The following is a 60,948-nucleotide window of genomic DNA, read 5'->3' as shown; positions in this document are numbered from 1 at the left end:
CACCAATCATATTGGATTAGGGCCCCACTCTCATGACCTCATATTACCTAATTACCTCTTTAAGACCTCTATCTCCAAATATGGTCACATTCTGGGGCACTGGGGGTAGAACCTTAACATATGATCGGCGGGGGGGGGCACATAATTCAGCCCATAATAAACTGCCACCTAAAATTTGTTTTGAACGTCAAGGCTGATGACACCACACGTGCACCCAGAGGGCATGGGGAGGTTTACTGTTCACATAATGAGACTTTCTGGGGAGGACGAGGCAGGCTCCCAAGCTGGTCCAAAAATGGCCCGAGAAAGCAGGGATGGGAGGCCGGCTTGGGGTTTTTACAGTGGCTGGTGGGAGGGGCTGGGGCGAGAATTCCCGTGCGTGGATTAAACCGCCAGTGGGCTTTCTCATCAGCTCGCCCAGACGTGGGGAAGACTGGGGAGAAGGAGGGATGTGGCTTAGACGCGGTCAGTCACCGAGTATCAGAAAGTGGAGTGAGTCTCCATCACGAGAGCCTGCTGCAAATCCCTATATCTGCACAACCTTTCATAAAGCCCCATCCTCCTTTACCTCACTATCCTTAACAGCCCTAAATGCTGAGACCCAGGTGGCTCTGAGCTGAAGGGTGCAGAGGGGCTCAAAGTCTAGATTGTGTGTTCTGCCTGCCTTTGGTTAGACCTGCACAGAACCAGCAGTGCTCAGAACCAGCCCTCTGGTCTGGGTGAAAAATGATGGAGAGTTGAATGAAGGTCAAGAGGGACTGAGAGATTGAATGGGGTGGGATCGATGGAAGGCCAGATGGATGTTAGACATGACAGCTGGGCTTGGGGGCTGAGAACTGGGTGACGGTAGGGCCATTTGATGGGGCAGAGAGGACTTGGTGGAGAAAATCGAGCATACTGTTTGGGGAGGGTTAAGTTCATTAGGAAAAGGGACCAACTCTATCCCTGAGACTTTGGACCAATCATGTGTTGAGCATCAGTGATCTCATCCGTACAGAGTGGTGATAAGAATACCAGCTCTATTGACCTCGACCTGGATAAGAGGGTCAAACAAAATGGCATAAAAGCGATTCTGCAGAGTGTGAAGCACACCGCGGATGTTTGCGGGCTAGTCGCTAACATAGCCTTTGGCGGTGAGCGCCTTTGACACGATGGGCCCCTGGGCTAAGGAGATAAACTCAGATGGTGCAAGGACCCCAGGCTGAGAGTCCTGACACCTGTGTTCTAGCTCAGATACTTACTAGTTCGGTGACTTGGTTAAGTCACTTCTGGAGTCTCTGTTTCCCCTTCTCTGTAATGAGAATGGAGTCCAGTGCCGTGCAGAGCTCACAGAGATGGGAAAGGAAATGAGATGGTGGACAAGGAGCTGCTTTGTAAATCTGAAGCGCTGCTACAGAGCGTCGTGGCACCACACACGTGGAGGTACTGGGTGTTTGCTTCTCCCCTGCAAGCTCATCTGCAGGAGTTGAGATCCCTGGGGCCCTGCCTTCTGCCTGGCATCTCAGTGGGGTTGGGCATTCTGCTGGGGAGTTTCCTGGGCACACCCTTTCCTCCTGTAGACCTGAGAGCACAGAAGACGCATCTTGACGACTGCCTGCTCCTCCTTCTGGCTGGACTACTGGTCCTTTCTCAAGGTCGGCGGCATCCCGAGCAGGGTCACATCCACTGCCCCCATCAGGAGGCTGCGGGCACGGGTGAGGGCTCCCCCAGCCTCAAGGTCACTGCAGGCAAGACTGCCTTTGCTCTCCGCTTCTACCCCCTGAGGGCTTCCCAACCCTACGGGAGCAACGTCTTCTCCCCGCTGAGCATCTCTGCCGCCGACGCCATGCTGTCCCTGAGGGTCCGCTCGCACAGCCGGACCCAGATCCTCGAGGGTCTTAGCTTCAACCTCACAGAGCTGTCAGTATCTGACATGCACAGGGGCTTCCAGAACCTTCTGCACACTCTCCACCTCCCGGCCGACAGGCTGGAGAAACACGTGGGCAGCACCCTGTTGTCGAGCCTGGAGCTGCCGCTCCTTCCGAGATTCCTTAACGACTCCGTGACCTTCTATGAGTCCAAACTCTTCCACACCAACTTCGACGACTCTGAGGGCACAACCCAGCTTATCAACAACCATGTCAGGGAGGAAACTCGAGGGAAGATCGTGGATTTGGTCGGCGAGCTCAGCGCGGATACCACGATGGTGCTGGTGAATTACATTTACTTCAAAGGTAAGAGTCAATTCGTTGGTGGATCCTACATCTTCCCTTTCCCCCTAATTCGCTGAAGGATCACATATCAAAAAGAAACTGCCCCAAAACAGAAAGTGGATGGATTGGGTCTAATAGGGTTGAGCAGCCTTCTGAAAATTTAATGTTAGAACCTCAGTTATTTAAGTTTGTGTAGTATTGATTTCCACCCCTTCATATCTTTAGACTTATTTTCTTATTTTTTTTTAAATAACAGCAATCTATGAAATGCATTCTACCCAATGGTGACAAGTTGAACTGCTGGATTCATATCCAGCTCTGCCACTTACCAACAGTACAAACAGGGCAGGTTGTTCGCTTGAAGGACTCTTATAAGGATATAAGAGTCCCTGCTTCAAAGTTCTGTTCCTGAGAATCAAATGATGTCACATATTTGAATACTCCTTAGAAGAGGGCCTCAAGGGAGCAGCAAACTACAGCTCCTGGCCAAACCTGAAGGCCACCTGTTTTTGTAAATAAAGTTTTATTGGCACACAGCCACGCCCATTCATTTATGTATTATCTCTGGCTGCTTTCACGGGACAGAGGTTAGCAGTTGCTACTGAGACAGAATGACCTGCAAAGCGTAAAATATTTACTTTCTTGCCCTTTGCAGAAAAAGTTTGCCAACCCCTGGCCATTATATATGCTCAATAGATAGAGTATTTGTAATTATTCTAATGATGACAATTTTGAAGACCTTTAAAAATACATATAAGTGGGCTTCCCTGGTGGCGCAGTGGTTGAGAATCCGCCTGCCGATGCAGGAGACACGGGTTCGTGCCCTGGTCCGGGAAGATCCCACATGCCGCGGAGCAACTAAGCCCGTGAGCCATGGCCGCTGAGCCTGTGCGTCCGGAGCCTGTGCTCCGCAACGGGAGAGGCCACAACAGTGAGAGGCCCGCATACCGCAAAAAAAAAAAAAAAAAAAAAAAAAAAAATACATATAAGTATAAAAGAAAAAATAGAAATTGCCCAGAATCCTACCTTCCTGAGGGAACCAACATTAACATTTTAGCCTAATTCCTTCCAGTCTTCCGTTCACACACATATGTTAATAGAGTTGAAATCACAGGTAGGAACAGTTCTGTACAGTGTGTAGCCCTTAGGGTGCCATCTAGGAGGCATAGTCACCATGAGTGGGAAGGGAGAGGGGTTTGTGAGAGGAATTAGTCCTGGCGTGTTTGTGGGAAGGACTGGGGAAGTGAAGGTCTGGAGGAAGAGGGAGTTGGAGGGACAGAGAAAAAGTCACTGGAGCTGGTGGACAAGTTGGAACTTATCAAGAAATCTATATGCCAGTCACATCCAGCCACCAGAGTGGTTCCATGTAGGGAGAGCATGGGGAGAGGCCCAGGCTGAGCACCTGGCAGTGGTCTGGAGACACTGTTGGTCAACAGGGTAGAGCTGGACAATGAACTTGGCGGAGAGCATAGGTGAGCTGGAGCACACAGCCCCCCTGGTCTGTCCATCATTTCATCTGCCTTCAGCGGGCGATGGCTGCTGCATATGTGCCTCTCAATCCCCTGCTGTAACCACCTTGAATCTACAGGAAACAGATTCTGGGGAACAGTCCCAGACTAATAATCCAGCCAAATTGGTCACTGCTTGCATTTTTACATGTGGAATTTTCAGGCACTGCTGAAAACTTCAAAAAAATTTTTTTTAAATTCTGCAATAACTATAAATTCATAGGGAGTTGCAAAGTTGTACAGAGTGGTCCCATGTAGGTTTCACTCAGGTTCCTCTAGATAACATCTTATGTAACTGTAGTACAATAGCAAACTAGGAAGCTGACGTTGCTGGTGATTTATAGACTTTATTCGGATGTTATCAATTTTCACATGCACGTGTGTGTGTGTGTGTGTGTGTGTGTGTGTGTGTTTAGTTTTATGCTATTGAAAACTTTATTTAGATCTCATTTTAGTGGCTGCACAATATTCTATTGATTCCATTCCATTTAAAATATAATATAATTTACATGTGTAGTATACACCATCACCACACCCAAAGCTCTGGCCAGAAATAATGAAGGTTTGGTGCTGTCTTCCTGAAAGAGACCTCGCTGCAGTTGTGTTAGTGCTTGTGGCACAAAGAAGGAGGTGCTCCAGAAATAGACATCCTGCCCTCTGACACATCTGTCCATCATTCTGGGGACACAAATGTAGCCCCAAGACCTCAGTCTAGGTCACATGGTGACAGCAGTAGAACAACTGTGGCTTATCTTAAAAAACGAAAAGTACCTAGAAGAAACAAACCAAAGATATGCAGAATCTCTGTAGATGAAATTATATTGTGAGATATTAGAGTCAACAAATAAAAAGTAGATATACCGTATTTATGAATAGGAAGACTTAACATGGTGAAGATGTCGGTTCCCGCCCAAATTGATCTAAATATTTTAAAGTAATCCCAACAGGTTTTTAAAAGACTCTTTTTGGTACCAGTTAACAAGCTGATTCTAAAGTGTATATGAGAGAGCAAAGGGCCAAGAATAGTTAAAAAGAGAGAACCTGTCTGCCGGGGAGCAATACTGGTTATAAATCTGTATTAATTTAGACTGTGTGGTATGCATAGACCAATGGAACAGAACAGAGACACCGGAATGGAACCCGGAAATGGCTCCATGCATATATGGACATTTGATATTTGACAAAGCCTGCATGATAGAGCATTGAGAAAAAGGAGAGATTTTTAAAAAGCAGTCCTGGGACAGTATCCTCATGGAAAAAAATGATTTTGTACCCCTCCATCCTACAGATCATAAGCATTCACGGAAGGTGAAGTAAAGTCCTAAATGCAAAAGGTAAGAGTAAACCTTGTAGACGAAATAGGGGAGTATCTTCGTGACCTGGAGGTAGGAATATTTTTCCTAAGCAGGACACAGAGATCTAACCATAAAGGAGAAAACTGATATGCTCACTGCATAAAGTGAAGAATTTCAATCATCAAAACACACAATTATGAAGGTGAAAAGACAAGTCAGAGAGGAAGAGAACACATTGGCAACACACAGAACTGATAGACAACTAGTGTTCAGAGAACTCCTGCAAATCACTAAGAAACAGCCCTATAGAAATGTGGGTTAAAAAGTGAACTGGCACTGCACTAAAAAATAATAATAATAAAATAAAATACATAAAAAACCAAACAAAAACCCCCAAACCAAAAAAAAAAAATCCCCCAAAACTTCTAGTTGATCCATAAACATACTAAAGACTACTCAACCTTATTTGAAACCAAGAAAGTGCATGTCAAAACCACAGTGAGAAAAAAACAAAACAAAACAAAAAACAACCACAGTGAGCTACCACTATAGGAACATCAGGTTGGCAAAATTATTTAAGTCCAATGATTTCAAGTAATCGGTGAAGACAGGAAACAACCTTGCTGATATCCTCTGGGGTCTCTTATTTTAGAACCTATCTGAACACCCAGATCCATTCCCCAGGCAGGTCAGGTGCTGAACTGATGAGATGGTGGAGGGCGAGTCTTGAGTGATGATGGGGGGGATGCATTCCCTGGCTGGAGGATCGGCTTGTTGGCCCGCGGATGCCCTGTACCTTCTTCCCTTCTTTCCTCCAGCTCTGTGGGAGACACCATCCATCCCCTTGATGACCGCTCCCCATGACTTCTATGTTGATGAGGATACAGTAGTCAAGGTGCCTGTGATGCTGCTGGATACCCAGCACCACTGGTATCTTCACGACGGATACCTGCCCTGCTCGGTGCTATGGATGGGTTACAAAGGAAACGCAACAGCCCTTTTCATCCTTCCTAACTGAGGGAAAATGGAGCAGGTGGAAGAGCTTTTGACTCCACAGACGCTGACGAGGTGGAGTAACCTGCTTCAGAAGAGGTCATCCATCCGGGCACCGTGAGGTGCAGAGTCTGCAGCACTGCCCTTCACATGCACCCTTCCAATGAAAGCCAGTGCCCCAAATGGGGGTGGAGGGGATTGCCAAGTTATGGAAGAATTCTTATTTTCTTCAAGACTTTCCTTGGGTTTCCTTAAATAAGGAACACTCCTATTGTACCCAAAATGTGATTTTGCTCTCATCAGTGAAAAGAGAACCAGACTAGGAGTTAGGAGTCTGGGTTCTAGATGTAGCCTTTGTACTGCACAAGTCCGGGTTGAAGTGACACTGGCTCTCTGAGGGTCTACCCTGTGCAATGAATGGGTAGACTTCTCATCAAGATGGCTGACTGAACTGGCGTAGAGAGGTTTCCACCCACCCCAGGAAATAGCAGGGAAGCTTTCATGTCACCATGGGGCTACGAGCAGGAAAAGTCTCCAGCCACACATAAGAAAAAGACCTCAGGCCAAGGCCACACGTGGATGGAAGACTCACACAGCCCACGTGGTGGAGGAATTCCACCCAAAGAAATCAATAGGTCCAAAACAAGTGAAAAGCACGGGGCCTCATCAGAGACAAAGGCAAAACTGCCTCACCGGGAGACTTACATCTCCCTGGGCACCTGGCACGTCTGCAGAAAACCACCTCTGCTGAAGACGAACTCCCAAAGGAAGGAGGTCCTGCAGACGGCAGGCCCCGAGGGCAAAGAAGGAGCCTGGCTTTAAGCCACTGGCAGCACTCATCTGAGGGTGCGGCACAGGCAAAGGGTGTCTGTGACCACAGAACTCAGATGGATTGTGGGCAGTGAGCGAACGCAGTCCTGGAGAGCACAGCCGGCTGGGACGCTTGGCTAGTTCCCGAGTCCAGTGTTTTAACCCAGTGCCTCTTTCAGGTATTTTTGCAGGAAGCTCAAGTTGTCTATCCCCCAATTCTCATTTCTGGCTCCTATAAATTAGATCAGACTTTGCCCAAGCTGGGCATCACCGACTTGTTCTCGTAGTGGGCTGACTTGTCTGGCATCACTGAACAGCTAAACCTGCAGGTGTCCAAGGTAAGTCATCCATGGATATCAGCTCCTAGAGACCTCAGAGGGGAACCGCCACCTCTTGGAAGGTGCTGGGTGATGGGTGCGCTCCCTGCCACCATGTGAAGTCTCAGAGTCCAAGTATTATTTAATCATCCACAGGCATAAGGAGCCAGGAACCAACACACCATGTGCTGGGCATGGTGCTTGGTGCTGCGGACCTAGGGTCCATCAGGTCCCTGCCGTCAGAGAGCTCTTCCAGTCAAGTCCAGGAGACAGCGCCCTCATAGATCATGGCAACTGAGAGTGACAAATGCAATGACAGAAACAGAGGAAGGATACAGATGAGGTTGAGTTGTGTGTGTGTGTGTGTGTGTGTGTGTGTGTGTGTGTATCATAAATTTCTTAGACCAGAGAAAGGGACCTATGACCTCAGCTACATACAACAAAGGTGCGCTAGAGGGTAGAGTCTTGGGTTTGAGAGTTCAAATTCCAGTTCTGCCTCTTATGACCTTAAAGGGTTACCCAGTCTCTGGATTTCTTTTCCTCATCTATAAAACAGACATAATACATTGACCTCATAGGATGGTTATGAAGATTAAAAAGAGCATAGGCACATAGTATGTGCTCAATTAATGACTGCAATGGTTATTTATAAATAAGAGGTCATCCAGCTCAATAACCGCCCCCACCCCCAGTATAGATATTCTTGCTGTGATATCCCAACAAGTGGCTTTGATCTTCAGTGGTCTCTAGTTCTCCTAGTCTTCCCTAAGCCCCAGATCATGCTCTCTCAGAGGTAACACTTGTGGTTTCCTTCCCAGAGTTTCCATAAGGCCATCCTGGAGGTGGATGAGGTTGGCACCCAGGCTGCAGCAGCCACCGGTGGCTTTGTCACCTTCTGGTCCCGGGACGATCACCAAGCCCTTTGGTTTAACCGTCCCTTCCTTGTGGTGATCTTTTCCACCAACACCCAGAGCGTCCTCTTTCTGGGAAAGGTTGTCAACTCCATGCAACCATAGCCCTCCAGGGCTGGCTTGTCTGCTCCAAGCATGAGGACTTGGCCTGGAGGGCTGAGAGTGAACAGCTCTGGATTGGGAGTTGGGGAGCTGCTGAGGATCCGGGACAGAAGGTGTTGCTGAAGGTGAGGAATGCGGGTGGTACCAGACCGGTGTGGACTGACACCCAGCTTCTCAGGGCTGTGACACCTCACACAGATCATCTAACCTCTCTGAACAGGTTTCCGCCCCGGAAAGTGGCAGAAACCCCCGCCAGGGTAGTTGTACAGATTCAACGAAATGCCTATGAGGGGCCTGCCTCTGCTACACGGCTCCGAGCTGGACGGGGCAGCCTCAGGAGCCACCGGCAGATGGAAGTTCCCACAGGAGGGCATCGCTCAGCTAGACCAGCCCAGAGTCAATCACACCAATTCCAGGCTACAGGGTCAAGGACCTGCAAGAGCTCAGCACCTCGAGCCCTCCAAGGCTCAGAGGAGTGCACACCCTCCTTGCCGCCCCCTGGTTTAATTGGTCCATTTTCCCCTGCGCCTGCTGGGATGTTGGATTCTGTTTTTTAACAGCCAGGCAAGAAATAAAGTCAGGCCCAGGCCGACACACTCCACAGTCTGCCCCTACGGAGGCAGGGGGTGGGTGGATTTAAGAGTCCCAGACAAGCCTGCAAGAAGATGCAGGCCTAGGGTTACTATGGCAATGACACCGCTGGGGTGATGTGTGAAAGTGAAGCCCTGGTGTGAAAAAGGGGAGAAAAGGGGGGCAGTCACCCCCCCCCCAGTTTAGCCTTGAGGGCGATGCCTCCTTATTTTGCTTAAGCTCCTCCCTCGCCTGCTCAAAAGGACTCAATGGCTCCCTATTGCCTACAGGATAAAGTTCAAACTCCTCTAACTGCAGTCAAGGTCCTCCCTCATCTGGTCCCTGCCTGCCTCTCCTGCCCCAGCCCCTCCCCTTGCTCTCACGTACCCGATGGCTGCAGTCACAGAAACTCTTGCTGTCTTTCCAGGTTGCCCACAGCTTCCCACCTTCGGGGCTCTGGTCCCGGCAGATCCCTATCACCCAGGATGCTCCCTTCCCCATCCCTGAGAGACTGCCAGGATTTCCAACAAATGCCTCCTCCCCTCCCTAAGGCAGACGGTCACCCTACCATCACACATGATTGGCTGACATTAATCTCTGCCCCTCATCTCGGCCAACCCTCGTCCCTCTTAGAAGGAACATCTCAGAGGCAGGACCCTGTTCACCCTGCATTCTCTTCACTCACCCCAGTCACTGGCCTCAGCGCTGATCGTGTGGTCTGGCATGTGGCTGAGGCCCAACAAATAGTTGGTGATTGAATGAATGAATGAATGAATGAATGGAAAAGGCTGTGCCCTGAGCAAGGTCCTCGAGCTATTTGTTCTGCATCACCACCCCTTGACACATCCCCGGAATTGATTGGGTAAATATTTAGTCCAGCTTCTCAGATTTCAAAATGCCCTTTTGGAGCATTAAAAAAAGAGATCTACGGGGCTGTGTGTGACCTATGTTTTACCCCTTGGGAGGCACACTTCTATGGGCGGGTATGCTAGCGATTTCTCTCATTCTCCTCTGGCAGGAAAGGCGAAATCTTTTTTGTTCTTTGTGATGGGAGGGCAAAGGGAGGCAAGCGAGTGTCATCCTGGAGCCCGGGGGACCCGGGTGCCAGTGGAGGGACGAATTCCATGGCCCTCGTAAGCAGGTGTGGAGAGAAGCATCACGGGTTCGTTTGGTTACTCATTCTCTCATTCAACAAAGAGTTACTGAGTGGAGATTGGTCACTAGCCAGGAAGCCAGGGGGATCTCCTCAGTGGAGGAAGAGGCACTTGAAATTTGGGGTGAGACAGAAAGCCTGCAGTCCCAGCTTCTCCGTTACCTGTGCTGAGGGGCTAGCTCTTACCTCTCCGGATCTCAGTTTCTGCACCCGTAAGTGGGCGTGTGATCCCACAGCAGCTGTAGCGGTGGGGGGCGGGGTGGTGGATGGACGTGGGGTCCGCGGAAGATACAGGCCTGGGAGCCCCTAGCTCTGACTGAGCGTGTGAACGTGAGAACATGCGAAAGGCAGGAGGATGTCTGCTCCATCCCTGGCTGCCTGGGAAGGTGAGGAGTCCTCTTCTGAGACAGAGCAGGTCTAAGACTAATGGTTTCCAAGCTCTGTGCGCCTGCAATGAGCAAGGCACAGTGACAGGCGCTTTCCAGGAGTTACCAAGAGGCCACAGAGCATCTGAGCGTAGAACCTGGACTTTGGAATAGAATGCCTGTGTTTGAACCTGGAATCTACCAATTACTGAGTATACTAGTTGGTTGGCGTATTAGTTTTGCTCTAACAAAGGACCGCATCTGAGTGGTTTAACAACAGAAATGTACTGTTCCACTCTTCTGGAGGCCAGAAGGCCAAGATCAAGGTGATGGCAGAGTTGATTCCTTCTGAGGCCATGAGGGAGCATCTGTCCCAGGCCTCTCCCCTGGATTCTGGGGGTTTGCTGGCCATCTTTGGTGTTCCTTGGCTTCTAGATCTCTGCCTTTATATTCACATGGCATTCTCCCTGGGTGTGTGTCTGTCCAGATTCCCCCTTTTACAAGGACGTCAGTCTTATTGGATTAAGCACCCACCCAAGTTCAATATGACCTCATCTGAACTAATTACATCAGCAATGACCCTATTTCCAAATAAGGTCACATTCTGAGATACTGGTGGTTAAGTCTTCAATTCTGGGGGGACACAGTTGAACCCATGACACGGTGTGGGACTTGGGCCACCCCTCTGTGCCTCAGTTCCCTCACCTGTAAAATGGAGATGAAGCTACCTAACACATAAGCCTACTGTAGATTCTGGATGAGGTTCTGTATGTAAAGCACACATCTTTGCTGTTCCACAAATGTTCACTATTGTTATTTCATATTTTATCTTTTACCACAACTCTCCTCTAAAGCAGGGTCACAACTTCACATGCCTGCCAGAGCTGGCAGGTCACCTGAACGGGTAAAGTGGTGGTGGGGACCAGGCACGTGGAATAGTAAGGGCCCCCATTGAAAGGCATTTCTGTTCCACTTTGTCACACACACACACTCAGGGTGGGTGACAGAATCCAACTCTGCCCAGGGTGAAACTCGCCTATTGGGAATGTGCTCTTTGTTGCTCTTGATGTCAATGGAAAAATAAATCTAACGTGACTTACCGGCTCCTTTAAATTCCCATATTCTGGCCACTGGCCCATTCTACTCTCTCACCCCAGTTGTCATGGACTGAATTGTGTCCTCTAAAACTTCATATATCGAAGCCTGAACCCCCAACGTGATTGTATTTGGAGAAAGGGCCTTTAGGGAAGTAATCAAAGTTCAATGAGGTCATAAGGATGGGGCCCTAATCCCACTGAACTAGTGTCCTTATAAGAGGAAGAGACACCAGAGCTTGCTTCTCCTCCCTCTCTTTCTCTCTCTCCCTCTTTCTCTGTCCCCCCATATGTACACAGAAGAGGCTGTGTGAGGATTCAGCAAGAAGGCCCCATCTACAAGCCAGGAAGACAGATCTCACCAGAAATTAACCCTGACATCACCTTGATCTTGGACTTCCAGCCTCCAGAACTGTGAGAAACACATTTCTGCTGTTTAAGCCTCTCAGTTTGTAGTATTTTGTTCTGGCAGCCAGAGCAGACTAATCCATGCCCTGAGACACCCTCGAAACTTTTCCAAGGATACCCATTCCCCGCCCCCATTCCTTCAGAACACTTCCAGGTGACAATAGGGAGTCAGGGTTTACCCCGTTCCCCAATTTCTCAAGATAGTCCTTAAAATGTAAGGACTGGGACATGGTACGTGGGGTGTCTCCACGGACAGGCACACGGGCTGGAGACGTCCTTCAGCATCTGCTTAGTCCCATCTTTCCCACCTAGTTTCATCGGGAACCTGTTTTGGAGTATTATACTAGTTTCCTGTTGCTGCTGTAACCAATTATGACACACTTAGTGGCTTAAAGCAACACAAATTTATTCTCTTACAGTTCTGGAGGTCAGAAGTCCAAAAGGGTTCCTGGGCCAACATCAAGATGTTGGCAGGGTTTGCTTCTGGAGTGCTTTGGCCCACGGCCTCACATCACATTGTTTTTCTCCTCCTGCTTTCCTGATCACATCGCCTCCTCTGACTCTGATCTCCCACCTCTCTCTCTTTCTCTCTCTCTCTCCCTCTCTCATAAGGAAGGACCCTTGTGGTTACGTTTAGGACCCACCTGGGAAATCCATAAGAGTTCCCCCCCCCCCATTTCGGGATCCTTAACTCAATCACATCTGCAAATCCCTTTTGTTATATAAGGTCACATTCACAGGTTCTGGGTATTAGGATATGGATATCTTTGGGGGACTGCTATCCGTCCTACTATATATAGAGAGGTAACACTGATTCCCTCCCTATAGAACATAGTTTGGGAATCTCTAGACTATGCGATGAAGGACTCTTGCTTATGCCACATGGCACAATGGATAGAAAGCAAAACCTGCACAGAAGGGACCTAGTTCCTCCTTGTTAAAGCCTGTCCCTATTAGCTGTGTACCTTTGGGCTGATCACCTAACCTCTCTCAGCTTCCGTCTTCTCACAGGTTCCGTGGGGATGCTGGTGGCCATCATACAGCGCGTTGCAAGGGCAGGGAGCACAAAGCCAGCACCTGATGCCTGGTAGTGACTGTGCTCATCTCTAGATTGGGATAAAGTTCAGTATTATGCCCTTTGCAGGGTGGTTGTAAGGACTAAACGAGGTAATGGGCCATAACTGGGCCCAGAATCAGGGAGCAAGAATGGGGACATCTCGGAGGTTGTAGAACGACCCTGGCTGCTGAGCATCAGGATCGCTTCCTCTGGGGAACGCCTGGCCTTCTGTTTCCTCCACCAACTGCACACCTGACAGTCACCCACACAACCTCTGGGTCATGGCCACGCACTGGATACCCCGGTATTAGGAAGCCCCAGGCACGGGGACCTTGGAAATGAATCAAGGGCTGAGCCAACACCCTAGCACTTGGAAGTGTTCTTGAAAGTGTGGGGCTGAGTTTTGAAGCCCCAATTTCAGGGTAGAAAAGGACAGTCCAAGTGAGCCCACAGAAATCTGGGAGACAGACCTTTGCTTAGCAAAGAGCACTGGCCTTGGAGCCAGCGACCTGGGCACTCTTCCCCACTCTGTGCCTAACTGATGCACATCTCTGAAAAGTTCTGTCATCTCTCTGAGCCTCGGTCCAGTTTTGAGTGCAATAAGAGGGGTGGATACAGTGATCCCTCATCTCAGCCATTGTGAGACCCTCTGAATCCATCTAATTTCCACCGGGATCTGGCTACGGGGTTCATGAGTCTAGGAAGCGCACAAGCCTTTGAAGAGCTTGGGTCCTCACTCCTCCAGATCTGCAGCAAATTGGCTGCAGGAAACCAATTTGGGATCAGCCTGGAGGAAAGGAGGAGGTTTGAGAGGATGTCCCTTTCCCTGTGCCTGGACCAGCCGGCAGCTGGTCACCTGTCCATCCCGGTCTGCTTGGGATGCTCGGGCCACTGAGGGCAGTTGGTGGCTGGTGTAGGGCTTTCGGGGCAATGACGAGATGGCCCTGGTCAGAGCTCAGGTGGCTTTGGCTTGGTAGGCCTAGAAGCCCTGCCAGGCCAGGACAGGGCGAGGGGGGCGGGGGCGGGGCCAGGGGAGGGGCGGAGTCAGGGTCCCGCTGTAGTCAGTGACAGATGCTGGCTCCAGTCCAGCCAGCACTCTGCTCTGTTCCGAGCCCAACAGACCGTCGCCTCTGCTGTGTGCGCGCTCGGCCGCTGGACAGAGTAAGTACAGGCGCAGTGGATGGGGGGCCGTGGGCTCAGGGGCGAGGAATGGACTCTGGAGGGCTTAGACACTTTGGAGGTGTCCCAGGGTGAGCAGGACACAGTGGTGGGGAGGGAGCCAGGGGTGTGACTGTGAAGATTAGATCAGTGATGGTTCTCACCCAAGTATGATTTTCCCCGCCGGGCACATCTGGTATGTGTGGAGGCATTTTTAGTTGTCATAACTGGGGTGCGGGGGTTGCTGTTGGCTTCCAGTGGGTAGAGGCCAGGAATGCTGCTAAACGCCCTGCAATGCACAGGACAGCACCCACCACAAAGAATGATCTGGCTCCGAAGGCCAACGGTGCTGAGAAACCCTGAACGGGGACAAAATGTCTGGTACCCAGGACGTGCTCGATAAACCGTAGCTTCTATTGTTTTCTGTGCCTGGAACCTTGGACCTTTAGAAACCAGGAAAAATGTTCAAATATAATCTGTTTCCCTGAGATAAGGCTGCCCTGCCCAGAGGCTGCTACCCGGAGTGGTTGTTAGAGCTCCAGATGCCATTTGGCCGTTTGTTAAATAAACAAAATGTGGATGTAAAGAGAGTGAAATTTCCCGTTTTTCTAAGGATGAGGCTTTTGGCCTGAAATGCAACAATAAAAGGGAAACTGCTCCCCTGGGTCAACATCCTTATTGACAGATCCAGAAACTGCAGTTTGAAGAATAAAGGGGGCGGGGGGATCTTTGGGAGGTGATGGATGTGTTGAGGTGTTGACGGTGGTGATGGTTTCACGGGTGTGTACGTCTCTCCAAACTCATCGAATTGTCTACATTAAATATGTACAGGTTTTGGGGTGTCAGTCCGGCCTCAGTAGAGTGGTTTTGAAAAAGAAAGAGAAAGGAAACTGAAGCTGAGCTGTTCAAGGTCAGCTGAGTTACTCAAGGTCAGCTGAGTTATTCAAGGTCAGCTGGCATGTTAGCCCCAGGGCCACGAGGGCTCAGCCCCGGATGCCCAGCCTGGCTCATTCCCACGACTCGGTGGCCAGCGTGTGGTCTAACACCTTGAACTACAGACAAGGAGACAGGGTCCGTTCATCCATCCACTCATCCATTCGTTAACAGGGGTGCCTGAGCCACACCCCTTGACTGAAAGTGTCACGGCAGGACCAGCACAGATGAGGGTCTTCTCTTACAAGCACATGTTCTAGCGGGGGAGAGGCCGGAACAAGAGGAGTCAACAGCACACGCATAGGTAATCGCACTTCTGTAACTGATGGAGCCATGAGAGAAACAATCAAAGGGGCTGCTATAGAGAAGAACGGCAGAGAGGGCGCGGTCACGTGTGGACAAGGTACCGCCAAGAAGTGACAGCTAAGTGGAGGCCTGGACTCAGGGAGAAACTGGTCCTTGTGAGAAAGGTGGAGAAAGGGTTCCAGGAGGGAGAGCCGAGTGTGGAAGGGCGCAGGGCTGGGATGGGGCCTCTGTGTTAGGAATGGAAAAAGAAGAAGTGTGCCCTGGGAGACAGAGCTGGTCGCGTGAGGCCGGGGACAGCAAGACAGAGCCAGACTGCTTGCATCCTCATGGGTTATCGTGCAAATCAGAGCTCGGTTTTACCAAGCCAGTGGGCAGCAAGAACGTTCTTCGGCAGGGGAGCGCCTCGACCGTGTTTGTGATTGAAGGGGATCCTTTCAGAGTGTACTTATGTATGTAGAATGGCTCTCAGGCCCAGGAGAAGTGGTGTCCAGGTGAAAGAAAAAAAAAAAGGCTTCCATTAGAATGGTGGCAGGGAAAATGGGGCGAGGTAGGCAGGTTTCGGAGCTAGAAACTGGCAAGCCTTGCTGATCGTCTGGAGATGGGGAAGGAGGTTAGGAAAGTCCCGCAGGTCACTGATTCCAGGAAGCTCTGCCCCCTGGTCTTTAGGATCCAGGGGAAGCTGTGATTTTGTCTTTCGCTCTCTGCCTGGGCTCCACATCTTGTATCTATCTCCTTGCGTAATTAGCAGATAGTGGACAGACCCTTCTGAGCTGCACACCTCCCATGGCTGAGTCCAAAGTCTACCTCGGTGGGACTCTGTTGCCCAACATTTGGAATACACGCCAGCAGATTTTGGGTCTGGATGGCGGGGGACCAGAGGAAGGACTGCCCAGGGCCTGCCTACCCCATGCCCACCCTCTGTGGCCGCAAGTCCCTTTGGCCTGAGATGCCAGAGGAAACTGATCGATCTGCACTCTTCCCTCTGACACGTGGGAGCATCTCCGCAGACACGCTCGCGTCAGGGGCCCAGGAGACGGTCAGCCAGGCAGGCTCTGCCGACACGCCGCGGGGGCTGGTGTCCCGAGAGCCAGGCTCACAGAGCCTGGAGCAGACTCTCCACCGGCTCAAAGTTGGCACGAAACTCTGTAAGCTGTATATTTGTACCAGAGGCCCACGAGCGTAATGGCAAAGACTGGGCTCAGAAACTAGGAAACCTGAAATGAGCACCCCCGGGCCTCCACTTTCTCAGAAGTAACCTCTCTGACCGTCTGTTTCCTCTTCCATACAATTGTGACAAGGATACCAACTCCATGTTGCTGTGGAGGAGTGTAAATGAGCTAATTCAGGTGAACAGGTTGGGAGAGACCCAGGGGTACCCACCAGCAGCCACAGAGGAGGGGGAACAATGTGTCATTCCCCAGAGCCATAAAGGGGAGCCAAGAGGCAGCGTGTACACCAGTCAGAGGAATCTGGATTTTAAACTGGTTCCATCACTCACTGGCTGGGACAAGCTTTTCCATTTTGCTAAGCCTCAGTTTATCTGGCTGTAAAATGGGGCTAATAACACTTTTGGTAAAGATGAAATGCAGTGTCTAACAGGTCCCTTAATAAACAGTGGCTTCAGTAAGAGGGATAGAGAGAGAGAGCTAAATGGAGCAAGGTTTTCTGGGTCCCAAACCTGCAGCCCAGGGGAGCCTGAGGGAAGCTAAGCCCTTGCTCTCTATGGGGAGTTCAGAGATGTGGCTCTGGCCCGTCAGATCGCTGGTGTTTCAGGGGGGTCAGGCAGTGGTGGAGCCACAGCACCTAGACCTCTAGGTTCTTATGAAGAAATGAAAGCCTGAGAGGGGAAGGGCCCGGCTCAAGGTCACCAGGCTGCAGGGAATGGGAGGATGGGAGGCTGGGACTCACTCCTGCTCCCCGCCAGCTGCCCCTGGGCTCCGTCCAAGCAGAAAACTCTTCTGCGGTCTGTAGCTATTCTCTGAAAGTATTTCTTTTAGGGTAATTATCAGCTCGGTGTTAATCTGTGTCTGGGAGCTGGGGCGTCGGTGAGCTGAACTGCTTCTTCAGCAGCATCCTGCTACATTGATGATTCTAACACTCCGCTCGCTAAAGGACACAGAGATCACACCACCCACCCATGTCCTTTAAAGACCTCCGTGAAGGCAAGTCTCAAAGTGGGAACAAAAAGGGAGTGTCAGCATGGGAAGCCTGTTTCTTCATTCTCTGCAGAGTAGGGGCTATCGCTGGGGACCGTGGAGGCCAAGAATACAAGATCCGGAGGCTGTGATACAGAGCAGGAGGACCAGGGATCTGGGGAAGCTAAATGGTGTGGTGGTTCAGAGAGTGAGCCGTGAGGGTCAGAACTAGGTCTGAACCCTAGTCGCTTTGCCACTACTAGCAAGCAAGTCATCCTCTCTGAGCCTCAGATGACCCGTCTGTAAAATGGAGCCCGCAATAGAACCTGCCTCCATGGGCAGGTGTGAGGCTAAAGCAGTTGATACATGTCAAGACAGCACAGCCCCCAGCAGTGGCGGGTGCTGGCGATGCACCTGGGCCCCCCGCGGGCCTGGGGACTGCTCAGGCCGCTATATTTGGTTCAGGGTAGCTGGAGGTTCTGCAGACAGAATATTCTAAATGAACTTCCTTTGTGGGCTCAGGTGCAGTTTGGAGGCCAGGGGTGGTGAGCATGACTTGCTGAGTCCGTCAATTTCATTCAGACAAAGACGGCCAGGACGGCTGATTCCCAAGCTCCCTGGTGTCCCCCCGCCAGCCACGTCCAATGCAGCTCTTTGGGGCTCTTTGGCGTTTGGTTTTGCGTGGGTCTGTGACTCTGTGTCTGTGCTCGCCCTGGGCCTGGGGCACCTGACGACACGGTGTCCACCCGGGGATGCGTGCCAAGCGAGAGGTCTCATCAGGGGTCAGTCAGGCCACCGTGGGAATTAGTTGTCCAGCCGCCACCAGGCTGCCACGAGAGTGTGTGTGTGTGTGTGTGAAAGCATGTACCCCACGGTACAGCTGGGGAAACGGGGCTCTCGGGTGGGGCTCTGGCCAGTCGCTGCCAGACCAACAACTCACACCTGGACAGCATGTCTGCACCGGGAACTGCTCCAAGCACGTCACATATGTTGATCATTAAAGGCCCAGCCCCTGGTGGAGGTTCTGTCATGACCTCCATTGTACAGGTGGGACAGCGGCATGGGTGTAACTGACTTGCGCCACAGCGCACTTTGGAGGAAACAGTGGGACTGAGACTTGAACCCAAGCTGCTGGGCTGCAGAGTCTGCACTGCTCACGGCGGGTGGAAGGAGGGCTTTAGGAGGCCCGGGCACAGGCAGGGTTTCTGGATGGAGAGGAGGGGTCTCGGAAGGTGGTCATGAGGGAGACCGCGGGCGGAGGACAAGGCCAGAATGATGGAAGAGCCCCCAGGGCCCACCTGAGAGGCCATAGACAGACAAAAGGAAGCTGAGGGCCTCCTCCCCTGGGGGAGACACAGAAGAAGAGATGCCCGGGGGCTCGAACAACACACGTTTATGGTCTCACAGTCCTGGAGGCTGGAAGTCCAAGGTCAGCAGGGCTGGCTCCTCCTAGGACTTCTCTCCTTGGCTCGTACGTGAATGTCTCCTCCTCCCTGTGCCCTCACACTCCGCACGCGGTCGCCCCTCAGTCTGTGTCCTAGCGTCCTCTTCTTATAAGGACACCAGCCACATTGGATCAGGGCCCACTCGACCTCATTTTAACTTAACGACTTCTTGAAAGGCCCTGTCTCCAAATACAGTCACATTCTGAGGTACAGGGGGTTAGGACTTCAACGAATGGATTTGGGGGACACAACTCAGCCCATCGCAGAAGAGAAGGGAAGCTGGGGGGCTTCTGTTAAGAGGGAAGAATTTCCTCAAGGCGGGAAGGTGCCTCTGATGAGGGACGAGGAGGGCTCTGAGGGGTCCTGGAGCAGCCCCCGGGGAAGGAGAGGGGCACTGGTGGCACCGTGTGTTCACTAATGAACCACGGGAGGCTGGCACCCTACCCACCACGCCATGGCGCAGATGCTCCAAATGAACAGGGACGAATCCAGCAGCGTGGCAGGGGCCACGCGGGCAGTTGCCCTGAGCTCATAGAAGGACACGAGGACACCCAGGGAAGGAAGTGAGGCTTAGGGGCCAGGTATGGAAACAGGCTGCCAGTTCCCGGGAACCTCAGAGACGCTCACCACGCAGAACACGGGAGAACCCTCCGGCCCCGCGTCCCATCCCCCTGGGACGTGTACCTCCACGTGGGTGGGGGAGGCTTCCGGCCCTGGCGGCCAGTCCCCACCTGGGATCTCACTCCTCCGCCTTGACCTGGCTCTCCCCACCGACACATGTCCTTGTCCTCGAGTCCCTGGGCTCCAGCCCCTCCCGCGCTACCTAAACCCTCACTCGCAGCCTCTCCGATTCATCATCGCCCTTTGAGGCTGCCCGTCGGCGGTGCCGCCTCCCGGAATGTCAGCCTTGCTTGTGATGTTCCCACCCTGTCTCTGAGAGGGTGTGCTGGCCGCCCACCGTCTCTGAGGCCGCCTTCCCGCTCTCCCTTTCAGACCCGGGCAGCCACGATGCGGCTCCGCCTGCTCCTGTGCTTGGCGCTTCTCAGCCCGCGGGTGGCCGCCCTGCGCCGCGCCCAGAAGAAGAGAGGTCAGGAGCTGCCGCCCGCAGTCGCCACGGTGGCCCCCAGCGGCCGGCACTTTGTCTTCGACCTCTACAGGGCCTTGGCCGCGGCTGCCCCCGACCAGAACATCTTCTTCTCCCCGCTGAGCATCTCCGTGAGCCTGGCCATGCTCTCCCTGGGCGCGCGGGCCACCACGAGGGCGCAGGTCCTGGCGGGCCTGGGCCTCAGCCCCGAGGAGGGCCAGGAGGAGGGGCTCCACAGCGCCTCCCAGCGGCTGCTGCGGGAGCTCCAGCGGCCCAGAGACGGCCTCCAGCTGAGCCTCGGCAACGCCCTGTTCGCCAAGCCCACGGTGCCCATCGAGGAGGCCTTCCTGGGTGCCATGAGGACGCTGTACCTGGCCGACACTTTCCCCACCGACTTTGAGGACCCTGAACGGGCCCAGAAGCAGATCAATGATTACGTGGCAAAGCAAACGAAAGGCAAGATTGTGAACTTGGTTAAGGGCCTGGATGGCACCGAGGTCATGGTCATGGTGAATTACATTTTCTTTAAAGGTAAGGCCCTGAACTTTCTCTTTTAAGATGCTTTTGTCAAAAAGCAAAAAAACAAAACAAAACAAACAAACAAAAAAAAACAAAACCAATTACCGCACACATGGAAGAGCGGGAGTGGATTTATTCTTTTCTGATTCCTCTTGATAGAGTGAAGCCAATAGCAGCTGGGTGAGACAGTGCCTTCTTACTGCATAAGGTGGTGTGAAAGACCCAGGATGCTGTTTCCTCCACTGGGGAAGAGCTGGTTCTTGTTTGTGCCCCTGGGGGCACTTAAAGCAACAGCTTCGGCTTCCCTGGTGGCGCAGTGGTTGAGAGTCCGCCTGCTGATGCCGGGGACGTGGGTTCGTGCCCCAGTCCGGGAAGATCCCACATGCCGCCGAGCGGCTGGGCCCGTGAGCCGTGGCCGCTGGGCCTGCGCGTCCGGAGCCTGTGCTTCGCAACGGGAGGGGCCACAACAGTGAGAGGCCCGCATATCACACACACACAAAAAAAGCAACAGCTTCCCCCCGGGCTCTGAAGCATGAGTTTGTCAAGGCCACGATGCCAAAGAAACTGACAGCATGGCTACTCAGGGCAGGACTGTGGGCCTTAGAAGGGCCTTAGAGGGAATTTCCCAGATGCTCCCTGGTACCCATATCCTCTTAGGGGCTGTTTCCTCAGCCGAGAGATCCTGGAACAAGAGCCTGTGCCCTGAACATTCCTCTCTCCCCTCCCCAAGAGCTGACCTCCCCATCTTTATCTCCCTGGCATTTCTTGTAAATATCCCTACTCATCTTAGCTTGTACGCCTGCTTCTCCTTCTAGATACTGAGCCCCTGAGCACCCTGCATGGGGCTTGCTGAGGATGGGGAGGGGCAGGGAGGGAAAAGGAAAGAGGAAAAGAGTTACACTGTTAACCAAGCCCCCCTCTTCCCGTGGGCACAGATGGTGAGTATCAGGCTTGGACTCTACGATTTCTCATCCCCTAGTCTGGGGCTGGGCTGCAGAGGACAGCTGTGAAATAATCTAAGTGGGGCATGCAGGCGGGATCTATATTTGATAACTAGTAAGAAAATGGAAACAATTACTGGTACCACTTTGAACAAAACGTCCCAAGCAGACACAGCAAGAAGCATAATCACAGACTTCCCAGCAGGAAGAATCATGTTTTTGCAGGAATCTTACCAACCTTTCTCCCAAACCCAGACTGAGATCCAATATTGGGAAAAGAGTGAAAAAGAGAATAACTCACCCAGATATCGTGTCGCTTCGTCAGCCATACATGTTAGCTGCCCTCTTCACGGGGATGTTTGACCTTCAGTAGCAACATCAGAGATTCCGACCAACAACATTAAGAGTGAAGGGTCTCTAAAGACACGAAAACCAACCTCCGTGTTTTGCAAATGTGGAAATAAAGCCCCACAAAAAGTTCAAGCCTGTGCCCCGAATTAGGAAGGGGCTTGTCTTCATATTCAAGAGGTTTGGCAGTCAGGTCCGCCAATACGACTGCCCCAAAGAGGATGCTGTCTGTTTGGTAGGTTTACTGTCTACACACTTTTCATTGGCAGCTGGGAATGTTTAATTCCTTTTCCATTTTAATCTTTAGCCAAGTGGGAGACAAGCTTCAACCGCGAAAGCACCCAGGAGCAGGACTTCCACGTGACCCCGGAGACGGTGGTGCGGGTACCCATGATGAAACGAGAGGATCAGTTTTACTACCTTGTGGACCGAAACCTCTCCTGCAGGGTGGTAGGGGTCCCCTACCAAGGGAACGCCACCGCCTTCTTCATTCTCCCCCGCGAGGGCGGGATGGGGCAGGTGGAAAATGGCCTGAAAGAGAAAACACTGAGGAAGTGGCTCAAGATGTCCATGAAGAGGTATCCTTCACACTATTCCAGGGCCAGCCTGCTGCTGCATACCTGCAGGGCCACACGGCAGCGGTGGGAGAAACTCACCTGGCCTGGGAGCCGCCTCCCAGCCCAGAGGCATCATGTGAAGTCCCAGCCCCCTGGCCTGACCCCAGCTAGAGGGAGCAGGGCTGGAACCTGGGTTTTCTGGTGGGGCCATCAGAGTGGGCAGTGACCTCTGAGGACAGCCCAGGTCCAAGTCCAGAGTAGGATGGGTTCCATTGTAGGCAACGGGCTGGAGGAGCATTACAAAACCAAGAGGAGATGGCAGGAATGTGAGCTCAGTGAGCCAGTGCTCTGGGAGAGTCCAAGAAAGGTCTTCTCTTTCCAGGCAGCTTGAGCTTTACCTACCCAAGTTCTCCATTGAGAGCTCCTATCAGCTGGAGAAAGTCCTCCCCAAGCTGGGAATCAGAGATGTCTTCACCTCCCGTGCTGACCTGACCGGCATCTCTAACCATTCCAGCATCCAGGTGTCTGAGGTGAGCCCAGAAGCTCCTGAGCACCTGCTTTCAGAAATTCCTATCCTATCCTGTCCTATCCTATCCTATCCTATCCTATCCTATTCCTATCCTATCCTATCCTATCCTATCCTATCCCATCCCATCCCATCCCATCCCATCCCATCCCATCCCATCCCATCCCATCCCATCCTATTCCTATCCTATCCTATCCTATCCTATCCTATCCTATCCTATCCTATCCTATCCTATCCTATCCTATTCCTATTCCTATCCTATCCTATCCTATCCTATCCTATCCTATCCTATCCTATCCTATCCTATCCCTATCCTATCCTATCCTATCCTATCCTATTCCTATCCTATCCTATCCTATCCTATCCTATCCTATCCTATCCTATCCTATTCCTCATTCCAAATCCTTTCTCTCTCTCTCTCCTCTTTTCCCTCAAGAAGCAAAGGTTTCACTTTGCATCTTGTCCTCTGAACATCCGGAAACCCTATCCAGCACCTTGGAGGAAGGTGTCTTGTCTGAAGCAATCAAAACTAAGAATTGGATGCTAGCTCCTTCACTCACCAGCTGTGTGACCTCCAGCATTACTCGACCTCTCTGAGCCTCCTTTCTCTCTATAAACTTGGAGAGTCACACCCTTGCTGCTAGATGCAGTGAGAATTCAGTGAAAGACACGCATGCACTCACCTGTAAGCCGCGCTGCTCAGTAGCTGTTCAATCACATCATCTCCTATCTGCTTCATGGCTCAGGAGCACAGAAACTTTGACAGTGATGCTGCTGGCAGAAGCTTGTGCGTTTCCCCCGATGGCATCTCCCAGCCCCCGGTGGCTCGGTGACGCCTGATGTCTCCCCTGCAGATGGTGCACAAAGCCGTGGTGGAGGTGGACGAGTCGGGAACCCAAGCGGCTGCAGCCACGGGGACGACCTTCATGTTCAGATCTGCCCGGATGAGCTCTCAAAGGATCGTATTCAACAGGCCCTTTCTGATGCTCATTGTGGAGAACGGCAAACACATCCTTTTCCTCGGCAAAGTGACTCGCCCTTGCAATGGGGTTTTCTCCTGAAAGGCACGGGCTTCCATAGTGGAAGATGAGGGTGCGCTATGCCCATGTATCTGCTGGGAGCTGGTGATATACACAGGTTTAATTGACTAATGGGGCTTCCACAAATAATAATAATGACAATAACATTGAAATACTGATGATTTCTTCTTTTCACATGATTGCAAGACGGGTGCTTTGGAGAACATTTGGTTTTGCTCTCCCCTTTCATCGACGGAGATTAGCACTGAGATCCAGAGAGGCCACACAGCATGCTAGTGGCAGAGAAAAGCTCAGAATCCAATCCAGGAGGATTGTTCCAGTAGATGTTTCCACCAGGAGGCATATTCCCAAGCCGAGTTCCCCATCCGTCTGCAACACCAGCTACCAGTTTGCCATGGTTTGGAAGGGACACTGGAATGGGGGTCTGAAGTGGGCTTCTGTTCCAGCTGTGTGACATTGGGTAATACTGTCGCTCTCTGGACGTTGGTTTCCCCACGTATATGATGAAGGGTCAGGTCAAGGACTGGAGGATCCTTGAAATCATATGAAAAGGGTAGAATGTTCCCCACAAATCAGTTGATTTCAATGCATCCAAGTGCCACCCATCTTTTAAGGAAAGCAGGCGGACGGCAGGGTGGACACGGCCTTCCCAGGTTTGTACTGTCCTGTGGGTACTTTTACAACCTCATGGGCTTGGCCGGGGGTGGGAGAACGGAGGCCTGTTGCAAATACTAGAGTATCGGCTGAAGACCCTGATGACTAACTGTGGATTTTAGTGTCAGCAATAACAATAAAGCATTTTGCAAACACTGGGTGTCATTGTCCTTCTGGAAGTATCTCTGGGAACAGCAGCATTAATAGCTTATGTTCCAGGACTGATGCTAGGCGCTTCATCTGGATGGTTGCACTCACACCTCACGATATCTGTGCCAGGCAGGCACTCCTGTTATCCCCACTTTACAGATAGGGAAGGTGAGGCTTGCAGAGAACAGGTAATCTACACAGTCACTCAGCTCCTTGGTGGTGGAGGTAGGATTTGACCCCAGGAGTGTGGACCCTGGACCACCCTCTCAGCCCTGGGCTCTGCCACAGAGGAGACATGAGCCAGAAACAGAAGTCCAGGTCAAGTGCATCAGGGCACCAGCTCCCTTGTCATCCAGGTAGGCTCAGTCTCCTCCTTCATGAAACCCACCATGCTTCCTTGTCTGTCAAATAAAGGGGATTGGACAGCTTCAAGAATCAATGAATGAATGAGTGAATGAGTCCTTCACTCAGTCTCGGACTGTCCCCTAATTAGCTGTCCCCAAGTCTGACCCCTGAGTGCCTGTCGCCCCCACCTTACATGCCCAAAGCTTGCTTTCCATGAGCCTGCGCCCAGCGCTCTGACCCCAGAGACTGGGCCGTGTGGGTGCCCCTTAGAACTAACGGGGACAGAACTCCAAGCTTTGACCATCCCTCAAAGTACTGAGCACCTACTATGTGCCAGCTGTGGGGACACTTTGCATCTGTGATGTCATTAATCCTTCAACAACCCCGTAAGGTCTATCTCAGCGTCCTCATTTCACAGAGGGAAACATAAGTGCTTGCCCAGAGCCCCCCTGCTGGTGACGGTGTAAAGCCCAGGCTCAGGGACCCAGATGGCACAGGTGTCGGCCGGCGGCAGGGTAGATGGCCGCAACCAGAGCCAGACAGCTTGTCTGCGTTTTTGCTTTGGGCTTGGGAAGCTCTGGAGGATGGGGCCTCCTCATGGAGCCAGACCCGCCCCTGTGTGTCTTTTCCTTTCGCAACACCTGGTCTTTTTTGGCAAATATTTTTCTCAGAGTTTACTCAGCCAGTCCAAGGTCAGGGGGAGGTCCTGGCTGTGCCACGTGTGTAAGGCCAAGGTCCAGCGCTGTCTAAAGTTCACTCAGCAAACAGTCACAAAAAACAGCTCCCGCGTGGGGATCGGGCCGGGCTCAGGGCGGCCGATTTGGGGTGTCGTGGAAGGAAGCGCCGAGCTGGGAGTCACGGCAGGTCATGTAAGTCAATTGTCACACGATCCTGGGCTGAACAAGCTGATAGAGCAACTCAGAGAGAGAGAGAAGGACAGTTAACTTCTGAGGGCTCAGGGAAGGTTGTGCTGAAGAAGTGACACTGAGCTGATCTTGAAGGGCCTGTAGGGCTTCACAGGCAGCAGACTTGGAAACAGAGCTGCGACTTCCAGGTCAAGGGGACAGCTGGGGAGAGCGTGAGGCTGAGTGAGCTGCAGTATGGATGGGAAATTGTGGAGACTTCAGCCTGGACCAGGGCAGAGAGTGGGAAGGAGAGCAAGGAGGAAAGAGGGGACAGTGCTTGAGGTCCAGGGACAGGGACTCTGAACACGAGGCCCAGGTTTTGTCTCTTCTCTCTCCTCCTGATTTCAGGGTACTTTGGCCATCCACGTCACACCTACTTCACTCCCTGGACGTCTTCCTGCCCTTCAGCCTCCCATCTGTGCAGACCATAGATGCTTCACTCAGCACCCTAGGGAGCGCTCACACCCATCCACACCTGCTTCTCCATCAGCCCCACCTGCCCCTCCCTGGGATAGACCTCATTCATCAGGTGAGATAAAGTACCAGCTCTGTCAGAGCCCGCATTATAGGCATGGCTGTCCCCCTCGGGACCCCCTTTCCTAGCCGCTGTATTCATTTACTAGGGCCGCCATAACAAAGTCCCACAGACGGAGTGGCTTAACAACATAAATGTATTATCTTATAGTCCTGGAGGCTGGGAGTCTGAGATCAAGGTGTCATCAGGGCTGGTTTCTTCTGAGGGCTCTCTTTTGTGTTTGTAGACGACCGTCTTCTCTCTGTGTCCTCACATGGGCTTCGCTGTGTGTGTGTATGTCTGTGTCCAAATCTTCTCATCTCCCAATCTCCATCAGTCATATTGGATTGGGGCCCATCCTAATTTTAACCTAATCCTCTCTTTAAAGATGCCATCTCCAAATCCAGTCACATTCTGAGGTACTGGGGGTTAGCACTTCAACATATGAATTTAGAGGGACACAATTCAACCCATAGCAGTCACCCCACCTTTGAGTTTCTTGGCAGCTGTTGCCAAGTTCATTCGGGTTCTTAGGAACCCACTTTCATTTCCCTCTCTGACCACGTGCACTCTGAGGTCCTCCCCGTGTGGACTCCACTGCTGCCAGAAAGTGGAGGAACAGTGCTAGGGCCCAGGACTCCTTCACCCACCTCTCTCTGCAGAAACCCAGACCAAAAAGAATGAACTTGGTCTCCAGAGGAAGCACTTCATGCCCCATTAAACAGCCTTGCCCAGACTACACTTGTTTATTTAGCTCTTTCATCCAAAGGCCATTGCTCATGGGGTGCCTACAGGGAATCAGGCAACGAGCTAGTAAAAGTGTGTGATGGTGAGCCCAGCAGATGTGGGCTTAGGCAATAACCAGGTACACAAACAAACAAGCAGAATTACAAACTGTGATGAGGGTAATTCTTTTGTCCACAGAGGTTTATTGAATATCCCCTGGCACTGCTCCAGGTGCTGGAGATAAATGAAGAAAACAACAAAGATCTCTGCTCTGGGGGAGCGATATTCTAGTGTGGAGTGACAATAACAAAAAAAATAACAAAGAATAAAAAAGAAAAGTAAAATACATCGCACGTCAGTTGATGGCAAATGCTATGGAATGTGAGTTTGACAATTAGAGCAGGAAGTAAAGAATAGTAGTGCTAGGTGGAGAGACCTGACATCCACGACCTTGGGTGAAGTACCTTGACTGTGTGGTCAAGGTCAACTTCACCAGTGGTATGTTGTGTTATCATCTTGTTTCTTCTGATATGGGCTGATGAGAAGGGAGCATTGCCTCAGTGGGATCTTCCCCCAAACACATAACCTCACTCTGATCATGAGAAAACAGCATACAGACCCCAACTGAGGGACATTCAACAAAATACCTGACCATCAGTACTCTTCAAAAGTGCCAAGGTTATGCAAAACAAGGAAAGCCTGATGCTATGAACTGAAGGTTTGTGTTCCCTCAAAATTCACATGTTGAAATCCTCACCCCCAGTGTGATGGTATTATAAGGTGGTGTCATGGGGAGGTGACTAGGTCATGAGGGTAGAGCCTTCATGAACGCGATTAGTGCCCTTAAAAGAGACCCCAGAGGTGAGAATTGTGGTGTGATGAATTGCGAGATTGGGATTGACATGTATACACTGATGCGTATAAAATGGATGACTAATAAGAAAAAAAAATTAAAACAAACAAAAAGAGAGACCCCAGAGCTCTCTCTCATCCCTTCCCATGTGCAGACACAAGAAGAAGAGAGCTCTCACCTGGCCATGCTGGTTCCCGGATCTCCAGCCTGGATGTCCAGCCTTCAAAACTGTAAAGAGTAGATTTCCACCATGAACAAGCCACTAAGCTTGTGGTATTTTGTTATGGCAGCCGGGACAAATTAAGATTCCTGAGAAACTGTCACAGGCCAGGTAAAACTAAGGAGACCTGGAAATTAAGTGTAATGTGGTTTCTTGGATGGGATCCTGGAGAAGAAAAGGGACATTAGTGGAAAAAGTGAAATCCAAATGAGTCTATACAGTAAAAGGTTCACGCCTTAGTTTTCAGAAATATACCACGGCTATGTAAGATGTTTATGTCGCAGGAGCTCTCTGCACTGTCATTACAACTTTTCTGTATATCTAAAATTGTTTCAAACTAGAAAGTTGACTTTTTTAGTGAAAGGTTAAAAAAAAAGTAGGGAAGAGAATAGGTGTGGGGTTAGGGTTGTGAAGGCTGAAGCAGGAGAGCAGTTAAGGAGGAGAACAGGGTGCTAGGAGAGATAGTCAAGGACTTTCTGCAGCTGGGGCTCCAGAGGGAGCTCTGGGGTGGTGGCATTGAAGCCAAGAGCTGAGGGACAAGCAGGAGTGAATGAAGTGAACATTACTTGTGCACAACGTGAGTGAAGAAGACCCAGAGGTGGGAGAGTGTGTGCTGTTCACGGAACTGACGGGACACGGGTGGCTGGAGCCTGGGAGGTTCGCTCTTCACCAGCACCTGTTAGGTTGTGCAGGGTGCTGGGGGCAGGGGAGGCACTCCTAACACTGGGTAGCACTTGAATGCCACCTACTGCGTGCCTGGCACTCTTCCAAACCCTCTGCATATATCGTCTCAGTTAATGAAGAGGAAGAGAGGCACCTGTGCAAGGGGCTGAGATGGCAAGTAGGTGATGTCAGTGACCTTCTCCTGTTTCCTAGAGAGCTGCACCCCAAAGTGGACTATCTGCCACCTATATCCCCAAGGAATGAGGAGGGAACGAGGTGGGCCCGAGGTGGCAACGTCTACAGACACACAAATGCTTTGGCCACTTGGGAGAATCTAGTACGAGAGACCCCCATGCCATCTCTGATGGTGATTTTCTGTGAAGACGCAGAGTACAGATAACGAAACGCTCCTACGCACGCCCGCATTGCTAACTCGCCCATATGTGCACACGTGGGTGCACACAGCCTTCTGGAGATGGGTGGCTTCTCAGCAGCTACTACAGCCGCAGTCTCTGGTTGTACCAGGAGCTGAGCATTCTTTGTGTACCTGGGCAGGGCGGCGTGGGAGACATGATACTCCGAGTCATCTCCTCTTTGGGCCCCTGCTTCTCCATCAGTCTTCCAGAGAGGCTGCTGTGAACCATTCGTGGCTTTGGTCAGCAGGTACATTTCCTTCACAGATGTTAAGGAGCCCGGGCGGGTCGGGGGTGGGGTAGGCTGGGGGTGGGGAAGATGGGTCTGGTGAGCGTGGGCTAAGGGAGTATATGGGACAAGGGCCCAGCCTCTGCTCCCAGGTGTGCTGGGCAAACACACGTGTCAATTTCCCCCGCTGGCCCATGGGGTGATGCTGACGGGGCTGTTTGAAGGATTGGAGGAAACCAGGCAGGGGAAGGGGCCCTGACCCTACAGCAGCATTTCTCAGGCTGTGACCAACATCACCCAGGGAGCTTGTTAGAAATGCCTATTCCTGGCCCTGACCCGAAGAATCAGCGTGTTTTAACAAACCCCCCTCAGGATTCGGATGCACAGGCAGACAGAAGACCACAGCGTTTGTTTCTCATTTGGCTCTGGCCCCAGGGAATCTGCGCCCCCTCCTCCCTGCAGCTGCCACCACCCAGTTTCAGGGCCTGAACGCTCTTGTACTCTACACCCCTAGGGCCCAGACACTCTTTAGTATTAGGCATTTCTCCAGCTAGTCCTTGTCGAGCCACAGCTGGTAATAAACACAAACCCAGGCACATCCTCAGGACTCAGCCCAGAGTTTCCATCCCTGGTGGAGCTTTCCTGACTCCCCCAGACCATTTCTGGTCCCCCACATCCACCGCTCCCTCCACCACTTCCCACACTGTAGAGTTACCATCTCTCTATGTTTCTGAGTCTCTCACACATCAGGAAATCCCGAGGGTCCGCCCCAGTGCCTGGCATGGGCCTTGGCCCAAAGTGCCCTCAACAAATGTTGGGTGAATGAATGAAGGGGCGAAGTGAGGGAGGCTGCAGAAGATGCCATGCCGCTGCAAGTCCTCTGGCCACTGCCTGAGACCCCCTATTCCTGAGCCCTGGACCCCTACCCTAGTGCATCGTGCAGGTGGGGCTGCTAATAACATATAGGACATCCAGATAAATATGAATTCCAGATAATGAATCCGTTTTTAGCATAAGTATGTCCCAGGAAATTGTGGGATAGGTCCCAGGAATTCGTTTGCCAAATCTGGCAGCTCTGTCTGTAGGAAAAAAGGGTGAGTGAGAAGCAGCCATCCCACAGCCAAAAGCCAACAGTGCTCCCTGCAGAGCTAAGGGGAAGTCCCATCATGGGGACAGCAGGCAAAGGCTCTTGCTGTAAGGGGAGTGGGAATGGGTTTGGAGGAGTCAGAGGAGGGGCTATTCCACCAAGAAGGACCAGAGAGGGCTTCCTGCCCCATGCTGTGCAGCCCTAGGTATAACAAAGTGGTTGACTCAGGGTGATTGCATCAAACTGAAGCCTGAGACAGAATGTTCTCAGAGGTCCCCTTGTTTATAAAGGGAGTTGAAACCCTCCTTTCTCCCGGCATGTGTTGAGGGACCTGTGGGCTCTACAGGGACAACTCTACGCTCAGGAATGTGCTTGGGGACCTGATGCTGATGTCCCAGCTGCAGAGGTGGGCAGGGCCAGACCACATGGGTGCTGCTGGACCAGAGGATGGAAGGGAGGCCTGGGGTTGGAGGTGGGGACTTCAAACACAAGAGTGCCCTGAACAGCCTGTATCCCTAAAGATGTTCTGGGGACCTTGCAGAAAACAGACTGGGGAGGAGCAGGCAGGGAGGAGTGCAGACAACCCAGTGGTCACTGACACAGGGAGCAGTGCCAGGAGCTGGGACCAGAGTGTGGGCAGCAGAGATGGAGAATAAGAAGTGGTTTCCAGGGATGTGGACAAGGGAGATCTTGCCCCTCACTAAAGGGGAGGCTGGAGGAGGGAAGATGACTCCAGGTTCCTGGCTGAGCTGGGAAGATAGAGGCACTGTTCACTGAGATGGGGAGCAGAGAACAGTGGGGTGGGGGGTTATTTAGGGCATAGTCAGTGGGATAGCTCACCAAGGAGAGAAGCCAAGGAGGAGCTATGTCAAAATTCTGGTTACCAGAAATCTCTGAAACATGGAGAGAGCTACAGCACCCCAGGTAAGATGCAGGAGGGGATCGATGTGATAGGAGACCACCTGCGAAGGAGAGTGGAGAGCCCTGTGATATGGGAGAGGGTCTCAGGCCAGACCAGGCTGCCAAGCGGGTACAGGAGGAAGTGGAGTGCATGCAAGGGCTTCTGGTCAACAGCACCCACATTAACCAAGAGTCCTGCAGCCTGCAGGTGACTTCATGTTCCAGGATCCCTAAAAGCAGAAACTATTACTGTCCACATGTTACTGAACCAAACTTGGATCTGCTCGGCCATGGGCAATGAAACCAGTCTGACACCAGGTTGTGGTAAAGGAAAGTGCAGCATATATTACAGGGCGCCAAGCAAGGAGTACAGGCAGCTAGTGCTCAAAAGACTGGAAACTCCCCGATGGCTTCCAGGGAAATGTTTTTAAAGACAAGGGGAGGGGAGGGGGTTGTGGGGTACATGATCAGCTCATGGACATTCTTCTGATTGGTTGGTGGTGAGGTAATTTGGAGTCAACATCATCAACCTTCTGGTTCAACTGGTCTGGGTTCTATATGCTAGGGGGCAGCTTCCACCTGCTGGGGATTCAGTATCTGCAAAATAACTCAAAGGATATGGCTCAGAATATTATCTATAGCCCTTGAGGAGGAACTAAAGATCCTTGATTTTGTTTAACGGCTTAACTATGATTATTTTCTCTTGCTTGACTGTTTTCCTTTGCTTCTGCATTTTCTCCCTTCTCTGATTAAATTTATTCTTTGGAACTCGGGGAAGGCCTAGGAGGTTAAAGTTTTTCTACAAACCAGAGGCAGGTGGAGGACATGGTGGGGTCTGTCCCAGGAAGACCCCTTAGAATCCTGCTCCGTTACACACGTTTTCTGTACCAGGTGCCAGATCCTTCCATGGGCTGGCCCAGAGCAGAGTCAGGATGCCTCCACCTTCCCATGGGCTGCATGTGGTGTCTCTGCAGCCAGGCTGGGAACAGGGCAGTCAGGAGTAGGCCTGTGTTTCCTGGAGAGGACAACGCTGTGGGCTCCAAAGCCAGCTGGCCTGATGCGGAATCCCCTCTGGACATTTACTGCCTTACAACCTGGGGAATTCGCTTCATCTCTCTGTACCTCAATTTCCTCATATGTAAAACAGAATAACTGTACCTCCCTCAGAAGGTATTTGTGAGAATTTGAGTTCTTAACATAAAGGTTAGATCACCTGTGATTACATCCTCATTATGACCAGGCCTCTGTGTGGAGAAAGAAGAACGGGTAAACTTGTTTAAAAAGAGGAAAGGCTGGGGCTTCCCTGGTGGCGCAGTGGTTGAGAGTCCGTCTGCTGATGCAGAGAACGTGGGTTCATGCCTCGGTCCGGGAAGATCCCACATGCCACAGAGCAGCTGGGCCCGTGAGCCATGGCCGCTGGACCTGTGCATCCGGAGCCTGTGCTCCACAACGGGAGAGGCCACAGCAGTGAGAGGCCCACGTACCACAAAAAAAAAAAAAAAAAAAAAAGAGGAAAGGCCGAGGGAACACCCATTTACTGAGGCATCAACTGTATGGCACACACCGTTCTGTGTCTGCTTTCTTCCATAATACTCAAATGTCCTGGTTTACTGTCTTTCCCTATCCTGAGAGCCAAGTGGGCAGGTGATGTGGATTTGGGTTAATCTCCTGTTGTATAATAAATCATTCTAAAAGTTTACAGCTTAGGACAACAAAACATTTATTATCTCACAGTTTCTGTGTGTCTGGAATCTGGGAGGGGCTGAGATGGGTGGTTCTGATTCAGTGTCTCTTGAGATGCTGTGCACACCTGCCTGGGGCTGGAATTCCACATCCAGACTCACTCACATGGCTGTTGGCAAGAGGCCTCAGCTCTTTGCCTTTGGGTCTATTCATAGGGTTGCTTCAGACATGGCTTCTGCTAGAGTCTGTGTGTGTGTGTGTGTGTGTGTGTGTGTGTGTGTGTGTGAGAGAGAGAGAGAGAGAGAGAGAGAGAGAGAGAGAGAGAGAGAGAGAGAGAGAGAGAGAACCCAAGATAGAAGTAGCATCTTTTTATAACCCAATTCAGAAATGATACCAGATCCTTTCATTCACATTCCCTTCATTAGCAACAAGCCACTACATCCACTCCAGCTCAAGAAGAGGGTAATTAAACTCCATCTATTGAAGGCAGGATTATCAAAGAATTTGTGTATGTAACTCTAAAATGACCAGCTTACTGTATCCCCAGTAAAACCCAGCAAAATCACTGCCCTCAGAGTAGAGTCAATTAAAAATGTGTGAGGTCAAGATGGTGGTGTGGGAAGACGCAGAGTTCACATTTTCCCACAACTAGGGTGCCTGACGGATGCTGGTGGGTGACCTCGATGCCCAAGGAGATAGGAAGAACCCCTAAGCAAACCAGTAGGACATGGGGGGACTGAAGGGGGAGGAGAAGTGGAGGCTGGACAGGACAGGCACCACTGAGGGGTGGCTGAGATGGGGGGAGGGGTTGCTAAACCCGGAGGGAACCTTGGGGGCTCAGGTCGGGGGGAGTATGCCGAGCATTTCCCATGCCCAATCGACCCTGGAAGTCTGCCTGGCTCTCAGCTGGGTCCTACACCCTCAGAGACCCCCTCTAGGTTGTGTTGGTACTGGGGACATAGGAGGGAGGCTGGGGGAGAACAGGAGAGGCAGGTGGGAGGGGCCCTCCAGGACCAGAGGAGTGGGAGAGGAGCAGAGGGCATTTGTCTCACCCACTCAGGCCCAGGAAGCCTGCTGGGCTCTCAGGCGGGGTCCCCCACCCTCTGAGACTAGAGGTATGCCTGGGCCCCTTCTGTTGCTTTGAGCCTAAGCCCCACTCCCACCCCCCCAGGGCCTTTTCCAGCCATGTGGGTCCTAAGCATAGGCCACACCCACCACCCAAACCCTGCCCCTGCCTAGGCCCCACTGTCCAGAGCCAAGGCCTTTTCCACCTTCTTTTTTTCTTCTCCTCTGTTTTTACTATTGTAGTTCTGTTTTACCTTCTGGTTGTTGTTTCATCTATATTTTTATTTTTATATTCTTTCTAACATGTCTGTTAGTTTCCTAGTCTAATTTTATTTTTATTCTTTACAATTGTTCTCTTCTTTCTTTTTTTTTTTCCACCCCACATGGCTTGCAGGATCTTGGTTCACGAGCCAGAAGTCAGGGCAAAACCCCTTCAGTGGGAGCTCTGAGTCCAAACACTGGATTAGCAGTGAACCTCAGACCCCAGGGAATATTCAATGGAGTGAGGTCTCCTGGAGGTCCTCATCTCAGCACCAAGACCTAGCTCTACCCAACAGCCTACAAACTCCAGTGTTGGAAGCCTCAGGCTAAACAACCAGTAAGACAAGAACACAATCCCACTCATAAAAAAAAAAGGAAAGAAAAAAATGAGACAGCAAAAAAAATATGTCACAGATGAAGGAGCAAGGTAAAAGCCTACAAGATGAAATAAATGAAGAGGAAATAGGCAATATACCTGAAAAAGAATTCAGAATAATGATAGTAAAGATGATCCAAGATCTCAGAAAAAGAATGTAGGCACAGGTTGAGAAGATACAAGAAATGTTTAACAAAGATGTAAAAGAACTAAAGAACAAGCAAACAGAGATGAACAGTACAATAACTGAAATGAAAAATACAGTAGAAGGAATCAATAGCAGAATAACTGAGGCAGAAGAATGGATAAGTCACCTTGAAGACAGAATGGTGGAAATCTGTGCTGTGGAACAGAGTAAACAAAAAAGAATGAAAAAAAATCAGGACATTCTCAGAGATCTCTGGGACAACATTAAATGCACCAACATTCAAACTGTAGGGGTCCCAGAAGAAGAAGAAAAAGTGTCTGAGAAAATATTTGAAAAGATTATAGTCAAAAACTTCCCTAACATGGAAAAGGAAATAGTCACCCAAGTCCAGGAAATGCAGAAAGTCCCATACAGGATAAACCCAAGGAGGAACATGCTGAGACATATTGATCAAACTAATAAAAATTAAATACAAAGAGAAAATATTAAAAGCAACAAGGGAAAAGTGACATATAACATACAAGGGACTCCCTATATGGTAATCAGCTGATTTTTCAGCAGAAACTCTGCAAGCCAGAAGGGAGTGGCATGATATATTTAAAGTGATGAAAGGGAAGAACCTACAACCAAGAATACTCTACCCAGCAAGGCTCTCCTTCAGATTTGACAGAGAAATCATAAACCTTACAGATAAGCAAAAACTAAGAGAATTCAGCACTACCAAACCAGCCTCACAGAAAATGCTAAAGGAACTTCTCTAGGCGGGAAACACAGGAGAAGAGAACAAAAGAGGAAGGGAAGAAAAAAGACCTGCAAAAACAAACCCAAAACAATTAAGAAAATCACAATAAGAACATACATATCAATAATTACCTGAAATGTAAATGGGTTAAATGCACCAACCAAAAGATGTAGAATGGCTGAGTAGAAACAAAAACAAGACCTATATATATGCTTTATAAAAGAGACCTACTTCAGACCTAGGGACACCTACAGACAGAAAGTGAGGGGATGAAAAAAGATATTGCATGCAAATAGAAATCAAAAGAAAGTTGGAGTAGCTATACTCATATCAGACAAAATAGACTTTAAAATAAAGACTGTTACAAGAGACAAGAATGGACACTACATAATGATCAAAGGTTCATTCCAAAAAAAAGACATAACAATTGTAGATATTCATGCACCCAACATAGGAGCACCTCAATATATAAGCAAATGCTAACAGCCATAACAGGGAAATCAACAGTAACACAATAATAGTGTGGGACTTTAACACCCCACTTACACCAATGGACATATCATCCAGACAGAAAATTAATAAGGAAACACAAGTCTTAAATGACACATTAGACCTGATAGACTTAATTGATAATTATAGGACATTCCATCCGAAAGCAGCAGAATACACTTTCTTCTCAAGTGCACATGGAACATTCTCCAGGATAGATCACATCTTGGGTCACAAATCAAGCCTTGGTAAATTTAAGAACATTGAAATCTATCAGTCACCTTTTCTGACCACAACACTATGAGATTAGAAATCAATTACAGGAAAAAAAAATGGTAGAAAACACAAACACATGGAGGCTAAAAAATATATTACTAAATAACCAATGGATCACTGAAGAAATCAAAGAGGAAATTAAAAAAATACCTAGAGACAAATGACAATGAAAACAAGATGATCCAAAACCTATGGGATGCAGCAAAAGCAATTCTAAGAGGGAAGATAATAACAAAGCAATCTTACCTCAAGAAACAAGAAAAATCTCAAATAAACAACCTATCTTACACCTAAAGCAACTAGAGAAAAAAGAACAAACAAAACCCAAAGTTAGTAGAAGGAAAGAAATCATAAAGATAGGAACAGAAATAAATGAAATAGAGACAAAGAAAACAATAGCAAAGATCAATGAAAATAAAAGCTGGTTCTTTGAGAAGATAAACAAAATTGATAAACCTTTAGCCAGGCTCATCAAGAAAAAAAGGGAGAAGACTCAAATCAATAAAATTAGAAATAGAAAAGGAAAAGGTATGACGGACATTACAGAAATACAAAAGATCATAAAAGACTACTACAAGCAACTATAAACCAATAAAACAGACAACCTGGAAGAAATGGAGAAATTCTTAGAAAAATACAACATTCTAAGACTGAACCAGGAAGAAATAGAAAATATGAACGGACCAATCACAAGTACTGATATTGAAAGTGTGATTAAAAATCTTCCAACAAAGAAGAGTCCAGGACCAGATGGCTTCCCAGGGGAATTCTACCAAACATTTAGAGAAGAGTTAACATTTACACTTCTCAAACTCTTATAAAAAAATGCAGCAGAAGGAACACCCCCAAGCTCATTCTATGAGGCCACCATCACCCTGATACCAAAACCAGACAATGATATCACAAAAAAAGAAAATTACTGGCGAATATCACTGATGAACATAGACACATAAAACCTCAACAAAATACTAGCAAACCAAATCCAACAACACATTAAAGGGATCATACACCATGATCAGTGGAATTTCTCCCAGTGATGCAAGGATTTTCAATATCTGCAAATCAATCAATGTGATACACCACATCAACAAATTGAAGAATAAAACCCATATATATGATCATTGCAATAGATGCAGAAAAAGTGTTTTGACAAAATTCAAAACACATTTATGATAAAAACTTTCCAGAAAATGGACATAGAGTGAACCTACCTCAACATTTTAAAGGCCATATATGACAAACCCACAGTGAACATCATTCTCAGTGGTGAAAAACTGAAAGCATTTCCTCTAAGATCAGGAACAAGACAAGGATGTCCACTCTTGCCAGTCTTATTCAACATAGTTTTGGAAGTCCTGGCCATGGCAACCAGAGAAGGAAAAGAAATAAAAGGAATACAAATTGGAAAAGAAGAAGTAAAACTGTCACTGTTTGCAGATGACATGATACTATACATAGAAAATCCTAAAGATACCACCAGAAAACTACTTGAATGCATCAGTGAATTTGGTAAAGTTGCACGATACAAAATTAATGCACAGAAATCTCTGGCATTTCTATACACTAACAATGAAAGATCAGAAAGAGAGATCAAGGAAACAATCCCATTTACCACTGCATCAAAAAGAATAAGATACCTAGGAATAAACCTACCTAAGTTGGCAAAAGACCTGTACTCAGAAAACTATAACATACTGATGAAAGATATCAAAGATGACACAAACAGATGGAGAGATATACCATGTTCTTGGATTGGAAGAATCAATATTGTGAAAATGACTATACTACCCAAAGCAATCTACAGATTCAATGCAATACCTATCAAATTACCAATGGCATTTTTCACAGAACTGGAACAAAAAATTTTACAATTTGTATGGAAACACAATAGACTCCGAATAGCCAAAGCAACCTTGAGAAAGAAAAACAGAGCTGGAGGACTCAAACTCCCTGACTTCAGACTATACTACAAAGCTACAATCATCAAAACAGTATGGTACTGGCACAAAAAAAACAGAAATATAGATCAATGGAACAGGATAGAAAGCCCAGAGATAAGCCCATGCAGCTATGGTCACCTAATCTATGACAAAGGAGGCAAGAATACACAATGGAGAAAACAGTCTTTTCAATAAGTGGTGCTGGAAAAACTGGACAGCTAAAGGTAAATAAATAAAATTAGAACACTTCCTAACACCATACACAAAAATAAACTCAAAATGGATTAAAGACCTAAATGTAAGCCTGGATACTATAAAACTCTTAGAGGAAAACATAGGCAGAACATTTTTGACATAAGTTACAGCAAGATCTTTCTCAATCCACTTCCTAGATTAATGAAAATAAAAACTAAAATAAATAAATGGGACCAAATTAAGCTTAAAATCTTTTGCACAGCAAAGGAAACTATAAACAAAATGAAAAGACAACCCTCAGAATTGGAGAAAATATCTGCAAATGAAGCAACTGACAGGGGATTAATCTCCAAAATATACAAACATACAGCTCAATATCGAAGAAACAAACAGGGCTTCCCCGATGGTGCAGTGGTTGAGAGTCCGCCTGCTGATGCAGGGGACACGGGTTCGTGCCCCGGTCGGGGAAGATCCCATATGTCGCGGAGCGGCTGGACCCGTGAGCCGTGGCCACTGAGCCTGCGCGTCCGGAGCCTGTGCTCCGCAACGGGAGAGGCCGTAACAGTGAGAAGCCTGCATACTGAAAAAAACAAACAAACAAACAAAATAGCCCAATCAAAAAAATGGGCAGAAGATCTAAATAGACTTTTCTCCAAAGAAGACATACAGATAGCTAAAAAGCACATGAAAAGGTGCTCAACATCACTAACTATTAGAGAAATGAAAGTCAAAACTACAATGAGTCATCACCTCACATTGGTCAGTATGGCCATCATCAAAAAATCTACAAACAATAAACGCTGGAGAGGGTTTGGAGAAAAGGGAAGCCTCATCACTGTTGGTGGGAATGTAAATTGGTACAGCCACTATGAAGAACAGTATGGAGGTTCCTTCAAAACTAAAAATAGAGCTACTACATGATCCAGCAATCCCACTCCTGGGCATATATCTGGAGAAAGCCATAATTTGAAAAGATATATGCACCCCAATGTTCATTGCAGCACTATTTACAATAGCCAAGACATGGAAGCAACCTAAATGTCCATCAACAAAGGAATGGATAAAGATGTGGCATATATATATACAATGGAATATTACTCAGCCATAAAAAACGAAATAATGCCATTTGCAGCAACATGGATGGACCTAGAGATTGTCATAGTGAGTCAAGTAAGTCAGACAGAGAAAGACAAACATCATATATGATATTGCTTACATGTGGAATCTAAAAAAAGGGGTACAAATGAACTGATCTACAAAACAGAAATAGACTCACAGATGTAGAAAACAAACTTATGGTTACCAGGGGGTAAGAGGGGGAAGGGATAAACTGGGAGGGTGGGATTGATATATACACACTACGATATATAAAATATATAACTAATAAGGATCTACTGTATATCACAGGGAACTCTACTCAGTACTCTGTAATGGCCTATGTGGGAAAAGAATCTAAAAAAGAGTAGACATATGTATATGTATAACTGATTCTCTTTGCTGTACACCTGAAACTAATGCAACATTGTAAATCAACTATACTCCAATAAAAAATTTTTTAAAAGCTAGTTTAAGTTTGTTACTTTAATTAATATGGTTGCGTCTTTAGAGTTATCAACATTAAGTGTAATACTTTTAGTGAACCCAATTTTAATATAAAATTTGTTAGCAAGAAATATAACTTGGTGTGATAAAATTTTCATAAGTAAATTAAATGTAAATGAGATGAGAGTTTTTAGGTGAACTCGAAGAATAATTGTGTTTTTTGGTATAACTACTTTAAAATAGGTTCACCAAATCTTTTGATAACTTGAACAAAACTTGTTTTGTTTCAAAAACTATGTAAAATTCTTGGAAAAGTAATACATCCTGGTATAATGTTATCAGTCATAAATCTAGTTACTTTCTTCAAATGTGTCACAGAAATACCAAATTTTCTTGTCAGTTTCATTATAAGAAACTCTCAGATCTTAAATATTGGATATTTTTAAGTCTTTTTTCATTTATAGAGAGTTATTGTTTACACTGCTGCTTTTACAAATATGTTTCACCTTCAGAGAGATTCATAGGAAGGACTCTGATACTTCCTCTGGAGTACAGTTTTCTGATAAACTTTCAGATCATATCACTGAACTGTATAAGAATTTACAGAACTTGAATGGAGAAATTGATGGCCTCATAAAACTGGGGAAAAAGATGAAAATCAAGATTTAAATTCATGGGAATGAGTGAACTGATGAAGATAATAGTTTGTATGACTTTTTGATTTAAATATTGCCTATTTTTTAATGTTTCATTCTACCAGATTTAAGGAATATGTCTTCTCTCAAGACATCTATGACTTGCAGCACGTTGATATTGTATAGCTTTGTAAACAAAGATGAAACATTTATCTTTTTCTCCCCATCTGAACTCTCCAGGACACAGAAACTCTTAATGACTATTCTTATTTTCATGGCAATTTAGTCATTTAAATTCAAAATACCCTGCTCTCTTTAGAACAGGACACAATTGTAAAAACATTGATTTATTACCAAGGCTTTGTTTGGAATGTCATATTTAAGAGTATGCATAAATTCTGATATTACCATCCAGCTTTAAGGAACTAAGATTGACTTTATGTAGCCAAAAATCCCCTTGGAAAAACAGTCTGGTACTTCGCTTACAGGGTTCCCGGCTGTCTAATCAGGTGAGTTAAGGAAGGTCACTTCCTGGCAATTGCAGGAAGCTCAAGATATTTTGGGGATCTCAAGAAGGGAGGGATTCACCTAAATCTTTAGGTATTGCAGGCAAAGTCTGATGGCAAGTATATGGCTTGGCTTTATTGAGCTTGAGAGGCCTTTAAAGGTTCATTCTGAGATTCCTAATGAAAAGTTCCAGGAAAGCAGATTTAAAAGAACTTATGTGATCAGTTGCTATTTTTGTTACACTTAGATAAATAAACAGGACAAGTTTATTGATACCAGACTTATGTTAACAAAAAATTAATCTTAACTTGGCAATATTTGGTAGAATGAGGGTGATTTTAGAGAGAAAAATTATGTTTCAGTAATGTACCTTTGTGGATAATAGATTCTGGTGCTGTTAACTGTCTTTGATGTTTTGGTATTACCTGTAAACTGAACTAGATCCTGAATTCTTCTAGTTTCCTCCAATATCTGGCTCTGACTCTCCAAGTACTGTTTCCAGTTTGTCCTCTAATCTTTTTGACTTGGAATCATTGAGAAATAAAACTGCCCTTTTTCTGAAGTCAGGTAAGCTAAAATTGTACAACTTGATATAAACCTCAGGGAAATCACCATAATAGCTCATGTATAGACAATCTTTGTGCCTGTTGCTGTATAAGTCACTCAGAAAGATTACCTAAACACACAATGCCATCATCAGAGACATTTCAAACTGCAAAAAGAGACTTAAACCTTGACATCTAGAAATCTTTTTCAGCTGGCTCCCCTCTGGACTTGGCGCCTTATTTTAATCAAGATTGCAGCTAGTCATGCTAATCGTTTTTCTAATTTGTTCTCTGTTGGTTTCAAACTTCTTATGTTTTATATCTCCCATTGTTGTACTATGACAGCCTCCAAGAGAATAATGATAGCTTGACATTTGGAGGTGATTGATTACTCCCATAAGATTCTTCCTAATGAAGATCCACGAATTTCTCCTATATTGAGTGCTGCCTAAGACTTACTTCCTAGGTGGCTCCTTATTGCTCAAATGTGGCCATAAGCTCTCTAAAAGCATATCTCCTGCACAACCACCTCTTTTCCTCCTCCATGGGACATGATTCTCTGGGAATAAGTCTTCCCAGCACCAAAGAAGTCCACACTGAGGCCAAGTAAACAAATGGTTGATCACCAGTGCTTTCCCCCAAAAGATCTTGAACATAAGGGGGAAATGTGAACAGAAAGTCAAGAATTAAGAATTGCGACTTATGCACATCTCTGCTCAAATGGGTTCTGAACTTTGATCAATTATTTTCTTAATATCGACATCCAGAACATCTGCCCAGTCTTCAGACTCAAGATACATAACAGACCCTTACCCTAAAGCAATTTGTGACTACCTATCTACTTATTGGAACCTTACCCTTAAAAAATCATGACAGCCTATCTCTTAAGGACAATTATTTCCTTTCTTGTGTCAAAGTCAATCATAATTCTTGCCAGATAACATTAACAGCCTCATGGATTTTGTCTTTATAAGCTCCTGACTCTTTCTCTTCCTTGGAACACTCTTTTGGTTTTACCTGAATTGGATCTTCCAAACTGCAATTCCTAAGACTCTAAAAAAAAACTCGTCTTGTTGCAGGCTTCTGTGTTTTCATAGTCAGCACAGTCTGCTCCCCTTCACCTGCTTAGGCTATGTGGCTGTGCCCCATCAGCCTGTAAGGTGTATATGAATACCTGGGGAGATTATCAGGAGATGGATTCCATATTAGTAGGTCTGGAGTAGGTCCCAAGAGTTTGCTTTTCTACAAGCTCTCTGCGGTTGGTCTGCAGACCACATTTTGAATATAGCAAGGGTGTCAAAGCTCTATCCCTATGGGCAGGGATATCTCTTAAGACACGAGTTTGCCATTAATATCTCTTTTTTTTTCCCCTTTTGTGTGGTTCAGAAATATTGCCAGGGTCCCCTGAACTCAGAGGAGGGAATATTCAAAAAAGATTGCTGACTCAAGAGGTAAATATTCTTCAGTGATCCTGTAGCCTCAGTGGCCGGTACAGAGATGACCTGGAGGGGACCACTTCAAACAACCTCAGAGTTACTTGGAAAAAGTGGAAAAATGTTCTGCCTTCACATTGACTGGAGGTTCAGGCTAAGTCATTTCAATTTTAAGGAAAATGAAGGCTCTCCTGGGGCCAGGGAATTTGGGAACGCTTGGGGAACATGTTGGGGCAATGTTAGTAGTGATGCCTAATTGCCATTCTCATTTTCTCTCCCCTCCCAATTTTTAGCCAGGACATGGCACCCAATGTAGAATATTGACTGCACTGAGCAGCTTCCTTTGCAACTAGGTGTGACCATATGACCAGACTCTGGCTGGTGGGACAGAAGTGGAAAGAACATAGACAACATTTAGAACATTCCATGCAAAGGAAAAGGTGTGCTTTCACCTTTCCCTCTTGCCCTTAACTGGAAGGTGGACACAGCAACAACCCGTCTGGGACACATGGCAAATAAACATGAGGGATGGCCGAGCGGCAAGATAGAAGGAGCCTGGGTCCTGACAAAGCGGGACCACATGGTAGTGGGACCCACTGCCTGCATCTGGACCTACACGAGAGGGAAATAAACTGTAGTCTTGTTTCAGCCACTATGTTTTTGGATACTGTGGAGCTTAAAAATATGTAACTCTTCTGGAACTATTTGGTGTTTGAAAGGACATAAATTGTCATTTCAGGAAGGATGGGACCAAAATATTCTTAGTCACGTCAATGCTTTACAGTCAACAAATATTTACTAAGTAGTAAAAGAGGGAAGAGCTGTACAACCCTCCAACCAAATCCTGTCCTACTAGAGCTTACATTTAGTATTATTACACTTAATATTTATAGACATCTCGGTCAGGGAAATTTTGTATCTGCATTTCAGAGGCCAGGAGATGAATGTTGAGGGATGTACAGTAAATTGTTTGAGGTCTCACCAGGTGAGTAGCACTTTCTTGATTCAGGTATTCAGGCTAAAGCCATACCCTCACCACTAAGCCAGTGGTTTCCAAACTATGCTTGGTGGAACCCTCAGGGGTCACGGAGGTCTGTCAAGGGTTGTCATGGAGGAAGGGTTGTGAGTAAGAGGGGTAAAAGGGAAAGATTTTCCCTTGAGCTCTAGGAAGGGCTGGGATTAGCTCAAAGACGAATCTAAGGAGACCTCAAGGCCAAGGGAGAAAGGTCAACCAGCTCTTAGGGTGAACCAATAGTGAAGGGGTAGGGACAAAGGCCAGGACACAGCAGGCCTCCAAAGACAGATGGCCCCAGAGACCAGAGAACCCTGACACTCCTGCTCTCAACACAGCACTGAGGCCTTCGGGCTCACGCCGCCTCTCTGGGAATGTAAATCGAGCTGTAGACAAAGTGCATTACCTATTAAAGACATATCTGAGTTTGTGTTTGGACATTCCTATCACATACAGACAGGTGCACACACATACACAAATCAAAGAAAGGTGACTGATAAAAGAAACACAACATAATGTTTGGTGGCGTTGTCCCAGCGTGACACAATTCTAGGGACTATTTCCCACTGTCCTTCTCTACATTCTCTGGGTTTTTATGTGGTCTTCAGTGAAGTTATCATAAACATGGGGAAAACTAACAAGACCAATATGGTTTTTTAAAGATCAATAGTCAGGGATATTTTTCAATGTCCCTATTTTTTTATGTTCTGAGCGTTCACACATACTGAAATGAGTTTTCTTAAGTAGGAGAAAACACTCTCAAGGGAAATGTTTTTTATTTGTTTATTTCCAGTTTTCTTTTAAGAGACAAAAAGTTAGCGATTTCTATAACAAAGCTGTTCAAATAGATGTAATAAATCCTGTTACCCGGAATGGTCATCTGCCCATGTCCAGTCTGAGGACAGAACACCGTGTTGTCCCCGCAGATATTTCGCAAGCAGGGGAGGAGATCTTTACGGGATAAATGGACAGCAGCGCCCGTGAAAATCCAGCATCCCAGGCAGGTGGCGACTCTGGATCCACTGCCCACATCCCGCTCTCCCAGGCAGTTAATCCGTGATGCTCCCACACTGAGAGCAAAGGGACCCCCTTTCCAGGGTGGTTCTGGGACCCTGCACGGGGCCTGTGGAACGTGAGGCAGGAGGGAGGTGGGGGGAACTTATGTCCGATGCTGGGAGTGTTCTGCCTCCTCTGAAGACCAGTGCTCTCTCTGGGTCTCAGTTTTCATCCTGCAAAGGCAGGGACGTGCTACCAGGGCTTCTGGGGACATTTCGGCCTTTGACTCTGGGGGATTCTGATTCGAGCCAGCTGTGCACCCCGTACAGCTCTGCATCCGCCGTCAGGGTCAGAACCTCCCTGAGGGCCATGCGGTGCGTCTGCTTGCCTGGCACAGGTGATGCTCTCAGAGAGCCGGTGGGTGGAATGAGTGCATAGTGTCCCTCTGGGCAGAGGCTGCGGGGTCTCTAGGGGAGTTTCCTGGGCTCCGCTGTCCCTAAACGGTCCCCAGCCAAGCAGACAGGAGGGGGCGTCTGTCCAGCAACTGAAAAGACAGACTGCTCAGAAACAGAGCCAGCTCTGCAATCCAGCCAAACAAAAAAAGCACTATTTCTCCAGGAGTAATTTTGGAGGAGAATGTTTAACTCTTTTTGAAAGAAACGACTGCATTGGCCCTGAGTAAACTAAAAGTTGGGGCAATAGATCACCTCTGTCCCCAGGCCTGTCCTAAGGCCTTACCACTGGCCTCTTGATGAGACTCAGCTCAACTCCCTCCCCTTCACCCCCTCCTCCTCTCCTCTCCCCTCTCTTCCCTCTCCTCTGCCTCTTTTCTCTCTCTCTTCCTCTCTCCTCCACTCCCCCCACCCCCAGCAGTCCTTTCTCCTCTGAACTCTGAGATGAGGGGCCAGAGGTTGAAGGTAAATAGTCCTGTTTGCTGATGTCTCCAGCTTTGAACTCAGCCTCTCTCGGACTTTCACGCAGTAGCTCTGTCCTCTGTCCCCTGTCTTCAGGGATCACAGCTCTGGCTTGTAGGGTCCTACAGAGGGTGGCATGTGGAGATGACACCTCTGGAAGCCTCTTATGAACCCAGCACCTTCATACTTTACATCACCTGAGCCATTCAACATGGGCAGAGATGGGAACTGAGGCTCAGAGAGGCTCAGTCACTTGTCTGTCACCACGCAGCACTCACAAGTGGCCAAAATGGAATCCTTGTCCAGGTCTCTGGCACTCTGAGACCACGCTGCTTCCCTCCACTAGGAGGCCTTTACAGGTTTATGGTGGAATCAACCACCATGTGGCCACCTGCCAGGGGCTGCAAAGAACACTCTACCCTCCTTTGATCTTTACACCGACGCTTATCAGGGCCACACAGGCTCCAGCACTGCCCCCGCTGCTTGTGGTGGCCTCTCTCCCTGAACCCTCACTGCGACAAGGTACCACAATGAGAGTGCCCCCCTAATGGCACACACTTGTCACCAAGAGGCCGGGAGAGGTGCTGTGCCCTCTCACTCAGTCCAGTGGTCCATCCTGGGGGGCAGACAGGGGACATAGTGGGAACGGAACCCCCGCTTCCTAGTCCCCTCTGACGGTGGCTGCTCTCCCAGCCGGAGGGGGATGGCTTCTCACTGGACAGCACCTCACACCCATCACCAGCTTCCCCCCTGGAGCCAGGCAACCCTGGCTTCTCACCCTCGCTCCTCCACTTGCTTGCTGGGTGACCTTGGAAAAGCCCCTTTCCCTCTCTGTGCCCAGTTTCTCCATTGGGGAAATTGGTAACAATGACAAGACTTGCTTCGAAGGGTGAGAGGGAGCCCAGAGCCTCCTCTTGTGTGTCGGGAGCCCAGGAGGGGGCCTAGGACTGGGAGGTCACGAAGCAGCAGAGGCAGAGAGAACAGAGACCACGAGGGGACAGTGGGTGGTGGTTGGGACATCATCTGACACACCGAGACTTAAGGGAGCTCTGCTTTTCGGAGATGAGGGCAGAGGGCACGTGCCCCCTCCTGGCTCTGGGGCTCCTGGTGGCCGGGCTCTGCTCCAGAGTCCGCTGCCTCCCCGGGGGCGGGCTTCCCCTGGAGGATGCGACCCCAGCGGACCAACACAAAGGGGTGCCTCTGGACGGCCACACGTCCGTCTCCAGCAACAGCGACTTTGCTTTCAGCCTCTACAAGCAGTTGGCTTGGAAGACCTCCAGTGAGAATGCCGTCTTCTCCCCGCCGAGCGTCTCTGTGGCCTTGGGCTTCCTGCCCCTGGGGGCCTGCGGACCCACCCTGACGGAGATCCTGGAAGGCCTCAAGTTCAACCTCGCGGAGACCCTCGAGACAGAAATCCACCAGGGCTTCCAGCACCTCCTGCAGATGCTCGGCCGACCCAGCAACCAGCTGCAGCTGAGCGAGGGCAACGCCATGTTCGTCCAGGAGCAGCTGAAGCTTCTGGACAAGTTCAGGGAAGATGCCCGGGCGCTGTGCGCCTCCGAGGCCTTTGCCACCGACGTCCGCGGTCCGGACACTGCCAGGAAGCTGATCAACGACTACGTGAGGCGTAAAACGCAGGGGAAAATTGTGGAGCTGTTCAAGGACCTTGACAAGCTCACAAAGATGATCCTGGTGAAATACGTCTTCTTTAAAGGTGGGTGGCCAGACTGGGGCTCGGGAAGGTAAACAAAATTAGTTCGGAGGCTCCAGGACTATTCCTCTTCTGGCTCAGACACCTGTGTTGTTAGCAAACCATTACTAAGGGGGCTCCCCATGGCTTAAGGGATCTCACGCACCAAGGCCCTGCCCCGACCATAGGCTCTGTCTACTTTAGCTTTATCCAAATTACACTTCTCTTTACAGGACATAAGTGCAGAGGAGCCACTACTTTTTATGAGGCAGAGAGAGACTTTTTTTTCTGACTTCAACTTGCCCGGCTGCCCAGAGAAGAAGCTGTTCTTTCAGCTCTCTCCGGGGTGGCCGGGAACTCCAGGTTCCTCTCTGATGAGATGCTTTCGGACACGCTCAAGAGGGCCTCTGCTGTGCGCACCGTGGGCTGTGTCTGACCTGGGCTCCCTCTAAGGGTCTTGGTCTTGGGGCTTAAGGTGAGGCTGGTGGCCATCTTCACAGCGTGACAGTCTCTGAGGAGCCTGGGCACCCCAAGGTTCTTCAATTGTGCGCTTCTATCATCTTGAGGGTGGAAATGGCAAGGCCACCATCTGAGGAAAGTCTCAGGGGAGGACAATATCCAGGGCAGGGTATTTTCCCAGATTCTAGTTGGGCCAGAGCCCAGTCCCACTGATAGAAACTCGATATTGCAAACCTCAGCCTGGAAATTCATAAGGGTCAGAGTGAAGGCAGATAGATTTCATATATGGAGCCAGTAGTGCAAAGGAGACCGCAAATAGATAAGGATGCAAAAAGCTATCATGGAATCTGGGCGTGGTCAGGTGCCTAGGAGACGCTAGCTGTGGGGAAACAAGTTAGCCCTGTGCTGGGGGATCCTGGCAGAGCCCAGGGCTACCCGTCCTGGGTCTGTGTTTTCATCTATAAATGAAGGCACAGAATTGCATTTCTTTGGAAAAGGAATCCAGGCCTGTCCTGCTACATTTGTTCTTCGAGTCCCTGTGCTTTCCTCTCCTACAACCCTGCGCTGTCCTAGGACTTTCTCCTCTGAAACCTCCTCCCCGGGGACACCCCAGCCAGCCCGGCGTCCCCTCTGTTCCTGTCTCTAGCCCTGGGGACACAGGCAGGGGTGGAAACAAAGCAGGAAGCAGGGCTGGATACACACTCCATGAAGCCCCAGGGCCCCAATCTCCCCAAGAAGCCCCCATCGCTGAATGCTCCATCCTCTTGAGGGGATACCCGAGCCCTCTCCTCTACTGACCCCGCCCTGCCCTCCTTGTCCCCATGTGGCTCCTGCTTCAGCCTGGCTCACAAGGCTGCGGGGACGTATGTCCTCCTGGCAAAGCCAGCGACTAGCCACTCGTCACTAACACTGTTCCCTTTAAGGACCAGGAACTCCCGTTTCTCCCCAGACCCCAACCTCTCCCCATCTCTCCCTTGCCCTCTCCTGTTCCTCTTGGTTTGTCATGTAGCACAATTAACCAGGGTTTTTTCGTGGCCACCTTCCCAATCCAGACCTGTGGGCTCACCGCCATCCCCAAGGGCCTACCCACCTGCCCAGGTATATGTGCAAACCTAGCAGGGCCATCCCGAGAGGCACGTGGGGGGCTGCTGGTGTGGGGCGGGTCTTCCCAGCTCAGGGACCAGGGAGGAGGAGGGAGACGCCTGCAGCTCTTGCGGCAGAGACCCCTCACCTGCTCCCCCCGCCTCCAGCCCAGTGGAAGACCCGATCTGACCCCCAACATACTAAGCAGTCAGAGTTCCACGTGAGCGAGAACAGGACAGTGGAGGTGCCCGTGGTGACCACTGGGGGCCGGGAAACGCCTTCCTTCCGGGACGAGGAGCTGGCCTGCCCCACGGTGGAGCTCAAGTACCCCAGCAACGCCAGCGCGTTCCTCATCCTCCCTGACGAGGGCAAAATGCAGGACCTGGAGGCCGAGTTGCTCCCAGAGATGCTGAGGAGGTGGAGAGAGTCCCTGCAGGCCAGGTGGCTGTCCCCGGGACCCGGAGCTGTGGGCCCACCTGCCTTCTCGGCCCTTCCCCTCTTCCTGGACTCCGGAGCCCCAGCCCCCGGGCCTCAGTAATATCCAGGGGTGGGGGGCAGAGGTGGGAGGGCCCATCCAGGGGTGACCTTGCCCTTGGCTGCCTGCGTGGCTCTGGGCCTGAACTGTTCCTTCTCTAAGATGATGACATCAGAGGGGGCGGGGCTGAAGGTTCCTCTGACACCAGCGTGCACCGAGTCATGAGGCTCCTCCCACACCCCCCCACTCATGCTGTTCTCTCCGCAGCTCCACCTCTTGCAGGTGGAGGGGGGCAGATGGGACTGGGATCAGTGGGGGGCTCAGGAGATACAGACGCTGAGTGTCAGCTTTGCACTGGCTAAACATTAATTCACTCATTTATTCTTTCAACCATTCAGCCCTGGTTGAATGAATTCATTAAGATCAAGCTATGTCTCAGGGACTAATTTAGACTGAGGGTAGGTCAGCGAATAAAACAGAAAATTCCCTGCCTTAATGGCACTTACTTTGTAGTTGGAGGAGACAGACAGGAAATAAATATAATAGATTATTAGGTACTTTGAGAGGGGAGAAACGGGGAGGTGGGGAGAGGAAAGCACAGTAAAATCATGAAACCAATGGGACCCGCAAGTAGTTTGTGATTGTAAGCAGGTGGCGCTTAGGTGGTGCCTGAGGTGAGGAATTGAGTCACGTGAATATGGTGGGGAAAAGCATTCCTGGCTGAGGGAACCGCCAGTGCAAAACCTGTAAGACAGGAGGCAGCCTGGTGTGGTTGAGGGTTAGTGAGGCCAGAGCAGCAGAGCAGAGGAAGTGAGAGGGAAAGTTGGGAGAGGTCAGGACCCCCAGGGGGGATTCAGGTCACTTGGAGCCTTGCAGACCCCTCGACTCGCCCCCTCTATGGAAAATAGAGACTCATCACAAGGTTTTGGGCCAAAGGGTGAATGATCTGAGTCATGTTTCAAAAGGATCACCCCGGTTGCCGAATGGAGAACAGACAGCGGACAAGCATGGAGGCAGGGAGGCCAGCCTGGAGCCCAGTGCACTCATCCAGGGGAGCCGCTGGGGGTGGACCAGGAAGAGCCGGGAAGGCTGGGACGGGGTCGGGTTCTGGATAAACTGAGGGCAGACACACAGGCCAGACGTGGAATTCAGGAGACCAATAACAAGGGAGACAGCAAGGGAGAGGCACTTCTGGGCCCAGTGTCTGCAGGGGCCCTAGGGGAGGGTGTGTGGGTGGCTGCGCAGGGGCGGGGGAGCCCCAGACCCAGAGCCCCACGCACAGGCTCACACTCCCCCGGCCACGGCCTGTGCTTCTCTGGGGCTCAGCTCCCTACTGAGAGGGGAGGGGCTTCCTGACCCACTGTCCTGAGTGGGAGGCTCTGCAGATCCAAGGGGGGAACGGGTGTGGAGGGCACTTTATAAACCGCAAGGGGCGAGAGACCTGCCTAGACATGACTCTGAGGCTGCGGTCCCTTCCCCAACCATTGCCCAGGGCACCGGATGCCTTGGGGCTGCCTGACTCTCAGCCCCACCTCACTGCAGGTCCCAGGAGACCCCAGGACATGGGACCCACCCTCCCCCTGAATGTACTCCCTTCCCAACCCTTTCCTTCCTCCAATACCAAGAGTTACCACAGGACAGGGGCTCAGTGAATGGTTGTAAATGGACATGGGACATCTTTGATTTACAAGCACTGGGGAACAAGCATCTACACATTCCTGGCCCACGGAGGCCCCTCACTAAGAATCTGTTGAATGAATGGATAAAGGAGGGGCTGGGGAGGGAGGAAAGATGGACTACAGCAGGAATAGGTACCTCCCTGCCCCCGAGGGACTCAACATTTAATGGGAGCCACAGCCTCCTTGTATGCGGCATCTGTAAGCTCTGACACCCTGACAAGAGTCTTAAGGGAAATAGAGACAGAGAGGGAGGAGGCCTGGAGGTGGGACACAGTGTCTGTTGCTTCCAGAACCTGCTGCCCCCTCTGCTCAGAAGCACACGTGTCCCTGCCCTCAAGGAGCTCACTGGGAAGACAAGATAGAGATGCTGGATTGGTTGATTCAGGTCCCCAAGGCCCTTGAATGCAGCCCCCAGCCCTCCGCATCCCGCCCAAGCCCCTTCCCGGCCCCTCTCCTCCCCACAGCCCACACTCAGGCTGCCTCTGTGCTGTGGGGCAGCCCTTCTTTCTTCCCTCTTTCCTGCAAGTGCATCCACCTGCCTCCTGGACTCCTCTTCACCCAGTCAGCTCCTTCCCCTCCTCCAGGACTCAGGCTCCATGCCACCTCCTGCAGGAAGCCTTCCTGGTGCCCTTGGAGCAGCCGCCCCAGCATGGTCTCCCAGCTGCTGGAGTTAGGGTGTTTCCTGCACCCTACAGGCTTGCAGGGGAGAAGCAGAGCCAGACGTGGGCACCGCCCCAGCCCCAGCCCTGGTGCACTGCCTGGCACTTTAGATACCTGCCGACGTCATGGATAATTAACGAATTAAGGAAAGTTACCCCGAGGGGTCTAGAAACTGAGGAAAGGAGTCCTTATTCCAGGGAAAAGGGGGTAGCTGGAGCGGAAACCACAGAAGACCAAGCTGTGAGGTGGGAAAAGGTGGGCTGTGAGTCAAGCAGAAGTTCAAGTGTATTTTCCTCATTTCCTAGACGGATAGATGAACTCAACTTGCTAAGGTTTTCCATCTCCAGAGACTATGAGCTGAGAAGCATACTTTCCCGGCTGGGTATTAAGTCTTCAACCACGAGTCTGGCCTGTCAGGAATCATAGAGGCCAACAAGCTGGGGGTTTCCGAGGTGAGGCTTTAAACTTTGGACGATTCATCCTTCTTATAGGAGCTGGAATGGTGACAGACAGGTAGATGTTTGGCTAATTTTGAATTTGCACATTCATTGAATTTCCTGTAACTCACTCATCCTCCCTGGCACTCCCTAAGCCCAGGAGAGCTGGGTTACAATCACGGTGGGGAGCTCTCTCCACTTTCCCTGAAATCTAATGTGACCTAGAAGTCCGTCATAGGGAAAGATCTGAAATCAGCAGTGGACCCCAGGCCAAGCTCTACTTTTCACTGCCTATAGAGTCAAATACTTAAAATCTCCTACCCCTCAGTTTTTTCATCTGTAAATGAGGGTGATAGCTCTTAGCCAGCATGCAGAGTCCAGCAAAGCACGTAAGAGGTTATAGGTACTAACAACAGCTACAGGGCCATCGTGATGGAAATACACTAAGAACACAAGACAAGAATATCAGAGGCCCTGGTACCCTAGAAGCAGAGAAGTCAGAGTGAATGGGGGAGTCTGGGCAGCCCCGCAGTCTCCCCTGCACCCCACCTGCCAGAGGACCTGGTAAAGGAGGCCCGTGTGCCGAGGGGCCTGCGGTGTCCAGGGATGGGAAGCCACATCCTATGCAAAACAGCCGAGGGCTCAGGGGCCTTTCCACTGGGGCGGGAGATGAGCAAAAGCAGTGCACACCCATCTGCTGCTCCGACATGGAGGGACTGTGGACAGTTGCCTGTGAGAGAAATGCCTTGCCTTGCTCCTCCCCCCTAAAATGGGGTGTATCTTGGACTCAGACAGACAGGGATCCAGGTCAGGGAAGCCCTGCTCCTTTCCTCTCTGACCCTGGGCCCAGCACTCCCAGACTTTGACTGCACTTTGCACATCTGCGCATCTGCATCTGGACTATGAACGGGCTGACAGGTTTGTTGGGAGAAACAAACAAGTTGAACAGGTTGGCAGCACAGTGGGGGCCAGCGGCAGAAGGTGGGTGAATGTCAGCCCCCTTAGAAGCACTCAGACAGCTGCTCACCTCCCACCCACCTCGTCTCTGGTGGCTGATGCTCTGGTGTCCCCACAGGTGGTCCACAGCGCTGTGCTTGGCGTGGAGGGCGTGGAAGGAGCTGCCGCCCTGGGAAGCAGCTTGATCTACAAGACTGGAGAAGTGATCACCATGCATTTCAACAGGCCCTTTACGTTTCCCACACTCAGTAAAGACACCCAGAGCATCATCTTTTTGGGCAAAGTCACCAACCCCGGTCAAGCCTAGAGCTCCCCTCTGAGTGGCGGGTCCCCTCGCCAAGGAGCTGGGTGCCCAGCTCTCTGGGGGCAGCCTGGCCCCTGTGCCCCAAGGAGCCCCCTGCCTGGTCCCACCTGCTCACCCCTGGGAAGGGTGGCTCTGCTGGGGGTTTCACATGCCCAGAGAGTCTGTGTCCCGGTTAGAAGGACGCTCTGAGCTCTACCACAGCAATAAACCACCTTCCTTGGACCGGACTCTTTCCTGTGTGTCTCCACGCTGACCTGCCTGACTCCATGCTCCTGCCAGTGGTTGGGCCCTGAGGCCAAGCCCCCCGACGTCCCACACATGCTAAGCCCACCCCAGACTCTGGGTCCCCCTGCCTCAGCCTCACCAGCCAGCCCAGGGGCAGGCTTTGTGCCTGTGACCAAGCCCACTGGACCTCAGGCCCAGGGCTGGGAGGGGCCCCTGCTGCCCACTGCTCACTTCCGGGGGCTCTGGCCCTAGGGCCATTTTCCCTCTTCCATCCCCCAGGGCCCAGGATGCGCCCTCATGCTGACCTTGCAGGGGCTCCAACCCTGACCTCTTCTGGCACAGCCCCCGGACCCCTCACTCCTGCAGCTGAGCTGGGCTTCCCCCCAGGATCTCCCCTGCTCCCCTCCAGCACCTCAACCTGGGAGACCAACTACTTCCAGGTTCCCAGATGAGCTCTCCACCACCTGACGAGTTCCACATACTCCCCTGACAGAGGATCCCCCTCAGCAGCCAGAACGGGAGTATGGGAGCGAAAGGTCAATAAACACACACTTGCGATAAAAGGAACCCACTTGGTTCTTCATGTCCCTCATGTGATCATGGGCTGTGTCATCTCCAGGAAGATCAGCTCCCGGCATAAATGATGACGTCACCCACAACTGAAGGGTTGAGATCGCTCTGCCAGGCAGCCTGCTAAGACCTCTACCTGGAATAACCCGTTTAGTCCTTGAAATGATCACGTGAGATCCTTACTGTTACTCATCCCATTTTACCGATGAGGAAACTGAGGAACAGAGAGGCTCAGTAATTTCCCCCAAGGCCACACAGCTACTAATTATTGCCGGCAGGAAGTTATCCCAACCTCCTGGATCAGAGGAACACTCCAAACAATAGAATGAATCTGCCCTCAAAGATTTTCACAGCAGTGACCCTCATGGGACTTGGAAAATGATGCGAGACATGGATGATGAAACAAGGCTCTGGGGGCTGATAGAAGAGGATCAAACTCAGCCTGGAAAGTCAGCGGAGTTTTCCTGGAGGAGGTGCTTTTTGTGCTGCCATCAGAGGAAGAATAAAACGTGGCAGGGTAAACAGAGAGGAGACTGTCCTTGGCAGGAGAAAGAGTGAGAAAGACATTTTCAAGAATCCGAAGGAAGCTGGGCAGACCTGGAGCAGGAAGCGGAGGGGCTGCCGAGGTGCTGGGGCCATGATGGAGCCGCCGGACCCCTGGGGGCCTGGCAGCACAGTAAGAAGTCTGGCAAGTTTCCATAGAGCCCTGGGCAGCTTTAAAGGAATTTAAACGGAGGGTCTCTCTGAGCAGATTGGCACAGCAGAAAAATGACTCCAGCTGCTGTGTAGAGAAGCGGTTCAGGGCCAGGACAGGGATGCAGGCTGGACATTAAAGGGGATGTTGCAGGAAATGGGGCCAAAGGCCAGGATGGAGAGGGAGGGCAGGGGTGAGTGGAGGGCTGTGAAGAGAACCCAAGTTTCTGTGAGCGGACGTGGGGAAGAAGGGAAGATGACCCGCCTCTGGGTTTGGCTCCTGGGTGATGACACAGCATCCCCTGAGGAAGGAGCCCCTGCAGGAGGAGCAGGTTGGGAGGAGGGAAGGGGACACCCTGACATCCAGACCCCAGCTGTGTGGTCCCCAGGAGGCAGCCAAGGGGTCTGCTCAGGGGAGTTCAGGAGGGAATCAGGCTGGAGGGAAGCATGAGGATTCGTCCCCCAGGATGGGCGGGTGAGCGCTGAGGGGAGGAGGTTCCCTAAGCTGAGTGCCACGGGGTGAGAAGGGGAGGGTGCCCGAGGGGGCGGGGCACCAAGGAGAAGGAGCAGAGTGGGGAGGAGGGAGGAGCGTGGGAGGAAAGCTGTCGCCCCAGGACCACAGGAGAGGTCCCCGGGGGACAGCGGAGGGGGCTTAGGGGTAGGGGAAGGATGAATGGTCCATGGGATGCAGTGATCTAAAGCCACAGGGGACAGGGCAAGGGCAGGGGACAGGGTGAGGGGAGATCTGCCCTGGGCTGGAGGGGGAGGGAGGGAGAGCGAGAGCGGGTGCAGAGTTTAGCCTTCAGGGTGGTGAGAGCTGGGCTGGAGTTGCCTTGTGTGCTTTAAGGACCCTGTAACCTTGGGCCTGTTTGTGTGACCTTAGGAAAGATTCAGGAGGTGGGGCGACAGGCATCAGGGCTGCAGCGTGGCACAAGTCCTAAGGGACAGTTAATAAAGGTGACTTGACCCTAACCTGAGGCTGCACAACCAGCAGGGATGCTGCATGGGATTATCTAGTTTCCCAAATCCATTTTTTGAAGAGAATATCTTTTCCCAGTGATTGGTTTTTTGATCCCTAGTCAAATATTAATTGACTGTATGTGTAAGAGTCAACTTCTGGGCTCTTTATTCTGTTCCTTTCATCTATGTGAATATTTATGCCAGTCCCGTACCGTTTGATTACTGTAGCTTTGTCATACAGTTTGAAATCAGGAAATGGGATGCCTCCAGCTTTGTTATCTTTTCGGAGGTGTGCTTTGGAAAATTGCAAATATGTGGGGATTAAACCACACACCCCGAGGTGAAGACAAACGTCAATGTCACCTTTGGAGAGAATTGAGAACAGGCAGGGGGTCACCCTTTTGGCAGCCCACGGGAATGTGGAGTCTACACTCTGCACATCAAGCCTGGCTCCATAACCTACTCCTGATCTGTCCTTCATTACCTGTGTGACCCTGGGGGCGCTGAGCCCCTGACCCACCCTGAGCTTCTGTCTCCTTGTTTGTAAAATGGGGCTGAATATTTTACAATAGCGTAATAGTATTATGATATGGAAGTACTACTGCTCTCCGTGGTCTCCTCAGCCTCTCTGGAAGGTGGTTAATTTTAGAGGAAAATGTGTATCACTGTGGTACAAGCTGCTCTGACTGTAGGTGTGGATCTGAAGGCGAGGCTCTGCCAGGCTTTCAGATCTGGGGCAAGATACCTAATTTATGTGCCTCAGTTTTCTTATCTCTTAATGGACACAACAGTCTACCTTGTTGGGATGTGAAGATAATTCAATAAAAATTAATAATGTCCCATGCCTGGCATGATAATAAAGCCTTCATACTTAGATTGTGGGTGCGTGTGCATGTGTAAACACTTACATATAACACACGACAGGTGTTCATAGATGTGTACCTGAGTAATGGCTTACTGGCTCAGAAAATAACTTTTTTTCTTTAAAAAATAATCTGTCTGTTCATCTGTATAATAGATGAACAGGTTTATCAGCTCCAAACGGTGAGAAGGTCAAAAGAGACTGTGGCCGTCAAAACCACTTGAGACCACAGAGCACTGTACAAATATGAGGAGAATGAATTCAATGCTGAATTAAGAGCATGATTAAGGAGGGAAGCATACGACCTTCTTGGATCTTTTGGAGGAAATAAAAGACCTTGAGGCTTTGGGATCCTTCCTGTTCTAATCCATGCCTCCTGGGACTTGCCAGAGGAAGGGGACTCATGCCCCTTTTAATTCAGTGCTTGCTTCCAGGGCTACTTCAAGTGGAGATCACAGTCCTCCCGCAGAAGAATCACCAGAGGGGGGAAGGAAGGAGAGCTTCAGTGCAGTGTCCCTGACTTCCCCCTGCCCTAAATCAGAATCTCCTGGGGTAAGTGCAGGATTTTAAACAATCTCCCCAGGCAGTTGTCATGCGCACTGAAGGTGCAAAATACTTCTTTGAAAGAAACTCAACAAGTAGCAATAAAATGGGACAGATGATGAGTTCCCCATCACTGGAGGTGTGCAAGCAGACACAGCAAGGATTCACTGGGCGGACAAGTATTGATTGCCCCCTATGTCCAAGTCAGCAAGGGAGGCTTCTCAGACGCTGTGGAAAGTGGGGTTGTGATGTATCGCAGCCCTGATTCCAAGATGGAGATTCCACATTGGATATATATGGTCTCCCACCTCGGAGGAGCGCTTGATTCTCCAGGGCTGCTGTAGTGTCACCCAGAGCTCTATCCACGCAGGCCTCGCGCTTCCCCTGGATCTGCCTCTGTGTACTTGTGGAGGCTTTTCCGGGCCTCTGCCTGTTACTGTGTGGCCTCCAGGGGCCCGGGCCGTTAAATGTGCACCGGCCCACGGTCAGGGGATCAGCAGCAGATCCTGAAAGCCCTCCTGGATCTTGGCCTCGGACCCCACGTTGAGGTTGAACCAGGCCCTCCAAGAGGTGGGTCCTGCTGGGTGTTGGGGCCCCGAGGAAGAGCATGTTCAAGGCCAAAGAGCTGGTTACTGGGGAGAAGGGGATGTTCTATCCAGAGGCACCCAAAGCCGAATGTCTGTAGAGGCTGAAGGCAAAGCCTATGCTGCTCTCAGAGACTTGGGGGCAGAGTCCAAGGCTGTCCTGGGGGCTGGGGTTGGTGAGATCAGGATCTTCTTGCTTAACCAGGGCCAGACAGTGAGCCACAGCCATGAGCGCAGTGAACAGCGGCGCACCGAGGGCTCTCCGTCCTCTGGGCTCCTTGGTCTGGAAACAGGGGCAGGAAAGGACAAAAACCATGACAAAAGTAATAGCAATGAGTGCTATTACTAACACTCGGAGTGTCTGCTCTGTGCCAGGCACTGCGCAAATGCTTCAGGGTCATGACCTCTTCTTCTTAATTAATTAATTATTTTAACTTTTTTTTTTTTTTTTTTTTTTTTTTTTTTTTTTTTGCTGTATGCGGGCCTCTCACTGTTGCGGCCTCTCCCGTTCTCCCGTTGCGGAGCACAGGCTCCGGACACGCAGGCCCAGCAGCCATGGCTCACGGGCCTAGCTGCTCCGCGGCACGTGGGATCCTCCCGGACCAGGGCACGAACCCTTGTCTCCTGCATCGGCAGGCGGACTCTCAACCACTGCGCCACCAGGGAAGCCCAACTTTTTTATTTTATACTGGAGTCCAGTTGATTAACAACGTTTTAGTTTCCGGTGTACAATAAAGTGATTCAGTTAAACATATACATGTATCTATTCTTTTTCAAATTCTTCTCCCAGTTTACAGAATATTGTTTTCATCCTCACCACAGCCCAATGAGGAAGGAAGGCACTGTTTTCACACCCCCATTTGACAGAGAAGAAAACAGAGGCTTGGAAAGGTGAGGGAGCTGCCCAAGGTCAAGCAGCTGGTAGGTGGTGGAGTCAGGACTGAACCCAGAGCCTGGTGGGGGGCGGATTCATGACCAGGTGAGAGGATCATCTAGCAGACAGCCTGTTTGAACAGAAGCGCCGGTACCTTGTGCACCTGCTGCGGGCACTTGACACAAGCCAAGGACTGTTGGCTGCCAGCAGGACCTGTAAGAGGCACAGGGTGGAATCCGCCCTACAGAATGCGTTTTAAGTCACCCAGTTTGTGGTAAATTTGTTACAGCAGCCATAGGAAACAAACGCACTAGATTTTCTTCGGTAGAATTGGGAAGGACAAGTGGTCTCTCTCCTTACACTGGTTGTGTTGAGCCTCTAGGAGGTTCCTGGGACAGACCTTAGTTCTCTGGTTTTCCTGCTCTAGCTCAGCCCCAGGGACAGGCAGACCCAGCCTGGCTAGTTAGAGGGTCTAAGTCAGCCCTCCCTCCAGGGGCCCCCGTGGACCAAGATCTTCCCAGGATCCTCTACGTCCCAGCTTCTCCCAGGACCCTTGAACTCTGGTCTCCAGGTGCTTGTCCACCCATGAGACAGGAAACCTCACACTGGTTGTCTGCAGGTCCCCTGCAGCTCAGGGCCCCATCAATGCACAATACAACTTGCTTACTAGCTATTGATTAATATCTTCCTTCCATGACTTGTCAACCATGTTTTTTGCTCTAGGCTTCTCATCAGCAGCATTTAAACGTGCTCACTTTTCACTCAACTTTCAATTTTCAAAAATATATGTCTTTAAAAATATATATATATATGTCTTCCTTTCTTTTCCCCTCCAGCTCCCCTTTGTTTCTCTTTGTCTTTGATGACAAATTGCTAGAAAGAAATGTCTCCCCTTGCTGTACCCCTGTGCATCACTGATTCTCTTCGAAACTCTACAATCTGCTTCCCCGTCTCATGTCACAACTGCCATTGCTCCTGAGGGCCACCAAAGACCCCACTTGGTAGGTCCAGCCTATCCTGTGGACACTGTCCTTTTTCTCTCTCCCCACGTGTCCCTGTGACCCCTCATCCTAGTCCTTCTCTGTCTCTTTGGGTGCCCTCTCTTCCTTTTCCTTGTCCCCTAAGTGTGGTCATTCCTGATGATGGGGTCCCAGGCTCCCCTCTCTACACACTCTCACCAGGAGGGAGTCCTCACCAGGAAGCCTCGTCTCTCCTACGCATTAGCAGATTTCCAGGCCCTGCTCAGATTTCCTTGCCGAATGCCAGATCTGTAGACGCAAATGCTTCCTGTTCTTTGCATCGCAGATGCCGGCAGGGCATCTCAGGTCCATAGGGAGCTCGTCCCCTGGCTCACAAATCCCCGTCCTCTCCCTACGTTACCCAACTCTCCAAATGGCTCCCTCCAGTTTCTTTAGCTCCCAAGCTGGCAACCTGAGTGTCACCTTTACCACAGACTGTCCTGATTGCTTCAGGAATAATTGATTACTCAGTCCAATCCATGGTGCCTCCTAACTGTGTCTCAAAATGTCCCTTTTTCTCTACCTTCACATCTATATCCCCTGATCGGTCTACTACCCTCTTCTCCTTAATTCCTACGATTGTCTCCTGACTATGTTTCGTTCCATTTAGGCAGAGCAGTGTTGAATCGTGCAAAGAAAGCACTGGGTCCAAGGAAGTGGGTGGATTGCAGCCAAGAGGACTCAGCGTT

The 60,948-nt window shown here is 50.0% G+C and overlaps 3 protein-coding genes across 3 annotated transcripts; all 3 read left to right on the top strand.

Moving 5' to 3' along the window:
- Positions 1-1,351: 1,351 nt before the first annotated feature.
- SERPINA4 (serpin family A member 4) lies at positions 1,352-8,131 on the top strand. The gene is given in 5 exon segments (XM_059056423.1): positions 1,352-2,213; positions 5,814-6,087; positions 6,978-7,015; positions 7,018-7,136; positions 7,934-8,131. Coding segments are annotated over 5 exon segments (1,491 nt in total).
- Positions 8,132-13,815: 5,684 nt separating this feature from the next.
- LOC131752628 (plasma serine protease inhibitor) lies at positions 13,816-24,576 on the top strand. The gene is made up of 5 exons (XM_059057133.2): positions 13,816-13,936; positions 19,746-20,367; positions 21,952-22,222; positions 22,584-22,731; positions 23,582-24,576. The coding sequence occupies exons 1-5, from the start codon at positions 13,847-13,849 to the stop codon at positions 23,786-23,788; spliced, it is 1,338 nt and encodes a 445-aa protein (XP_058913116.2). The 5' UTR covers positions 13,816-13,846; the 3' UTR covers positions 23,789-24,576.
- Positions 24,577-47,247: 22,671 nt separating this feature from the next.
- On the top strand, positions 47,248-53,932 carry SERPINA3 (serpin family A member 3). Its single transcript, XM_059057134.1, is given in 5 exon segments — positions 47,248-47,899; positions 49,585-49,858; positions 52,537-52,619; positions 52,622-52,683; positions 53,744-53,932. Coding segments are annotated over 5 exon segments (1,260 nt in total).
- The last annotated feature ends 7,016 nt before the right edge of the window (positions 53,933-60,948 follow it).

Source organism: Kogia breviceps, chromosome 3 (genome assembly GCF_026419965.1).
Source record: "Kogia breviceps isolate mKogBre1 chromosome 3, mKogBre1 haplotype 1, whole genome shotgun sequence".
NCBI lineage: Eukaryota > Metazoa > Chordata > Mammalia > Artiodactyla > Physeteridae > Kogia > Kogia breviceps.
Note: the sequence above shows the minus strand (reverse complement) of the source record. Positions and strands in the feature narration are given on the sequence as shown.

What these genes read in the sequence shown, in the direction of transcription:
- LOC131752628 (XM_059057133.2), top strand. Translation starts at nt 13,847, where the DNA reads ATGCTGGCTCCAGTCCAGCCAGCACTCTGCTCTGTTCCGAGCCCAACA. An exon ending in GCGCTCGGCCGCTGGACAGA is followed by an intron (nt 13,937 to 19,745) that starts GTAAGTACAGGC and finishes TCTCCCTTTCAG; the next exon opens with ACCCGGGCAGCCACGATGCG. An exon ending in CCAGCATCCAGGTGTCTGAG is followed by an intron (nt 22,732 to 23,581) that starts GTGAGCCCAGAA and finishes TCTCCCCTGCAG; the next exon opens with ATGGTGCACAAAGCCGTGGT.